Source organism: Anomaloglossus baeobatrachus, chromosome 4 (genome assembly GCF_048569485.1).
Source record: "Anomaloglossus baeobatrachus isolate aAnoBae1 chromosome 4, aAnoBae1.hap1, whole genome shotgun sequence".
Classification (NCBI taxonomy): domain Eukaryota; kingdom Metazoa; phylum Chordata; class Amphibia; order Anura; family Aromobatidae; genus Anomaloglossus; species Anomaloglossus baeobatrachus.
Genome location: NC_134356.1, coordinates 362,524,166 through 362,596,254, shown reverse-complemented (window position 1 = coordinate 362,596,254; position 72,089 = coordinate 362,524,166). Strand labels below are relative to the sequence as shown.

Genomic DNA, 72,089 nt, shown 5'->3' with positions numbered 1-72,089 from the left:
CGCACCCTCACCCCCACACCTCCCGATCCGCCGCTGCCCTCCGCGATCTGCCACCCGATCTGCCACCCGCACCCCCACCCCTCGTATCTGCTGCCCGCACCCTCACCCCCCACACCTCCCGATCCGCCGCTGCCCTCCGCGATCTGCCACCCGATCTGCTGCCCGCACCCCCACACCTCCCGATCCGCCACTGCCCTCTGCGATCTGCCACCCGATCTGCTGCCCGCACCCCCACCCCCACACCTCCCGATCCGCCACTGCCCTCTGCGATCTGCCACCCGATCTGCTGCCTGCACCCTCACCCCCACACCTCCCGATCCGCCACTGCCCTCTGCGATCTGCCACCCGATCTGCTGCCTGCACCCCCACCCCCACACCTCCCGATCCGCCGCTGCCCTCTGCGATCTGCCACCCGATCTGCTGCCCGCACCCTCACCCCCACACCTCCCGATCCGCCGCCGCCACCCTCCATCTGCCACAGTGCCACCGGTCCCCCCCGATCTGCTGCCTGGCCCCTTTCCCTCGTGATCGGCTGCTCGTCCCCTCACCTCCGTGATGTGCTGCCAGCCCCCTCCACTCGAGATCGGCTGCCCGCTTCCTCCTCCGTTATGTGCTGCCCGGCCCCGCCCCCTCTCCATTATGTGCTGCCCGGCCCCGCCCCCTCTCCTCCGTTATGTGCTGCCCGCTCCCCCCCACCTCTCACCCCCATGATCGGCTACTTGACCCCTCCCCTGTCACCCCCGTGATGTGCGCTCCCTCCCCTGTCACCCCTGTGATGTGCGCTCCCTCACCTGTCACCGCCGTGATGTGCGCTCCCTCCCCTGTCACCCCCGTGATGTGCGCTCCCTCCCCTGTCACCGCCGTGATGTGCGCTCCCTCCCCTGTCACCGCCGTGATGTGATGTGCGCTCCCTCCCCTGTCACCCCCGTGATGTGCGCTCCCTCCCCTGTCACCCCCGTGATGTGCGCTCCCTCCCCTGTCACCGCCGTGATGTGCGCTCCCTCCCCTGTCACCCCCGCGATGTGCGCTCCCTCCCCTGTCACCCCCGTGATTTGCGCTCCCTCCCCTGTCACCCCCGTGATCTGTGCTCCCTCACCTGTCACCCCCGTGATCTGCTGTCCGCTCTCCCTCACCTCTCACCCCCGTGATCTGTGCTCTGCTCACCTGTCTCCTCCGTGATCTGTGCTGCGCTCCCTCCCCGATCTGCTGCCTCCTTCATCTCCTGTGATCCAGCTGCCTAGATCCATCCTGTAGGGTAACTATCCCCAATCTCACCTCCCACTCCCCTTCCCACCCATCCCCCCATCCCCCCTCCCCCCATCCTCTGCCGCTCCTGCATCCACTGCGCCCTCTCCCATCCGCCCCCACCCTATCCCAGCCGCCGTCTCACAATCACAGATGCTCCCTTTATATGCCGCTGCCGCCCCATCTGCCCCCCCATCTGCCGCTGGTTTTTTTTTCTATGCCATGGGGGTCTAGTTTCCAAAATGGGGTCACATGTGGGGGAGCTCCACTGTTTCGGCACCTCAGGGGGTCTCCAAACACAGCATGGAATACGCTAATTATCCCAGACAATTTTGCGTTTGAAACGTCAAATGACGCTCCTTGCCTTCCGAGCCCTGCTGTGCGCCCAAACATTTTATTTCCACCACATATGAGGTGTCTGTGTACTCAGGAGAAATTGCACAATACATTTTATGGTGCAATTTTTCCTGATACCCTTGTGAAAAAAAAAGCTACCTGGTTGAAGTAACAATTTTGTGGTAAAAAAAATTTTTTTTATTTTCACGGCTCAACTCTATTAACTTTTGTGAAACCCCCAGAGGCTCAAAGTGCTCAATAAACATCTAGATAAATTCCATGAGGGGTCTAGTTTCCAAAATGGGGTCACATGTGGGGGAGCTCCACTGTTTCGGCACCTCAGCGGCTCTCCAAACGCAACATGGTGCGGCTAACGATTCCAGCTAATTTTCTGTTCAAAAAAGTCAAATGGCGCTCCTTCCCTTCCGAGTCCTGCCGTGCGCCCAAACAGTGGTTTTTCGCCACATATGAGGTATCTGCGTGCTCAGTATAAATTGCCCAACAAATTTTGGGGGTTCATTTAATTCTGCTACCCTTGTGAATATGCAATATTTGAGGCTAAATTAACATTTTTGTTGCAAAAAGTAAAATGTTCATTTTTTGCTTCCACATTGCTTTAGTTACTGTGAAGCACCTGAAGGGTTAATAACCTTCATGAATGTGGTTTTGAGTAGCCTGAGGGGTGCCGTTTTTGGAATGGTGTCACTTTTGGGTGTTCTGTGTCATGTAGACCTTTCAAAATCGCTTCAAATGTGATGTGGTCCCTAAAAAAAGTGGCTTTGTAAATTTTGTTGTAAAAATGAGAAATTGCTCATAAACTTTGAACCCCTATAACTTCCTTAAATTTTTTTTTTTTTCCCAAAATTGTTCTGATGTAAAGTAGACATGTGGGAAATGTTATTTATTAATTATTTTGTGTCATATGTCTCGTTGGTTTTAGAGCATAAAAATTCAAAGTTTGAAAATTACAAAATTTTCAAAATTTTCGCGAAATTTCCATTTTTTTTTTCACAAAGAAACGCAAAAAATATCGGCCTAAATTTACCACTAACATGAAGCCCAATATGTCACGAAAAAAACAATCTCAGAATCACTGGGATCCGCTGAAGCGTTCCAGAGTTATAACCTCATAAAGTGACACTGGTCAGAATTGCAAAAAATGGCCTGGTCTTTAGGGTCAAAATAGACTTGGGGCTGAAGGGGTTAATATAAGCCCGTATATGCCAATATAGGGTATGAGTGACATACCACTCCAACATCAGTAGTTTTTCCTGGCTGTGATATTGTAGGAGGGGGCAAATAGCATCCACTCCTATGAAGGTAGTGCTAATATATTGTAAGACCAATGTATATAAACGTATACTGTGTATATAAATGTAAATGCAGGATGTAGCAGAGCTGAACAGGCGCGGCGTTTGGCTCCATCTGGCGGCTGCAGGCAGTATATGTTTTATAGTAAGAAAGGATGCGGTGTTAATGTATGTTGTAAAGAAACTGTAAATAATGTGTAATGTAGAGTACTGGCCCCTCGAGCTGTGTCAGGCAGGATATGTAGTGTGAGATGTCAGGAGCACTGTAGGTAAATGGTGAAGGATAGATATAGTTAAGTACTTTAGATAGGATGTTTAGTTGTAACTAGGGACCAAGTGTAACGCCTGCCTGGATCAACAGACTCAGGTGGGATGTAATGGACAGACTAGAGGGAAGCCACTCACCAAGCAGGACCCCCAGAACCCTGAAACCCTTTAACCCCTATACAGTGATTTGGAATTACACAGGGCCCTGGAGCTCACTACCTGTGGAAGGCTGCAGTCCGATGAGAGTAGTCGTCAGGCAGGGTCAAACCAGGAATAGCAGAACAGGGACAGAATCGGCAGACAAAGACGTAATCAGAAAATATACCAGAGGTCAAATCCGGATCGGGCAGCGAGGTACAAAAGCAGCAGGCAAGAAGGGTAGTCAGAAAACACGCAGAAGTCAGCACACAGGAATCACAAAACAGAATAGGGCAGGCCAGGAGCCAGGAAATCAGAACTATCTCTGGCAGAGGTGAGCAGACAGGAGGGGAACTAAGAAGGGTGTGGTGTCTTCCCATTGGCTGTAGCTGAACGCTGGTAACTTCAGCTGGAAGACACACGCCACCCACAGTCAGCCAGTGGTACTGCAGATCCCAAGATAACCCAGCCCAGTGGATGATCGGAGCCTGCGCCCACCGGTGCCGCTGGCATCGACTCCTCTCCCATCATCAGCACCATCCACGGCAGGAACACAGCGTCGCCTGGCGATTGGAGCAGAAGTCGCTGGAGTGGACTCCGGTGGTGACGTAAAACCAAGCTGCCGGAGTGGGATGATAGGAGTAGTTAGCTAGTTAATATGATAGAATAGGGATACAGGAAGAGCAGCGAGATGGTTACGAGGGAAACGGAGACAGGAGGGAGGAGTGAGTAGAAGGTTTAGAAACATAGAGGTATTTTTAATTAGTTTAGTGGCAGGAGCTGAATTATATGGACTGAGGCTCTGAGTTTGGGTAGGTCCAGGAAAGGAGGAATCCTCCCGTATGTCAAGACCTCACCCTGCGGCTGAGCTGTGGAGTGCCTAAGATCGGTGGGACGTCGGGGTACAGCCAAACCGCCGGCCGTGTCCATGAACGGATCAGGAGCTGCCACGCATCCAATGGCCTGAATGAGACATGGCAGCCGCATGGAAAGGATACAGGGAGAGAAAGCTTACATAGGACTCAGCTGCTGGAGGATAGTGCACAGGGTGAGTGCCAGGAAAAGAGAAGTTTCCCCCCTCGAAGAGCAGACATAGCACGAGCGATCCTAAGGGCCTGAAGTACAGAAGAGTGATCTGCAATAAAAAGGTTCCTGTTTGTTTACCAGAGACTGGTGGTTTGTATTGCCCTCCCCTTCTATGACGAGTACCCCGCAAGTAAAGATGAAGGTAACCCCAAACGTAATGACTAATGCATCATGCCCCATGTGCATCACACACATTCACATTTCATGAAGCAAGGGGAAGCACTGCTGGCCATCACCTGGCTACCCTCTTCAAGTGACGCTGTGAGCAGGGTGAGCCTGCGTGTTCTGGCACTATGGGCTTAAAAAAGATAAAATGGGAAGCTGCGGCTCAAGTGTGTCTGAAACTAGACAAAATAGCTGCTGCCGCATGGAGAAGAAGACCAGCTCATCGTGGCTGTATCTGCCGCAAAAAGGCGTGAAACTGTGACCGGCCTAAGGGAGGGCCAAAGGCTGAAGATCTTCCCTGGAAGGTGCGGTCGGGACTGTGGCTATGCCCGAAGTTGAGCAAAAGACTGCAATGGGTGGAGGCAGTGAGAAAATGGGTGGAGTGGCCGGAAGAGGCCCCACACTACAAGGCGGTGCCTGGGAGAGAGAGATACCTGCAGGAGAGAATGCCACGGCCATATTGGAAGTGTCCTCAGAACACTATGGACTTCTGCCCCATCTATACAAAAATGAGAGCGGCACACTGGTTCTGCGTGCGTGCCCATGCACGAGGACGACGAGCGTGTGGAGAACAGTTGCGAGAGTTTGAGACGCTGCCCCGCCAACCAGGAGGACTACAACTGTGGCCACTCGGTCCTGCCTTATGTGAAGGGGCTGAGGAAGTGGACTATCGACTTTTGCGTAGACTGAGGAGCCAGGGCCAAAACCCGTCACTCAGGTGACACCATGCAGGTGGGGTGAGATACTGTACCAGAGATTGGCCGACTACGAGGCGAAAGCCCGGGCCGCTTCAGCTGCACCCGCCTTTTTACCTATAGAAAAGGAGTCGGTAACCATCCTTAAGCCACCCCTCGAGACCCCGGCAGGAGGGTTGGCCGCGTCTGAGTCCGCAGGAAACATCCACGGCGAAGGAGGTAAAGAGCGACACTTTGGCGAAAAGGCCTTCACCTCCGGCGCAGGTACAGGACGACACTCTTGAGCAAAGGCCTTCCCCTTTCGCTCGCCAGTCCCAAGGGATGGACTCCCCCTGGAAGGAGACTGACTCAGACCCCACGTGGATTGTCGAGGTCATTAGAGAGAAGTGGTCCGGGCCCAGTTCGCTCTTCCTGGGGGGGGGGTTGCAGCGGGCCGCTTTACTTTTGGGTGAGTTCTCTATCTGGATCATGATCGTTGATACGGGTTCCTCATGGAAGAAGGGACCCGCTTGAATGTTTACCTCAATGGTCAGTGAGTGAAGGGCAGCGGCTGCGCCTGGGGGACCTGGTGCGCTTCATAAAAGAAGGTGGCCCAAGGAGCTCGTTTGCGGTAGCGGCCAGCTTTGCTTCTCCCGCTGGCACCGCAGGCCCAGATGTTGTTCAGGCCCCACAGCCTCCTGGGTCCCTGCAGGTCCTGCAAGGTTTGCATGCGGGGTCTCGAGCTGGGACCCCCAGTAGCGATTCGGAAAGCAGCTACTCAGGTAGCACCGTGCAGCTGCGCCCCAGGCCTGGCTCAGTTGGCCCCCGCTCTTCGCGTGGCCCAAGGGCGCACTCCGCAATCTACTGAGTGTTAATGGGTTGCCATGGCCCACATCGCTGCCATCTTTGTGCTCCCATGAAGCCCAGCCTATGGATGGGCTTCTTAGGAAATTGTTAATCTGATAGCAGATTCAAGTCCTTAAAGAGGTTGTCCACTACTGTCTTTCCTTAGTATAGGTCATCAATGTCTGATCTGACTGGCTCTAACTCCCAGCATCCCTACTGATCAGCTGTTCTCGGTGCCGGAAATGTTCACTTCCACAGCTGCACCATGATAGTGGCCACTGTCGGGTACTGAATATCTGCACCTACTGATTTGAATAAGAGGCGGATGTGCAGTACCCGGCAGCTATCAGAAGACGGAGCAGCTCCGGAACTGAGCATTTCTGGCCGCCTACTGCTGACCCCGACCAATCAGACATTGATGACCTATCCTAAGGATAGGCCATCAATGTTAAAGTAGTGGCCACTCTCTTTAAGGAAAACAGTAAATAAAATGTTTTAAAAAATATTAAAGCTTTTTTTAAATAAAAACAAAAAAACACAAATTAAAATCCTCACATCCTTTTGCCATCCAAAAATAAAAAAATTGAATAAATAAGCTCACTGTATTTGGTTTTTGCCACATTTGTAAAAGTCTGATCACTCAAATTATAACTGTATTTTAAAATAAACACTGAGAAAAGAAAATTAATCACACTGAACACCATAAAAACAAAATTAAGCATACAATGTTTTTCTCTCCCTATTTTTCAGTACATTGTATTCTAAGGCAAATATAATCATTGAAAAATACAATGCATCTGTGCCACGGCCCTGCAGCAGTCGAACTGCTCGGATCCGGGGGTTGCTGTGGCTCGAGGATCTCCGGACCCGGGGGCTCACGGCCACTTCAATTGTAAAGGGGGTATTTACAGGGGATACGAGTTTGTGACACCACCCGTGGTTCGCGGTAAGGGGAGTACCGCCGCTGCCGATGGGAGTAGCCAGGGAAGATGGAGTGGGGCAGCCAGATGATGTTCCCTCCACGGGTAGGGGAGGCCCCGGGACTCTGGATGATGGAGGTGTAGGGGAGCGTGGTGCAGATTGGAAGCAGGGGATGACAGCGTACTCACCCAGGCAGTGTTGATAGTGATGCGACCACAAAGCAGACTCCGACACAGAAGTAAACCAAGTCTCTGGGTGCCGCTGCCACTTCAGGGGAGCTCGTCTGGGAGTCCGCTCCCGTTGGTATTGCTAGTGGTCTGTACTTTGCCTCCATGCACTAGTATTTAGATGTTCTGAGTGACCCCTCTGCTTGAAGCTGTCGGGGTCCCGCTCCCCACTGTGAAGTAGTGAAGCTGTGCTCTCGATGGCTGACAATTGGGATTTCAGTGGGCCGCATAAGCTGGAAAGCCCTATCCCCCTCTTTGTGTTGATGCCTTCGATCTCTGAGCTCTTGGGGAAAGCAGTACCATGGAGGCTGAATGGAGCAATGCCTCTAGTGATGAGCGAGCACTACCATGTCAGTAATGCTGAGGTGCTTGGTACTCATAACAGTTAGTTATGAGCGAGCTCTACCATGCTCGGGTGCTCAGTAGTTATAACGGTTAGTGATGAGCGACCACCACAATGCTCGGTTGCTCGGTACTCGTAACGGTTAGTGATGAGCGAGCACCACCATGCTCGGTTGCTTGTTACTTATAATTGTTAGTGATGAGCAAGCACTACTGTAATGCTGTATCCCTGCACTTTTTGCTGTCCTGCAGGGACACGCTCTGGACTCACCGCTGTCGCCGGGTCCTTCCACACTGCCCGGCATCCCTGCCTCTCCTCCATGTGGGATTCTCCTCCTCCTGCCTCCCAGAGTCTTTCTGCATGTGACTGTATCTCTGGTAGCGCTCCTAAGGAGTGCAAGTGTGACGCCCTGGACTAGCCAGGTAGTCACAGGTAGACCCCCGCACTACACCTGTCCCCCAATAAGGTGTCATCAGCCAACCATTAAAACCTAGTCACCTCCCTCAGTGCTTGATGGACACACCAGAGGGCGGAGCCAGGAGGTTGGCCATGCCCACCGAGGAGTCCAGAGGGCCTGAGGCAGGAAAACGGTAGGGAGAGTGAGTGAGTGGAGTGAAGGAGAGTGGAAGCAGGCCTGTGTAGCAGGTCTGCAGCAGTCTGACAGGTGCCAGGGTCGGAGCCCTGGTACCTTGGCTAGGAGGCAAACGGTGGCCTTAGCGTGCAGGAGCTGGGAAGACGGCTCGGTGGAACCATGGTGGACCGGGACAGGGTAGTGGCCTGCTGGTACCGATCCGGGGAACCGACTTGGAAACCGGAGCACACAAAGGGGGTACTCAGACCCTGAAACGAGGTCCAGAATCCACTGGACTGAGTTAATTAACTGATTGCGGTCTGGACTATAGGTCCTTTCCCACCCAAATCCTGACTGAAGACAACAGCCCACCGAGGGGGATAGAAAGCCACCGCACAGGTAGAGAGATCCCATGGGCCAGTGTCTGCGGGCAAAAGGGCTCTCCCGACATTCACAAAGCTGGGGAGTGGACTCCCGTCGCTGAAGCGCAGGCAGTCTACAGATACACAACACGGTGCAGGAGAAAGGCCAGGACCACCGAACCGGGTGGGGGACCAGACGCAGCCGGCTGCAGGCACCGACCACCATCAACTTGGTTTACCAAAGACTTGTGTGTGTCAATAACTGTGAGTACAACAGTGCCATCTGGCCGCGCACCGCCCAGCTACTCCCCAACGGGTCCCGGGGGCCATCATCCCTACCTATGGAGGGGTTAACATCTTGCTGCACTACCATCTCCCCCGGGTGCCCAATAATCGCAGCGGTGGTGCCCAACTTCACCACGACCCGTGGGTGGCGTCACGAACTCAAGCGCGGCTCCGGCCATTCACCTATATAACCCCCACCAAAAGCGCCAGCACCCCCTTTCAGAGCGAAGTGATCCCAGGTCCGGAGGCGCTCGAGCCACCCACCAGCGAGCCCGGAACCGAGCGGCTCGGCTGCAGCCGAGCGTGGGGCGGTACACATGTGCTGCTGCTCCTCTCTTAAAGGGCCAGCGCGCCGCTCCTAGGAGAGGCACTGGGTACTTCAGGCAAGCACCCACTAGGGGAGTTGCCTGTCAAACATCATCAATTTAGTCAGTTGAGTTCTGTCTAGTTAGTTGTCAGGTCACCGTCTGTCCTGTCCCACTTGTCCTGTCCTGCCCATATCTGGCTACCAGCCCTTCCTGCCTGTTGGCACCTGGTTCCAGTCCTGTCCCACCCATACCTGCTGTTTGTCTTTCCTGCCTTGTTGGTACTAGTGACTTTGCCTATACGTCCTGGCCGGCCATCTGCCTTGGTAGTGACTCTGCCTGTCCATACTGGCCCTGCCATCTGTCTTGCTAGTGACTCTGCCTATCCGTCCTGCTCTGTTGGTGCTAGAGACTCTGCCTGTCAATCCTGCCTGTGCTACCTGCCTTGAGCCACCCTGGTGGTCCCTGTATGCACTTAAGACTCTGTCCTGTCTGCTCCTGTGTCCACCCTGTCGTAAGGGTAAGCCCGGAGTCTCCCTGTTGACCAGTGGGTCCACTTCAGCTCACAGCTTCGCCATCCCTGGCGGCGATCGTTACAATTACCATGCTTGGTACTCATAATGGTTAGTGATTAGCGAGCACTACCATACTCAGGTGCTCGTAACAGTTAGTGCTGAGCAAGCGCTAGCATCCTCAATACTCATAATGGTTAGTGATGAGCGAGCACTACCATAGTCGGTACTCCTAACGGTTAGTGATGAGCAAGCACTACCATGATCGGGTGCTCGTAACGGTTAGTGATGAGTGAGTGACTCACCCCAGAGCTAATGGGTACTCCGTCCCGGGCCGTATATGTACGGGGATGCTGTGTAACGGGTGTGCAATGGCTGTTGCCCAGTTCCGTATCCCTGGGGATCACTTTAAAAGGGGTTATATACAGGGGAGATGAGTTTATGTCGTGACGCCACTTGCGGGTTGCAACTAGGTAGTTGGAGCTGCACAGGCTATGGCCACTGGGGCTGGTGGTGATGGCAGCTTGGATGTTGGGCCCTCCGCAAGTAGGACTGAGCCTCAGGAGGGAAGATGATGGAGTGCGGCGTGGAAAGAACGGAGACCACACGATGGGAATGCAGTGCAACTGTTGTTTACTCACAGCGATGGCAATGCTGGTAATGCTGGTTCAGACCACTGGTCCCTGTAGTCCCAGTGCCGGTGTGGTAACCTGGTGGCTTCTTTCCCCTGCACCTCTCAGTAGTTTTGTGGAATCCCGTGGCTTGGAGCGTCTGGGGGGTCCCCTCCTGTTTGTCATCAGGCTCTGGTCCGTACGGCGGGAATTGTGAACCCTGTAGGGTTGGTGTTCTGTTCCGGTCCCTGGCTCTCTCGTTACTGCTGGTGCCCCCGGATTCTTGGGTCAGTGAGGTCCAGGATGGTCCTTTCACTGTGCAGGTATTTGTCAAGCAGCTTGAAGCGTTCACCTAACCTAGGGCCATGTGCCCCGTCGGTGCTTTGGATCCAGGGGTACCTCGTCGTACCCTCCCTGGCAACCACTCTGCTGTATCAGTCAGGTCACTGCTACACGACCCCGTCTAAAGACACATTTGACTCCTACTGTCAGTACTAAATACATGTGTGGTCAATATAAAGGACTGGCACATGACTTATTTCTTCCAAACACAATACTAAGGACCAGGGGGCACTCACTGCGAGTGGAAGAAAAGTGATTCTGGCAGCTAAATAGGAAAGGGTTCTTTACAGTTAGAGCAGTCAGACTGTGGAATACACTACCACAAGAGGTAGTAATGGCAGATACTATAACAGCTTTTAAAAAATGGCTGGATGATTTCCTCAGTACATACAACATTGTTGGTTATAAATGACTTAGTGACCAAATGTAGAACTGGTGGAGGAAGGTTGATCTAGATGGACCTAGGTCTTTTTTCAACTTAAGTAACTATGTAACTACTGACTGAGCCACTATCTCACTTCTCCCCCCGGGTTATTGGCTAGTAGACTGGATCGGCTCCACCCCTGGGTGGCCATCCATTGCCCCCAACTAGTCAGTCAACAATGATTGGGAGAGGGAAACTGGGGATGTTATGAGTTTTGGTGGTATCGGCACTGGTGTTCCAGGTCCCTGGGGGTAGGCCCTGCAACTTTGACAGGATGCAGTACCTTATAGTGCCCTGAAGGGTTCAGGGTATCTACATGAGCACTTCCATGCTCGGGCCCTCGTAACGAGCAGGCAGACCCTTGGAAGGGCTCAAGTCATGTAACGAGTATAATGAAAATCAATGGGAATATCGTCTAGAAAAGTGCTTGAGTGCCTCATTGGCTGCCATTACACTCGGGTACTCAAGTCAAGCCCATCCGAGCGTCTGACTGCTTGTTAGGCCTAAGCCACACGGCGAGAAAATCGGTGCGAGTGGAGTGCGATAAAACATCGCATTCCCCTCGGACCAATTCTAGCCTGTGTGACAGCACACATGAGCGATTATTTTCTCAGCCCTAATCGGACCGAGAAAACAATCGCAGCATGCTGCGATTGTAATCCGAGACTCTTTCTCTCGCACCCATTCAAGTGAATGGGGCGAGAGAAAAATCGCACTGCACTCGCGGTACACCGGTGTACCGTGCGTGCAGAGCGAGAATGTCTATAGCCGGCTACACAGGCGAGAGGGAGAGAAATCCCTCCCTCCCCTCCTGAGTGCCGGCCCGCCCCCTGCAGCTGAGGTCTGCTCGCACGAACGGACCTCAGTTGCAAGGACACAAGCATGAGAGACTCGGCTCTGCTGTACTGCCAGCACGAGCCGAGTCTCATGCAAGGGGATCGCAGTAGTCCCCGTGTGGCCCCGGCCTTACGGGCACCCGAGCATGGTAGGGCTCGCTCATCACTAATTGCTTCCATTCTAATAGGGATCAAAGCTCCCTGTTCTGCTGGTCAGACCCCAACCATCAATAATAGAGAACCTGAGCCCTGTAGGTGATTACTTGCTGTCCACGGACAACCAAAATCCCCGATGTGACCATGGCTCGGGCATACGGCAGGTAATGGAGCACGAATTGTGCCCGCTTCCATGGCACTGACCGAGGCTGTGGTCGCCGTCCCTATGAATGCTGTAAGGCTGGTTTCACACTACGTCTTTTTAACATCCGTTGAAAACGTTTTTTTAGCGGAAGTACGGATCCAGTGCAAATGCGTTTTCATTTCAATGCATTTGCAATGGACTCGCGTCCACCTGCGTTCACCTGCGTTTGCGTGCGTTATAGTGCGGATCCGGTGACTTGCAGTTTTTTAACATGTTTCAAAAACGCTACTTTTGTAGCGTTTTTGAGCTGCGTCAAAATACTGCAAGTCACCGGATCCGCACGCACGCGAACGCAGGTGAACGCTGGCGTGCTGATAGACAGGATCCTGCTTTTGTACTGAGCATGCCCAGAAAGTACTGAGCATGCCCAGAACCAGTCTCGCGTGATCTGTCTCTCTCTCCTCCTCCCTCACCCTCTCTATCTCTGTCTTTCCCCCTTCCTCCCCTTCCTCTCTCTCCCACCTGAGAGCTGCGGACACTCGTAACCAAGGTAAATATCGCGTAACCACTTCTCTTAGTTACCCGATGTTTACGTTGGTTATGCGTGCAGGCAGCCCTGCTCCTAGCAGCTGCAGACACTCGTAACCAAGATAAATATCGGGTATCCAAGGCCGATGTTTACCTTGGTTACCAGCGTCTGCAGCTGTCAGAAGCCTCCTCCCAGTCTAGTTCCCCTCACTCCCGATCACATGACTCCAATGCCCGCCCCTAAACATCCAGTGCAGGATCCTGCAAAATAACATATGCGTTTGCATACGTTATTTGCTGTAAAAGCAGGATCCGTACTTCCGCTAAAAAAACGTTTTCAGCGGATGTTAAAAAGACGTAGTGTGAAACCAGCCTAAGGCCCCCTTCACACGTCCGTGAAAAACACGCACGTGTGTTACGGGCCGTTTTTCGGGTCCGTGTCCCGTTTTTGTGTCCGTTTTTATGGTCCGTGTGGCACCTGTGTGAATTGCGTATGCTAGCCGTGTTTGTGTTGAGAACGTCCGTGTGTGCGTGTGGAATTAACGTGTATGTGTACGTGTAATGTCCGTGTGTAATGTCCGTGTGTGTGATGCACAATGTCGTTTATAAATGTCGGCTGACAGCAGACAGAGTTGCGCGATGAGAATGAACTCGGGTGAACTTCACCCGACTTCATCCTCATACCGCGGCTCTGTCTGTGTCGAGTACTGATTAGCGGTCACCTGTGAAGGATTCACCGGTGACCGCTAATCCCCCGATTGACTGAAGTGTCCCCCCCTCTCTCATACTCACCGATCCCCGATCACCGGCGCTGCACGGCATTCACACGGCTGCGGCGGCTTTTACTATTTTGAAAAAGCCGGCCGCTCATTAAACAATCTCGTATTCCCTGCTTTCCCCGCCCACCGGCGCCTATGATTGGTTACAGTGAGACACGCCCCCACGCTGAGTGACAGGTGTCACACTGCACCCAATCACAGCAGCCGGTGGGCGTGTCTATACTGTGCAGTAAAATAAATAAATAAATAATTAAAAAAAAACGGCGTGCGGTTCCCCCCAACTTAAAAGTCAGCCAGATAAAGCCATACGGCTGAAGGCTGGTATTCTCAGGATGGGGAGCTCCACGTTATGGGGAGCCCCCCACCCTAACAATATCAGTCAGCAGCCGCCCAGAATTGCCGCATACATTATATGCGACAGTTCTGGGGCTGTACCCGGCTCTTCCCGATTTGCCCTGGTGCCGTTGGCAAATCGGGGTAATAAGGAGTTATTGGCAGCCCATAGCTGCCAATAAGTCCTAGATTAATCATGTCAGGCGTCTATGAGACATCCTCCATGATTAATCTGTAAGTTACAGTAAAAAAACACACACACCCGAAAAAATCCTTTATTTGAAATAAAAAACACACACAAATTCCCTCATTACCAATTTATTAACCCCGACAAACCCTCCATGTCCGGCGTACTCCACGGACCTCCAGCGTCGCATCCAGCTCTGCTGCATGGAGGTGACAGGAGCAGCAGAAGACACAGCCGCTCCGGTCACCTCCACACAGCAAATGAGGTGAGTAGCGCGATCAGCTGCTGTCAGTCAGGTAACTCGCGGCCACCGCTGGATCCAGAGGTGGCCGCGGGTAACCTCAGTGACAGCAGCTGATCGCGCTACTCACCTCATTTGCTGTGTGGAGGTGACCGGAGCGGCTGTGTCTTCTGCTGCTCCTGTCACCTCCATGCAGCAGAGCTGGATGCGACGCTGGAGGTCCGTGGAGTACGCCGGACATGGAGGGTTTGTCGGAGTTAATAAATTGGTAATGAGGGAATTTGTGTGTGTTTTTTATTTCTAATAAAGGATTTTTTCGGGTGTGTGTGTTTTTTTACTGTAACTTACAGATTAATCATGGAGGGTGTCTCATAGATGCCTGACATGATTAATCTAGGACTTATTGGCAGCTATGGGCTGCCAATAACTCCTTATTACCCCGATTTGCCAACGGCACCAGGGTAAATCGGGAAGAGCCGGGTACAGCCCCAGAACTGTCGCATATAATGTATGCGGCAATTCTGGGCGGCTGCTGACTGATATTGTTAGGCTGGGGGGCTCCCCATAACGTGGAGCTCCCCATCCTGAGAATACCAGCCTTCAGCCGTATGGCTTTATCTGGCTGGCTTTTAAATTGGGGGGAACCGCACGCCGTTTTTTTTTAATTATTTATTTATTTATTTTACTGCACAGTATAGACACGCCCACCGGCTGCTGTGATTGGGTGCAGTGTGACACCTGTCACTCAGCGTGGGGGCGTGTCTCACTGTAACCAATCATAGGCGCCGGTGGGCGGGGAAAGCAGGGAATACGAGATTGTTTAATGGGCGGCCGGCTTTTTCAAAATAGTAAAAGCCGCCGCAGCAGTGTGAATGCCGTGCAGCGCTGCGCCGGAGATCGGGGAACGGTAAGTATGAGAGAGGGGGGGAAACTGACCGACAGACTGTGAGAGAGGGACAGACAGACAGAGAGACCGACAGAGAGACTGAGAGACCGACCGACGGACTCAGGGAGATTGACCGACATACACAGAAATAGAAAGAATAGCCGACATCACTAGAAATAAAAACACCAAACGGACACGGACTATAGGTATATGCATACGTGTTTACTAACGTGTGTGCACATACCCATAGACTTTCATTGTGTCCACGTGTGCGTGCTCCGTGCAGATAACGGACATGCATCCGTGCCAAACGCAAACACATACGGATCACGGACACGCACACACGGACATAATGAAATAACGGACGTGTGACCACAATCATAGATTAACATTGGTGCACGTTTGGCCGTGTCTCCGGTATATACGGAAACGGACCAAACACGCACGTGTATCACGGACGTGTGAAGGGGGCCTAAAGTGTAGTACCCTCAATGTACTCTCACACATGCACAGCCCGGAGCTGGTATAGGAACGCACACTAGATGGCGCCAGCGGTCATGACTGTTGTTACTAAAACTACACTTCCCATCAGGCATTGCAGGACTTGTACCTCGTGATCACGCGTGAGTCTTTAAACCAACCAATGACAGGTGGCTATTATTCGTCACGTGGGTTCTTCCAAGGCCAGAGGGAAGTTTGAATAGTGCAGCCGTTTGTGTTGTCCGGGGCTCATCCTCTCGCTGTCTGTCTGGCCGGCCCTCCATGCTGCGGGTGAGCGCTCCGGTTATCAGGTGCGGTGTTCTATAGTGCCGGTCCCCTCCATGCCGTGTCTCCGCCCTGTACGCCGGGGCTGTATGTGTACCGGTGTAGGGTGCCTGACATGGCTGCCTGATGTATCCGAGTGTCATTACCCAGCCGCTGGCATTCTTGTCTTGTGTCTGCACCTAGCAGCCTCCATAGACGGCCATACAGACTGCCGCAGCGTCCTGCACCCATGTGCCAGCATAACCCAAGGCCTGTACACATGGATCCCATTACAGTTCCTCTATATGCCTGTGCAGCGCAAGGTGTGCTGGTGCCAGCAGTGACTACAGATCCCGACGACTCCTCACATTTGTCTAGTTTTGACTTGTGGATTACAGCACCACTCCGGTGTCCCCCCCCCCCGAACTGGTGCTTTAAATACAAGTCCCCTGCGCCCTGCCTTTACTCACCTGCTACCGTCTTCATCTACTTTTTTTTTTTTTTCTTCAGTGTTTCTCTGGCCGATCTCCTGTGACTTGCTGGCAGCTCCAGTGTTTCATGGAGTGTGCTGGAGGGGATAACTCAATGTAAGTCTATGGGAGCCTTGTTCTGGCTCTCATAGTTACATTGGGAGCTTATGTTGTAACTTCTGGAGTGGTCTAATGTATGCACAATATGCACTAGGTCAGTGTTGTGTGTGAGCCTTTACCCATGAGCCTTATATTCAAGGATGTGACATTAGTAGGGCAACATGAGCATTAGGCTAAGTTCACATTTCCGCTAAAATGTATCAGTCACAATCCGCTGCTCTTGTAAACAACGGAATCCGTTTAGCGGATTCCGTTGCTCCCATAGACTTCTATGAGCAGCGGATTGTGACTGATGATGCTGCGTTGTACCCTCCGCCCGACTGATCAGTCATGGAACGACTGACCGCCGGGTGGGAGGAACGCAGCATGTAACGTTTTTTGAGCAGTGAGATCCGGCGGATTTCGCTGCGCATGCTCTCTGGCTCCCTGCACACGTCACCAGCTTTGGTTGGTTACCCGATATTTACCCTGGTTACGGTGCAAGGAGCCAGCGCTAAGCGTGTAGGCCCGTAACCAAGGTAAATATCAGGTAACCAAGGTAAATATCGGGTGCTTTGCTACCCGATATTTAGTCTGGTTACGTGTGCAGGGAGGCCGACACTTCCCAGCTCAGCCCCGCACTCCGCACATGTATGTACACACACACACACCTGTCCCCAGCCATGCAGACCGCAGCACTGCCACTGACATCCTCAGCGCCTGGCCCCGCCCCCCCGCTCTCTCCCACATTCAGCATGTGTACACACACACACACACACACACACACACACACACACACACACACACACACACACACACACACACACACACACACACACACACCTACCTGTCCTGCAGTCCCTGCGGCACTGACGTCCTCAGTGCCACGGCCCCGCTCGGCTCCCAACCCCCCGCCTCCCCCGCACACAACAGAATTCTGTTCTTTGCCATCCGTTGAACAGCGCATCAGTCACATGCGTCAAGCGACGCACGTGACTGATACAAAACAACAGAAATGTAAACTTAGCCTTACATAGGAAGTTGCTGGCGGTAGGCAGGCTCTCGCCCCAGCGAGGTATGTGACAGTGTGCCTGCACCATAGTGGTGTGGACACTCGTGGACTCGCCATGACCTGTGCATTTGGCTTTTGCAGATGAGTAGGCGGTTTACTTTCTAAACAATGGATCTGAGCATTCCTCTAAACTGCGTTTCGGGGGGCTTCCCAGCACTATGCACACTATACACCAGCCCATTATGGTGGGTGTGCAGGAAGACCCTGTGCTGAATGCCCCAGCGTGTGGTGATGCTTAACACCTCCTTGATCACCTGATGGGCGGCTGTCTTCCTCTTCTTGGTTTGCACTGCCCCATACAGCATAGCTGATGGTATTTGCCACAGTGGATTTTGCTTTGGCATTTCCAATGCCTGAGATCCCCTAGTGGAAATGTCCCATTGGATGGTATCCTTAGTTGGTGCTGTGGTGGCATAAGTGGTAATACCACGCACAGGTGCCACTAAAAGTACAGAGAGGTCTGGTAAACAGTATATTCCACTGCCCCTCCAAATAGCTCATTATGGGGGAGCCAATTCCCCCCTCCCCAATAATCTATTAGTAGCTTATCCTAGGTCTTAGCTGTCAGTTCTATAAGTCCCTGTAGGCATTGCTGGCACATTACACTGCTAGATTACACCTTCTCTGTGAGGTTCTTGTCCAGTTCACAAGGTCCACACAACTAGTGGCCTGGAGAACCTGACAAAGCATGGTGGATGTCATCGCCCTACATTCCCCGAGGCGTCTGCCAGTTCTCATCTACCCGCCGACACCAGGAGAAATGGCCGTCTGGCAATGACTGCTTTTTCCTGCTGGGGCAGCTGGCTCGGCCCATTATACCATAACGTATTACTTTCTGGGGAGAATGTGCCTTCTATATCTAAGCTGAAGATGACCAAGGTGATTTGGGGACTGCCATTTCTCAGATGACTGTTAGTAGCACTGCCGGTACTTGGGTGAATCCGCCCTGCTGACGTGTATTACTTCCATGCTAATGATATGCTATTTCTATAGGTGGTATAAATCAAGACGTTTTCCATAATGGCTGCAACAGGAGGTAAGAAAACCCATCTAATTTTTATATTGTGTAATATTGCTAAATAATTTAATGTTTTCCATCAGGGCATGGGCCAGGTAAGCTCTTGAGACATCTCTTCAGAGCCTACGTCCACTTCAGGACCACCTCTGCTATTTCACTTCGCAGCCCCACTTGCAACAAACAGTGGACATTGTCCTCCTGCAGCAGGATTCCGGCATTGTCCGATACTCATGATGGGTCATTGTTGTGTCATGGGTTTGCTGCAGCCAATCAGCATTTCATCACAGCGGGTATCTGCCCTGATGAGATGGTAAAGGATACAGCCACAAAAAACGTCGTGTTACCCACGGGAATATCAGACCTTGTTGGAACAGTGCCGCTGTGAAGATTCTCAGACACCTGCTGCGAGACCGGGCGGTCATGTGACTAAGTATGTGATTTGCATATTTCGACTACATTCCGACAAGACGTGCACCTCACTGATTTCACTTAAATTAAGCAAGGATGTGGACATCTAGTTGGAATGTGGTTGAGAGTAGGCATATCGCATACCTGAAGTCGCATGACCCCCCCCCCCCCCCTTGTCTCGCAGTCGTCACTGGAGAATCCAGATAGCGCCACAGTAAAGATTGCCTGCAGCCATAGGGACTATGGACTTTCATTCCAATTCTGGGCAAACTATAAGCTGGCCCCCGGGCATGAGATTGCTGCTGGCTAAATGTCCATCTGACACTCTCTCTCCTGATTTACATACAAAATCTCACATTAAGTGAGTATGTGCCGCCCCCGTGCTAGAAGCTGGCGCTGCTCTGATCCGGACCCGCTCGAGGGCTCCTCTGGACCCGGGGGTCACGCGGACATACTGAATGAAAAGGGGGGGACGTACTTGTACGGCCTTGACCGTATTGGTTTGTGACGCCACCCACGGTGTGTGGTGAAGTGGGATACCCGGGGGAGATGTAATGGCAGCCGGATGTTAATCCCTCCGTGGGTAGGGATGGTTGTCCCGGGGTCCAGTGTCTCTGTGTAGGGTATGGCGATGGCAGGGGCCTGCGCACCCGGACGTACCAGGGGATGTTTGGTTACTCACAAGTAAATGAATCACACGAGTCTCTTGGTAAACCAAGGTGCTGGTGGCCGGCCGCCGCGGCCGGTTGTACTCTGGTCCCCCACCTGGGCTTATGGTCGCCGTCTCTTCCTCTGCACTGGTTGTAGTTGTGTGTTTGCACTTCCTGGTGTGGAACACGGGAGTCCGCTCCCGGCCTGCTTTGTGCCTGAGGAGCCGTGCCCACTGACGCTGACCCGTGGGATCTATGCGCCCTGGCGGTTACCCTATCCCTATCTGTGGGTGGTTGTCTGCTTTTGGGACTTTGGTTGGGACAGGACCTGTAATCCTGCCCTCAATCGGTTGATTAGCTAGGCCGTTGATTCCGGTCCTGGCTTCAGGGTCCGAGTATCCCCTCTGTGCATGGTTTCCGGTCGGGTCTCCAGTGTTGGTACCGGCGGGCTCCAACCCTTCTCCGGTCCTCCTCCGGATCTGCCGAGCGTCTACCTGTCTCCTGCTGACGGAGACCACCGTCTGCCACCTAGCCAAGGTACCAGGGCTCCTACCCTGGCACCGTTCAACTTGAACTTCTCCTCTGCTGGAGCTACACCTAGCTTCAGCCCACACTCCTCTCAACTTGAACTACTGTTTACTGCTGGTTTTCCCGCCCAGGGCTGTCTAGACCCCTAGGTGGGTGTTCCCTAACCGCCTGGACCCACCCACTGGTGTGCCTGTCTTGCCCTGAGGGGAGGGTGACTAGGGTTTCAAGTCGGCTGTATGTGACCTTGGTGAGGGAAGGTGTTATGCGGGGGCCTATTGTGTGACTACCTGGTTTTGCCAGGGCGTCACAAGTACACCCCTTATATTTTGTAAATATTTTATCTTTTTATGGGACACTTTGATACAATATAAAGTAGTCAGTGTTCAGCTTGTATAAGGGCGCTTTTCCATCTGCGACTTCCTGGTGTGAGTGCGATCTGATAAAAAATCGGATTGCACTTGCGCCAGTGTTAATCAATGAGACGGTTTTGCACAGAGTCTCGGCTCACGTGTGTGGAAAATCGCACTGCACTCGCATGTTATGTGACTAAAGTGCGGAGCACACAGAGACAGACAGCGGAGGAGATGGGAGAAAGTGTTCCCTCCACCTTCTCCGTTCCTGTGATAAGATCGCTCACTGTTGCATGACTCTCGGCTGACACCACAGCATCGGAAGCAGTACGCAAGTTGAAATGAGCTCTAACAGTGTAAATTCGGTGTGCCCTAAATAACTCCACACAGTGATTATTATCTAAACCTCTAGCAAGATAAGTGAGTACACTCCTAAGTGAAAATGGCCAAAATGTCTCCCCAATTCTACATTTTGTTTTCATTCAGTATAGAAAACGGGTTTTTTTTTTTTTTTGTTTGTTTTGTTTTTTTTAATGCTTTCTGATCTTTTTGGTTTTTTAGATTTTACCTTTTTGGCTGATGAAAAGTTTGATTTTGATATATCACTGTCTCCTACAAGGTAATGTCACCTTCATTGATTTTATTCTAAGATTCTGGTTATGTACTACATTTTTAACTGTATGTTTTTGTTTGTTATAATAGCTCTAAAGAAGACGATGATGAAGTGTTTGTTGGGCCAATCGGGCATAAAGAGAAATGTGTTAGTGCTGTATTACAGGGTCACTCGTCCGAGGAGAGCGTCTTGCCTCTGAACACTGAGTCGGTGGTATGGAGTCCCCTAAGTGGCGATAAGTTTGTTGAGATTTTTAAAGAAGCCCACTTACTAGCCCTGCAGCTGGAATCTTTTGTTAGCGATGACCAAAAGAGAGAGGACACTCCACAGACCTTGCCAAACCCAACCATAGAGAAATTTGTTCAGGAGTCTAAGTCAAAGCTGAAGCTTTTTGATGACTTTAATGAGGTCCCGAAAACTCCAGTGGACATTAAAAGAGAGACTTATTGTATAGATGAAACTCCATTCCACCAGCTTCCTCCCGCAGTTCAGCAAAGACTTACAGGATCTAACAAAAAGGCTGAAACCTCATGTAGTGCAGAGTCTCAGAATCTCAGTAGTCCCCTGAAGGTGCCAAAACTGGTGAAGACTCACTCATCATCCCCACTTCCACTGAAAACTAATGCTTCTCAAATAAAAAGTGGTGGTCCATCAGCAAATGGTAAAACTGTCAGCAAACCTCAACCGATGAAGGCACCTGCTGTACACATGAAAAACAACCGCCTAGCTGTTGAGAAGGTAATTCCGCCAATAACTGTTCTCTGCAGGTGTCAGGTGTATGTGGGTCATAGCTCTGCTTTATCATAAGAAACGTAGAAGTTCCCACAAGTCCACCTCAGATCTTCATAAACCTGTAGAAGCCTACATAAGACTGATGCTGTTGGGAATCTGAAGAATGTCTGTGGTTTGTCTCCCAAGTTTTTGCTGCTCCATTACAGTTCCCCTGCAAGGCCTTGTTGGCACAGAATAGGGCTGTGTGGCTTTTATTTTATTCTTTAACCCCTTCAGCCCCGGGGCACTTTCAGTTTTTGTTTTTTGCTCCCCCTTCTTCCAAGAGCCGTAACATATATATTTTTTTATTTTTTTTTTTATTTTTGTCAATCTTGCCATATGAGGGCTTGTTTTTTGCGGGACAAGTTGTACTTTTAAATGAAACCATAAGTTTACCATATGGTGTACTGGAAAACAGCAAAAAAATTCCAAGTGTGGAAAAACTGCAAAAAAAGTGTGATGGCACAATAGTTTTTGGGATGTTTTATTCACGGTGTTCACTATATGGTAAAACTGATGTGTGGGTGTGATGCCTGAGGTCGGTGCGAGTTTGTAGACACCAAACATGTATAGGTTTACTTGTATCTAAGGGGTTAAAAAAATTCACAAGCTTGTCCAATAAAAGTGGCGCACGTTTTGCGCCATTTTCCGAAAACTGTAGAGTTCTCATTTTTTGGGATCTATGGCTCAGTGACGGCTTATTTTTTGCGGCTCGAGCTGACGTTTCTAATGGTACCATTTTTGCGCAGATGCTACGTTGTGATCGCCTGTTATTGCATTTTGCATAAAACTTGTGGCGACCAGAAAACGTAATTTTGGCGTTTGGAATTTTTTTTGCCACTACACCGTTTACCAATCAGATTAACTGATTTTATATCTTGATCGGGCATTTCTGAACGCAGTGATACCAAATGTGTATATTTATTTTTTAACCCTTTAATTTCTTTGTCGCTCCATTGGGAGACCCAGACAATTGGGTGTATAGGCTATGCCTCCGGAGGCCGCACAAAGTATTACACTAAAAGTGTAAAGCCCCTCCCCTTCTGCCTATACACCCCCCGTGCTCCCACGGGCTCCTCAGTTTTTTGCTTTGTGCGAAGGAGGCAGACATGCACGCACAGCTCCACAGTTTGGTCAGCAGCAGCTGCTGACTATATCGGATGGAAGAAAAGTGGGCCCATATAGGGCCCCCAGCATGCTCCCTTCTCACCCCACTCTTGTCGGCGGTGTGGTTAAGGTTGAGGTATCCATTGCGGGTACGGAGGCTGGAGCCCACATGCTGTTTTCCTTCCCCATCCCCCTTAGGGCTCTGGGTGAAGTGGGATCCTATCGGTCTCCAGGCACTGAGACCGTGCTTCATCCACAACTCCTGTGGAGCCTGCTGGATAGGAGCCGGGTATCGTTCAGGGACATGGCCCTGCTACTTGGAGGTACTCTGTATCCCTGTGGGGACAGCGCACAGCAACACTCCAGCTTTGCTGGGTGTGCTAGTGCACCGGGGACCGCGGCGCTGACCGGGTTAATATGTGCCATTACACACTCAGCGTTGCTGAGTGTGTTTATGTATAGGGACTGCCGCACTGACCGCCGCTGCCATGGAAACACCGCGGCGCGACTGGGACTTGTAGTGCGCCGGGGACTTCCACGCCGGCCGCGCTTTTACGGCGGCCGCGTTTATTACTAGAGTCCCCGGCTTTTTGCGGCCTAGTTTCTTTTCTTCCCACCCCCAGCCCTGACAGGCAGGGGAAGGGCGGTACGCTGCACAGAACGAGCAGCACTGAGGGCTGGAGCATGCTTTGCATACTCCACCCCCCTCACTGTGCACAGTGCGGGCACCAGTTCCCGCACTTTCTGGGTCACGCCCACGGCTCCCTCCTCTCCTCAGGACGCCGGCAGCCATTCCTGTCAGCTCCTCGGACGCTGCAGAGGGGGACAAAGTCTGGGAGACCCAGGCAGGGACTCTGGTGGCCTCACAACCGCTTTAAGCGGGTGGTAAGCAGCACCTGTGGTGCTAGCCCCATTGTGCAGTAGTGTAACATTATATGTTTATGGTATATATATTTTACACTGTATGGTGCACAGTTGATTTCTGGCTATATACCCTATTGTGTTGCTCAGGGAAGATAATAGCATGGCGCCCACGAAAGGCAGGGGTGCCAAAACACAGGCTTTTTATGCTGCCTGCGCCGCATATACGACCCCGCTACCGGCAGGTTCCACTGACCCTCATTGTGTGCACTGTTCGGCCCCTGTGGCACTTACTCAGCCAGAGCCTCTGCTAAGAGAGGCCCAGGGGGAGCCACCTGCTGACACTGTCCAGGGGACGGAGTTTGCAAAACTCTCTGAGACTATGGCTAAGATACTAGAAGCCTTGCAGTCCAGGCCGGTATCTCAGCACAGGGACTCTGTTGAATCTTTGTTCCCTGGCCCACCTCAGTTGGACCAACAATGTCCTCCCGGGGTATCTCATGGGTCCCAGGCTGAGGGTTCTGACACAGACCCCAGCCCCAGACCGACTAAGCGAGCTCGCTTAGAATTTCCCTCGACATCATCATATTGTGCAGGGTCTCAGAGGGGGGAATCTCTGGTTGATGAAGCGGAGACAGTTGATCAGGATTCCGATCCTGAGGCCGCTCTCAATCTTGATACTCCTGACGGGGACGCCATAGTGAACGATCTTATTGCGTCCATCAATCTAATGCTGGATATTTCTCCCTCAGCTCCTCCGGCGGAGGAGTCGGCTTCTCAGCAGGAGAAATTCCGTTTCAGGTTTCCCAAGCGTACACAGAGTATGTTTCTGGACCACTCTGATTTCAGAGAGGCAGTCCAGAATCACCATGCTTGTCCAGATAAGCGTTTTTCTAAGCGCCTTAAGGATACACGTTATCCCTTTCCCCCTGACGTGGTCAAAAGTTGGGCTCAGTGTCCCAAAGTGGATCCTCCAATCTCCAGACTGGCAGCTAGATCCATACTTGCAGTGGAAGATGGGGCTTCACTCAAAGATGCCACTGACAGGCAGATGGAGCTCTGGTTGAAATCCATCTATGAAGCTATCGGCGCTTCTTTTGCCCCAGCATTCGCAGCCGTATGGGCGCTACAAGCTATCTCAGCAGGTCAAGCGCAAATTGACGCAGCCACACGCACGTCCGCGCCACAGGTGGCGGCCATAACCACTCAGACGTCGGCATTTGCGTCTTACGCTATTAATGCTGTCCTGGACTCTGCGAGCCGTACGGCGGTTGCAGCCGCCAATTCGGTGGTACTACGCAGGGCCTTGTGGCTACGGGAATGGAAGGCAGATTCTGCTTCCAAAAAGCGCTTAACCAGTTTGCCAATTTCTGGCGACCGATTGTTTGGCGAGCGTTTGGATGAAATCATCAAACAATCCAAGGGAAAGGATACATCCTTACCCCAGCCCAAACCGAACATACCCCAACAGAGGAGGGGGCAGTCGAGGTTTCGGTCCTTTCGGGGCGCGGGCAGGTCCCAATTCTCCTCGTCCAAAAGGCCTCAGAAAGATCAAAGGAACTGTGATGCATGGCGGTCTAAGTCACGTCCTAAAAAGACCACCGGAGGTGCCGCTACCAAAGCGGCTTCCTCATGACTTTCGGCCTCCTCACTCCGCATGCTCGGTCGGTGGCAGGCTCTCCCGCTTTTGCGACACCTGGCTGCCACGGGTAAAAGACCGTTGGGTGAGAGACATTCGGTCTCACGGTTACAAGATAGAGTTCACCTCTCGTCCCCCGACTCGATTCTTCAGGTCATCCCTGCCTCCCGAGCGAGCCGAGGCTCTTCTGCAGGCGCTGGGCACTCTGAAGGCGGAAGGAGTGGTGGTCCCTGTTCCTCTTCAGCAACAGGGCCACGGTTTTTACTCCAACTTGTTTGTGGTCCCAAAGAAGGACGGGTCTTTCCGTCCTGTCCTGGACCTGAAACTTCTCAACAAACACGTAAAGACCAGGCGGTTCCGGATGGAATCCCTCCGCTCCGTCATCGCCTCAATGTCCCAAGGAGATTTCCTTGCATCGATCGATATCAAAGATGCTTTTCTTCAGCGCTCTATTGGGAGACCCAGACGATTGGGGTATAGCTACTGCCCTCTGGAGGCCACACAAAGCACTACATTAAAAGTGCAAGGCCCCTCCCCCTCTGGCTATACCCCCCCCGTGGTATCACGGGTTCTCCAGTTTTAGCTTTGTGTGCGAAGGAGGTCAGACATTCCATGCATAGCTCCACAGATTTTAGTCAGCAGTAGCTGCTGACTATTTCGGATGGAAGAAAAGAGGACACATATAGTGTCCCCAGCATGCTCCCTTCTCACCCCTGGATGGTGTTGTAAGGTTGAGGTACCTATTGCTGGTACAGGGCTGGAGCCTGACATGCTGTTTTCCTTCCACATCCCCTGGTAGGGCTCTGTGGAAGTGGGATCCTGCCGGCCTCTCAGCTCTGACGCCGGGCTCCATCCACAGACCCATTAGAACCTGATGGATTCGGAGCAGGAGTACGATCAGGGACAGGCCCTGCATCATACAGGTACTCTGTGTCCCCGGCAGGCACAGACACACTCCGGGCTGGCTGGGTGTTGTAGTGCGCCGGGGACCGCAACGTTGGAGTTAGTGTCCCTACAGATTACTGGGGGATTTTTTGTGTATGGGAACGCAGCGCCGACCCCCTCTGGACCGGGCGGCGCTGCTGTGACTTGTGGTGCGCCGGGGATCCGCCGTCCGCGCTTTTACGGCGGCGGCGGTTATAAATTGAGTCCCCGGCTTTTTGGGCCTAGGACGCCGGCAGCTCCGATTCGTTCCCGCCCCCACCCTGTCATTCAGGGTAGGGGAGAGACGCTGTTCGCTAGCAGCGACGAGGGCTGGAGCCTGATTTACATGCTCCAGCCCTCACACTAGGCACAGAGGGAAGCAGGCTTCCCGCTCTTAGCCAGGAACGCCCAGGGCCCGCCCCCCTTCTCTCTCAGGACGCCGGCAGCCATTACATGCAGTCTGGCTGGAGGAAGGACGCAAGGCTCTGGGAGACCTGGACTAGGGGCTATCTGGCGACCACACACCCGCTTTTTAAGCGGGCGGTAAGCGATTTTTCTGTGCTGGTCCCTCTAGTACCTCACGGTGTATCGGTGTACTGTGTAGGATATAGAGATATTGTATTTCTTGCACTGTGAGGTCGTTTCTGGCTGCATCTCCCAGATCCCTCTGTGGAAGCAACAACATGCCATCCTCAAAACGCAAGGCTGCCAAGGCTAGGGCTGTGTATACTGCGTGTGCTGCATGTCGGGCTAATCTACCAGCAGGCTCCGATGACCCCCATTGTGTGCAATGCTCCGACCCGGTGCTGCTTCGCCAGCCGGAGTCAGGAGGGAGAGTGACCCAGGCTGAGACGCCTGTAAGTCCTGCCCCGGTGACAGGGACAGACTTTGCAGTTTTTGCTGATAATATGTCTGTCTCTATGGCAAAAATCCTTGAAACCTTGCAATCTATGCATGGGGCTCAGTCTTTGGGCACGGCGAGGCCTCTGTCCTCAGGTCCCCCTCACTTGGAATTAATCCAGCCCACAGGGGGGTCCCCGGCTTCACAGGCCGAGGATTATGACTCAGATGATAGCCCCAGCCACCCTAAGCGAGCTCGCTGGGAAAGACCCTCGACGTCATCACACTGCTCAGGGTCTCAGCGCAATCAGTCTCCCTGTGATGTGTCTGATGAGAGTGATCAGGAATCCATTCCTGGAACCCCTCTCAACCTGGATACCCCTGATGGGGATGCCATGGTAAACGACCTTATCTCAGCCATCAATAGGCTGTTGGATATTTCTCCCCCAGCCCCTTCAGCAGAAGAGGCGGCTGCGGAGCAGGAGAAGTTTCGTTTCCTTTTATCCCAAGCGTAAATTGAGTGCTTTGTTGGATCACGCTGACTTCAGAGAATCAATCCAGAAGCACGACGCTCACCCAGAAAGGCGTTTCTCTAAACGATCTAAAGATACGCGTTTCCCTTTCCCCCCTGAGGTGGTCAAGCGCTGGACACAGTGTCCAAAGGTAGACCCCCCGATTTCCAAACTCGCAGCTAGGTCCATAGTTGCAGTGGAGGATGGCGCTTCACTTAAAGATGCCAATGACAGACAGATGGACCTTTGGTTAAAATCTGTCTATGAAGCTATCGGCGCGTCGTTTGCTCCGGCATTCGCAGCCGTATGGGCACTCCAGGCTATTTCAGCTGGCTTAGCAAAAGTGGATGCTATCATACATCCAGCAGTGCCGCAAGTGGCGCACCTTACCACGCAGATGTCGGCGTTTGCGTCTTACGCTATCAATGCGGTCCTAGAATCTACCAGTCGCACCTCAATGGCGTCCGCCAATTCGGTAGTTTTGCGCAGAGCCTTGTGGTTAAAGGACTGGAAAGCAGATGCTGGTTCCAAAAAATGTTTAACCAGTTTGCCTTTATCTAGAGAGAGACTGTTTGGCGAGCCATTGGCTGATATCATTAAGCAGTCTAAGGGTAAAGACTCCTCTTTACCACAACCCAGAACAACCAAACCTCAGCAGAAAAAGTGGCAGCAGAGGTTTCAGTCCTTTCGAGGTTCGGGCAAGACACCATTTACCTCGTCCAAAGGGACTCAGAGGACGCAAAGAAACTCAGATTCGTGGCGGGCTCACACGCGCCCCAAGCAAGCAAATGGAGGTACCGCTTCCAAAGCGGCTACCTCATGACTTCCAGCCCCCTCCCTCCGCATCGCCGGTCGGGGGCAGGCTCTCCCGCTTTTCCGGCATTTGGATGTCACAGGTCAAAGACCGGTGGGTGACGGACATTTTGTCTCGCGGGTACAGAATCGAGTTCAATTCTCGTCCTCCAGCTCGGTTCTTCAGAACCTCCCCACATCCAGACCGAGCAGATGCTCTGCTGCAGGCGGTGGGCTCCCTAAGAGCGGAAGGAGTGGTGATCCCAGTCCCTCCTCAGGAACAAGGGCAAGGGTTTTACTCCAATCTCTTTGTGGTTCCAAAAATGGACGGCTCGTTCCGTCCTGTTCTGGACCTAAAACGGCTCAACAAACATGTGCACGCCAGGAAGTTCCGGATGGAAACCCTGTGTTCTGTCATTGCCTCAATGTCCAGAGGAGACTTCCTTGCCTCAATAGACATCAAAGATGCTTATCTCCACGTGCCAATTGCTACAGAACATCAACGTTTTCTACGTTTTGTGATAGGAGACGACCTTTTTCAGTTCGTAGCTCTGCCATTTGGTCTGGCAACAGCCCCACGGGTCTTCACCAAGGTCATGGCGGCGGTGGTAGCAGTCTTGCACTCTCAGGGACACTCGGTGATCCCTTACCTAGACGATTTATTGGTCAAAGCTCCCTCTCAAGAGGCATGTCAGCACAGCCTGAATGCTACGCTGGAGACCCTACAGTCTTTCGGATGGATCATCAACTTTCCAAAGTCGATCCTATCACCGACTCAATCACTAACGTATCTTGGCATGGAGTTTCATACTCTAGCAGCGATAGTGAAGCTTCCGCTGAACAAGCAGCGGTCACTACAGACAGGGGTGCAATCTCTTCTGCAGGGCCAGTGGCACCCCTTGCGGCGCCTCATGCATTTCCTAGGGAAGATGGTGGCAGCCATGGAAGCAGTTCCCTTTGCGCAGTTTCATCTGCGCCCACTTCAATGGGACATTCTCCGCCAATGGTACGGGAAGTCAACGTCCCTGGACAGGAAAGTCTCGCTTTCCCAGACGGCCAAGGACTCCCTACAATGGTGGCTCCTTCCCACCTCATTGTCTCAGGGAAGATCCTTCCTGCCCCCATCCTGGGCAGTAGTCACGACAGATGCGAGTCTGTCAGGGTGGGGAGCAGTATTTCTCCACCACAGGGCTCAGGGGACGTGGACTCCGCAGGAGTCCACCCTTCAGATCAATGTTCTGGAGATCAGAGCAGTGTATCTTGCTCTACTGGCCTTCCAACAGTGGCTGGAAGGAAAGCAGATCCGAATCCAATCGGACAACTCCACAGCGGTGGCATACATCAACCACCAAGGAGGGACGCGCAGTCGGCAAGCCTTCCAAGAAGTCCGGCGCATTCTAATGTGGGTGGAGGACAGAGCATCCACCATATCCGCGGTTCACATCCCAGGCGTAGAAAACTGGGAAGCAGACTTCCTCAGTCGCCAGGGCATGGACGCAGGGGAATGGTCCCTTCACCCGGACGTGTTTCAGGAAATCTGTCGCCGCTGGGGAGTGCCGGACGTCGACCTAATGGCATCCCGGCACAACAACAAGGTCCCGGCATTCATGGCGAGGTCGCGCGATCAAAGAGCTCTGGCGGCAGACGCCTTGGTTCAAGATTGGTCGCAGTTTCAGCTCCCTTACGTGTTTCCGCCTCTGGCGCTCTTGCCCAGAGTGCTACGCAAGATCAGATCCGAGTGCAGCCGCATCATACTCGTCGCTCCAGACTGGCCGAGGAGGTCGTGGTATCCGGATCTGTGGCATCTCACGATCGGTCGACCGTGGTCACTGCCAGACCGACCAGACTTACTGTCCCAAGGGCCGTTTTTCCATCAGAATTCTGCGGCCCTGAACCTGACTGTGTGGCCATTGAGTCCTGGATCCTAGCATCTGCAGGATTATCTCAGGGAGTCGTTGCCACAATGAGACAAGCTAGAAAGTCGAATTCGGCTAAGATCTACCACAGAACGTGGAAGATTTTCTTATCCTGGTGCTCTGCTCAGGGAGTGTCTCCCTGGCCATTTGCATTGCCCAAGTTTCTTTCCTTCCTGCAATCGGGGTTAGAAAAGGGCTTGTCGCTCAGCTCCCTTAAAGGGCAAGTTTCGGCACTATCCGTGTTTTTTCAGAAGCGTCTAGCACGTCTTTCTAAGGTGCGCACGTTCCTGCAGGGGGTCTGTCATATTGTGCCCCCGTACAAGCGGCCGTTAGATCCATGGGATCTGAACAGGGTACTAGTTGCTCTCCAGAAGCCGCCCTTCGAGCCTCTGAAGGAAGTTTCCTTTTCTCGGCTGTCACAGAAAGTGGCGTTTCTTGTTGCGATCACATCGCTTCGGCGAGTGTCTGAGCTGGCAGTTCTGTCATCCAAGGCTCCCTTCCTGGTGTTCCACCAGGACAAGGTAGTGCTGCGCCCTATTCCGGAGTTTCTCCCTAAGGTCGTATCCTCTTTTCATCTTAATCAGGATATATCCTTGTCTTCTTTTTGTCCTCATCCGGTTCACCGGTATGAAAAGGACTTACGTTTGCTAGATCTGGTGAGAGCACTCAGAATCTACATTTCCCGCACGGCGCCCATGCGCCGTGCCGATGCACTTTTTGTCCTTGTCGCTGGTCCGCGCAAGGGGTTGCAGGCTTCTAAAGCCACCCTGGCTCGATGGATCAAAGAACCAATTCTAGAGGCCTACCGTTCTGCGGGGCTTCCGGTTCCTTCAGGGCTAAAAGCCCACTCAACCAGAGCCGTGGGTGCGTCCTGGGCATTACGTCACCAGGCTTCGGCTCAACAGGTGTGCCAGGCAGCTACCTGGTCCAGTCTGCACACTTTCACCAAGCATTATCAGGTGCATACCTATGCTTCGGCGGATGCCAGCTTAGGTAGAAGAGTCCTGCAGGCGGCAGTGACACCCCCGTAGGGGAGGGCTGTTTTGCAGCTCTAACATGAGGTATTTCTTTACCCACCCAGGGACAGCTTTTGGACGTCCCAATCGTCTGGGTCTCCCAATAGAGCGCTGAAGAAGAAGGGAATTTTGTTACTTACCGTAAATTCCTTTTCTTCTAGCTCTTATTGGGAGACCCAGCACCCGCCCTGTTGTCCTTCGGGATGTTTTTGTTGTTTGCGGGTACACATGTTGTTCATGTTGAACGGTTTTTCAGTTCTCCGATGTTATTCGGAGTTAATTTGTTTAAACCAGTTATTGGCTTCCTCCTTCTTGCTTTGGCACTAAAACTGGAGAACCCGTGATACCACGGGGGGGGTATAGCCAGAGGGGGAGGGGCCTTGCACTTTTAATGTAGTGCTTTGTGTGGCCTCCAGAGGGCAGTAGCTATACCCCAATCGTCTGGGTCTCCCAATAAGAGCTAGAAGAAAAGGAATTTACGGTAAGTAACAAAATTCCCTTCATCTCCACGTACCGATTGCTCCAGAGCACCAGCGCTTCCTGCGCTTCGCCATAGAAAACGAACACCTGCAGTTCGTGGCACTGCCGTTCGGCCTGGCAACAGCCCCACGGGTTTTCACCAAGGTTATGGCTACTGTAGTAGCGGTCCTCCACTCTCAGGGTCACTCGGTGATCCCGTACTTGGACGATCTGTTGATCAAGGCACCCTCTCAAGAGGCATGCCAACACAGCCTCGACGCTACCCTGGAGACTCTCCAGAGTTTCGGGTGGATCATAAATTTTCCAAAGTCAAATCTGACACCGGCCCAATCGCTGACATACCTTGGCATGGAGTTTCATACCCTCTCAGCGATAGTGAAGCTTCCGCTGATCAAGCAGCGGTCACTACAGAAAGGGGTACAATCTCTCCTTCAAGGCCAGTCACACCCCTTGAGGCGCCTCATGCACTTCCTGGGGAAGATGGTGGCAGCAATGGAGGCAGTCCCTTTCGCGCAGTTTCACCTGCGTCCTCTTCAATGGGACATCCTACGCAAATGGGACAGGAAGCCGACGTCCCTCGACAGGAACGTCTCCCTCTCTCAGGCGACCAAAGCTTCCCTTCGGTGGTGGCTTCTTCCCACTTCATTATCGAAGGGGAAATCCTTCCTACCCCCATCCTGGGAGGTGGTCACGACGGACGCGAGTCTGTCAGGGTGGGGAGCGGTTTTTCTCCACCACAGGGCTCAGGGTACGTGGACCCAGCAAGAGTCCTCGCTTCAGATCAATGTTCTGGAAATACGGGCAGTGTATCTTGCCCTGAAAGCGTTCCAGCAGTGGCTGGAAGGCAAGCAGATCCGAATTCAGTCGGACAATTCCACAGCGGTGGCATACATCAACCACCAAGGCGGCACACACAGTCGGCAAGCCTTCCAGGAAGTCCGGCGGATTTTGATGTGGGTGGAAGCCACGGCCTCCACCATCTCTGCAGTTCACATCCCAGGCGTGGAAAACTGGGAAGCAGATTATCTCAGTCGCCAGGGCATGGACGCAGGGGAATGGTCCCTTCACCCGGACGTGTTTCAGGAGATCTGTTGCCGCTGGGGGGTGCCGGACGTCGACCTCATGGCGTCCCGGCACAACAACAAGGTACCGACGTTCATGGCACGGTCTCAAGATCCCAGAGCTCTGGCGGCAGACGCCTTAGTTCAGGATTGGTCGCAGTTTCAGCTCCCTTATGTGTTTCCTCCGTTGGCACTGTTGCCCAGAGTGTTACGCAAGATCAGGGCCGACTGCCGCCGCGTCATCCTCGTCGCTCCAGACTGGCCGAGGCGGTCGTGGTACCCGGATCTGTGGCATCTCACGGTCGGCCAACCGTGGGCACTACCAGACCGACCAGACTTGCTATCTCAAGGGCCGTTTTTCCATCTGAATTCTGCGGCCCTCAACCTGACTGTGTGGCCATTGAGTCCTGGATCCTAGCGTCTTCAGGGTTATCTCAAGACGTCATTGCCACTATGAGACAGGCTAGGAAACCAACGTCCGCCAAGATCTACCACAGGACGTGGAAAATTTTCCTGTCGTGGTGCTCTGCTCAGGGTTTTTCTCCCTGGCCTTTTGCATTACCTACTTTTCTGTCCTTCCTTCAATCTGGACTGGAAAAGGGTTTGTCGCTCGGCTCCCTTAAGGGACAAGTCTCAGCGCTCTGTGTTTTTCCAGAAGCGCCTAGCCAGACTTCCACAGGTACGCACGTTCCTGCAGGGGGTTTGTCACATCGTTCCTCCTTACAAGCGGCCGTTAGAACCCTGGGATCTGAACAGGGTGCTGATGGTTCTTCAGAAACCACCATTCGAGCCAATGAGAGATATTTCTCTCTCACGCCTTTCGCAGAAAGTGGTCTTTCTAGTAGCAGTCACTTCACTTCGGAGAGTGTCTGAGCTAGCAGCGCTGTCATGCAAAGCCCCTTTCCTGGTGTTTCACCAGGACAAGGTGGTTCTGCGTCCGGTTCCGGAATTTCTCCCTAAAGTGGTATCCCCCTTTCATCTCAATCAGGATATCTCCTTACCTTCTTTTTGTCCTCATCCGGTTCACCAATGTGAAAAGGATTTGCACTTGTTAGATCTGGTGAGAGCACTCAGGCTCTACATTTCTCGGACGGCGCCCCTGCGCCGCTCGGATGCACTCTTTGTCCTTGTCGCTGGCCAGCGTAAAGGGTCACAGGCTTCCACCTGTAGGAAGGGGCCGTTTTACGGCTCTATCACGAGGTATTATTTTACCCACCCATGGACTGCTTTTGGACGTCCCAATTGTCTGGGTCTCCCAATGGAGCGACAAAGAAGAAGGGAATTTTGTTTACTTACCGTAAATTCCTTTTCTTCTAGCTCCAATTGGGAGACCCAGCACCCGCCCCTGTTTTTTTGTGTGTACACATGTTGTTCATGTTGAATGGTTTCAGTTCTCCGATATTCCTTTGGATTGAATTTACTTTAAACCAGTTTATAATTCTTTTCCTCCTTCTTGCTTTTGCACCAAAACTGAGGAGCCCGTGGGAGCACGGGGGGTGTATAGGCAGAAGGGGAGGGGCTTTACACTTTTAGTGTAATACTTTGTGCGGCCTCCGGAGGCATAGCCTATACACCCAATTGTCTGGGTCTCCCAATTGGAGCTAGAAGAAAAGGAATTTACGGTAAGTAAACAAAATTCCCTTCTTTCAATGGGGGGAAAGGGGTGTGACTTGAACTTTTAGGTGTTTTTTTTTTTTTTTTTTTTTTTTTAATTTTATTTTACTAGTCCCCCTAGTGGGCTATGGCGATCTGCAATCCGATCGCTCTTATCTATCTGCTGATCACAGCTATACAGCTGTAAACAGCAGATTCAGTCACTTCCTGTTTCTCTCTGCTTCCGGCCGAGGGAAAACAAAAGTGAAACGTCATAGCTGCAGGCGTCATCACATGACCCTATGCTACGATGGCAACCACCGAAACTCACGTGATCACGCACGTGACTTCCGGTGGGGGCGGCGGTAAGTAAAAATCATGGCTGCGCACATATAGATCTCGCTGCCAGACTTTGGCAGTGAGATTTAAGGGGTTAAATGTTGCGAGTGGAAGAGAGTCCACTCGCAACATGCAGGCACACATGTCAGCTGTTGAAAACAGCTGATATGTGTGCCGACCGCCGCCTGCCCGCGGCAGGGGGCGGGGCTTAACTGGACACGCTCCATGACGGCTATATCCATCCATGGTCGTGAAGGGGTTAAAATGCAAACACAAAGCTCAGTTCTGGCTTCTTTTAAACTCTGTATGATGGCCAGCCTGCTAGGAATGATGCTATAGTATTTTTCACAATGAAGTCCATTTTGTCCTTATGTAATATTTGTTCCCCGTTTTTGTTTTTGTCTTTTACAGCCAAAAGATATTAAGAAAACGAGCCCATCTAGAAGGAAAAATCTGGGCAGTCTTGGTTCTACTGAGGACTTGCTTTCTGATGTCAGTGATTCTTCCTTCAATACCAGCATTGTAGGCCCAAGCAAAAGGACCTTACTTGTACCAAACAAGGTAACCGCCTGGGCATGGACGGGAGGTGGTGTACATTTAGACTACAGTCACTCACCATGAACCGCTATGATAAATGTAGTACTTTAAATTCCCAGCATAATGATCAGGTACACTGTAGAGGAGTGGGCCGGTTACCTGTACTAGTCCTGCCTATGTTTGACATACGACTTATTTTTCCGTTTTCCCATCTGCATGATCCTTTAGCACCACTCCTTGCAGCTCAAGTGCTGTGCTAGCTTAGCTGTCTAGCATGATCTCCAATGCATGGCTGGAAATTTGCACTGCTGGTCTTGATATATGGGGTAAGCTAGCTGCCAATTACAGAGAAGGTCCTGCAGCTCTTGACTATCTGCAGAGCACATGCTTGTTAATTACACGCCACCACCCCGTACTGCATCTCTAATTACAGGCAGATCCGGCTTAACAGGCAGCAGGTTGTAAGAAAGAGCTACCTGGTAGCCATAAAATTAGAGCAATATCTCACTGAAGAAACAGAATATTAGTTACAGAAAGTATATTGCACTGGTCATAGTGTCTACATTGACAACCTACTAAACCTGTCTCTTGAAACATCCAAAAACCATTTAAAAGGAATGGTTTTCTTTCAATTAAAATTTTCCCCTGGAAATCTTTGGCTGCAGATTGCTATTAAAGGGAATCTGTCACCAGGTTTTTGCTCCTCCCCCTCCCCCAACTGACAGCAGCAGAAGACCATGATTCCAGTGATGTCACTTACTGAGCTGTTTGCTGTCATTTTGATAAAAAAAGCTTTCTCTGCTGCAGATCTAGCAGTTATATAGAGCTCATGAATATGCTGGACTACCTGGCAGCATATCAAGTAGTCCTCTAATGCTAATCTACTGCTGATTATACAGTGATATCAAAACTACACAAAGCATCCAAATAGGTGACACATCGCTGGAATCTGGGTCTCTGCTCCTATGTTGTGTAGCTCTCAGATTTGGTGTCAAAAACCTAGTGACATTCCCTTTTTAAGGAGGGGGGGAGCACTGTACTTTTTATTTCTTAGGTCAATCAGTGACTCTTGCCACTGCACCCGGTGTCTGGCTTTGGCACTGACATGTCAACATATTGCAAACAATTGGTGGGTTCAGCAGCTGTGAACATAGCATTTAATCTACACAGGGAACACCCCGCCGGAGCCATTCAGCTCACTGATTTGGCATGATGCAGTCAATACCAGACACTGGCCGCAAAGGACACTTGCTGGAGCCAGGGGAGATTTAACTGCAATAGAACAACCCTTTTAAAGACTGTTTAAAAGTTACTCTTCTGTGGCTCCAAATGGTGTGATGGCACCATGTCCCCTTGTAGGATAGTGACCTGTGCACTTTGATTACCATGACTTGGCTCTTTCTATAGATTCTGTATGATCGTTTTTTTGGGGTTTTTTTTTTTTTTCTCCCTTCAGGTTGGGTTAAACAAGGTACAATTCAAGACCCCCTCAGCTACAGCAGGTTCTAGAAGGAATACGTCCTCGTCGTCCTCCTCCCATTCCAGCATTAACGTGAGTCTGAACTCCAGTCTGTCCTTCTCTCCACCTGCAGGTAATGGTAAGCAGCCTTCACTTGATCATATTGGATGTCCTAGTCATTTGTTGCACTATATTTGGGTTCGCTGCTAATGTTCATATGACTATATGCTTTTCAGCCAAACTAAGTGCCTCGCTGAACTCTCTGAACTCCCTGAACACTTCGCTCACCAGTTCAAGGCTAAAGCCAAACACAAGCCGACTTGCACTTGTTCGCCCTCATAGTGGTGTAGGGCCTTCTATAAAAACACCTGACTTATCTAATGGTCACCTGAAGCCAGCAACTGAATCAAAGCCAGCTGGTAACAAACCTGCTTCAGTCAAAGCTTCCCACCCTCAAACTCCATCTGGCAAGATGCAGAGGCAAACATCCGCACCCAACTTACAAAGATTGCCTATTAAAACAGACAGTGCTGTCAAAGGAACCAGTGCCAAGCCCCAGGCACGGGTAATGCCTACTCCTACAAATCGGCTAAAGCTCGCACAAAAGCAGGATGGTAAGAGCTCATCTACTACATTTCATCTTTATGATTTATTATTATTTATTATTATATATTCCATTCAGTAATGCTTGGTCAATAATGTGCTGCTTTGCATATATATTTTCATGCAGTACTGTCACCTGATCATGCCGTGGGAAAGTCCATTAAGCCAACCCGGTTACTATCTTGTGGTGAAATTGGAAGGTAATAAATAAGAGCCGTTTTGACACTGAGATGATTGTTCTTTATTAGGTTACCACATCCATGGTAGTCTATCCATCCAGTTAAAAAAAAAAAACAAAACCCAAAAGAGAGCATCATAATGTATAGACAGATACCGTGCCATGCCTGTATGATTGACTGAAAGCCAGCGGCTCCTGGAAGAGATATAGTTAATGTTCTGCAGCCTGGGCACCTTCATTACACTGTCACCAAGACTTGACTTGTTCCCTTTAAACTCCTTTTAATGGAGCTGTGGATAAAAGCTTTAAGAAACATGTTCACCGTAGATGGTGTTTCCTAATACAGAAGGGGTAAAGCAATGTGTTCCCTTCGTTGTGTACACTCCATATTCCGCATGCTGTATGTTTAGTATTGGCTTTGCTTGTCCCTTTATAGTATTGCAATAAAAATACAAAAGAAGTTGTTGTTTTTTTTTTTGTTTGTTTTTTTTTCTTTAGTGGGATTGCTCAAAGTACACCATTGGGAACCACAAAAGGCATGGCAACCAATTCAGCCTTAAGGAGTGTATCTGCTACTCCCAACTCCAAGCCTGTGTCTGCCTTACCAACACCCATCAGTCGCCGAACATCTGGACTTGTGACACCAAGGACTATCCCAAGACCCATTTCTACTCTGCGACCTACAATAGCTGTCTATGCATCCACGAAGTCTGTCAAAAAGTCGCCTTCTGGGTAAATGGATAGGAAACAAAAGTATTCCTTTATTTGTAATGGGCTTGATGAGTAGAACTAGGCATCAGACCTGCATATGACCAGTAGTCAAAGCATTACCGCAACCCCCAATGCCTGATTTAACTGAATGCACCACGTCGTAGTGGCTGCAGAACGGATTAAGCGGCCTTTTTAATTTTGCTTGTCTTGATTAGATATTAGCAATTGAATATTTGGCACCTAATGAGTTAAATGGTGTATCCTGGACTTTAACCCCCCCACCCCCTCCGGTGCACCGCTGTTTTCCAGTGCAGAGTTGTCACAGGCTGCTCCTGCTGGCGATGGTGGCTTAATCAACAGAGTGAAGGCTTCTTTTCAGTTATGCTCTGTAGACTGGGTGGGGCTGTCATTGTGACTGACAGCCGGTTCATAGCTACCTAATTGGGGAAGTAGATTGTCAATTGGCATTACGTCGACTGTCCTGTCTACAGAGTGGATAAGAACCTGCCACTCTCATGACGTCAACAAATGCATTATTGTAGTGTGCATGTGTGGGACCTCAATGCCGGCTAGTATGGATGACGTAGGACGCGTCATGCACCCAAGCTTCAGAAGGACAAAGATGCCCGAAAGAGGAAGCGCCAGTTCCAGAGAACGGAGACACTCATCCGCCCAGTCTACACCGCACCGCCTATTACAGTATAATAAAGTGATTATTTTTTTTTTTTATTTTTTTTTTTAATTTACGTTCTACAGAGCGGACTGGGCTCTATATAGTATTCTAGAATACTGTATTTAAAAGCCCACTGGTGGTGGCCGCAGCTTAGTTGCCAAATCTGGTGACAGGTTCCCTTCAAAGCACCTGATCGTAGCTGCTGGTTTCTAGAAGGAAAAAGATTTCCCTGCCTATTTAAAAACTTGATTTACTTTCCAGAAAGAATCAGCTCTGATCCCATGCTGTAAGGTCTGTGTATTTTTTTTTTTTTTTTTTTAAATATATACATCCTCCCCTTCCCCGGAGCTGTGGTGTTGAGTAAAAAGCTGTGGAGAAGAAGCGCAATAGGGTTTTACCCCAATAACACACGGGGTAGAGACAGGGAGCAGTAATACTCACCAAGTGAAGTTGTGAAAGTCACAACTACTATGCAGGCATGGAAAGTTTTGATCAAGGCAGCAACAACCCAGACGGCAGATAACAGAGAACAATAGAGGAAAATAGGGTTTATTTGAGCCGCGCCAATGATCACTTCTCAGGTATTCAGATTAATGGATCTTTATTTTGCACAGGTCTACGCGTTTCTGGAGTCTCAGCTCCCTTCCTCAGGACCATCAGGCATAAGAACACATCAAATCTCTGTGAAGTGATCATTGGCGCGGCTCAAATAAACCCTATTTTCCTCTATTGTTCTCCGGAGCTGTGGTGTATCTGACCATGTTCCTTCATGGTCGGACACATCCATTATACAGGGGCTCATTTATAGGATGAGAACAGTATATTGATTTTTACACATCCAATTGTGGAACTTTTTATTGTAAGATCTTTTTTAATTTTGTTCATGAGACAACTCCTTTAACTCCAGTTAATATTGCCACCCTTTTCCTCTGTAATATGATTTAGTCTGCGCACTGTGGCTGGCTGGATTTGTGGCCTCAGATCATGTGATCCTGATGCCATAATCACAAGTCTTTCTGTACTTTTGTTGCTGCTTTCTTATGATTGGTTGTCCTCATACAGGAGGCAGAAGTACACGCCCCCAGTGAAAACTATCCAACACTTAAGCTTAACTTTAACTAATTAGGTGCCAAATGTTTAATTGGTAATATCTCTGACCGGAGAGGTAATAAAAAAGCAAAAAAAAAAAAAACCTTTAGTGAAGGCATGACGCTCATATGTATGTAGATTTTTCTGCAGATTTTGTGGTTTTCGTTGCTGATTTTAGATACAGATTTTACACAAGTAATCTACAACTTTCCATATGTGTATAGGGGAATCTGTTACCAACGTTTGATTCGATAAGACAGGCTTCATTTATTCCCATATGAATTTGTTTATAAATCTGCTTCTAGGTCTGCAGAATGTGAACAGATTCCGAGCAAAGTTACCAAGAGTCCATGCTCACCAACTGGAGTAGATCATGCAAATACTACAATATGCTGCTCCTTGAACTTTTCTCCAGAAGGAAAACCTGACCTTGTAGTACAAAGTAAGCAAACAGAGTCAGTGGCTGAGAAACCAGCAGAGGTAAGATGGATTGATTTTAATATATAATATTTTTGTTCATGAAGAGATTAACATTCATATCAAAAATATATATAATATAATATTTTTGTCTCCTAGGTTTTATTACTTGACATTGCGGTGGATAAAGCTGATATTAAATTAAGAATGACTTCCTCTATGGACACTGAATGTCAACCTCTTATTGACCTGTCAAATACTCCTGAATGTAACAAAAGGCTTGTCCCACTTAAGACAGCTAATATTGGGCAGGTAAGTTACACTGGCGCTAGATTATTGTATACTTTTTGTTCATATGCTTCCAGAGGGGAGAAAATATACCTAAAAATGTGTCTGCCGTTTTTTGTCTACTTCCATTGGCTAATCAATATTGTGCTAGCAGCAAACTGGCATCTAGTTACTTCATTAACTATGATCCAATAGCCAAAATTTACTCATGAGTTCTCAATGTTAGTACAGCGTCAGTGTTAACCCCTTCACTCCTGAGCCTGTTTTCATCCTCCCTGACCAGACCAATATTTTGCAATTTTGACCATTGTCACTTTGTGGAAATAACTCCTGAATGCTTCAATATATTCCAGCGATTCTGAGAATGTGTGCTTTGTCTTTTTAATTTTGTGACACATTGTACTACATGTTGGTAATTAAAGCTTGACTTCGGTCTCTATATCATCCACACAGTGCCCGCAGTCTCGCGCCTGTACATTGAAATCAATGGCTGATCAATAGGGCACAGTGAGACGCACCTGCGCTGGTGACTCTTCTACTTCAGTATAGGGAAACTTCCAGTAAAGGCATTGTCTGAATCGCATATTTCAGAGATTTACAGGATAAATGTGAGCCATCTTTGAAAGGAATAATTAATAAATCAACAGCAGGGAAAGAATTGATTTTTTATTTTTTTTTTTTTTTTTACACAGTTCACGATGTGGTAAGTGATTTAAATGACATTATTCTTCAGGTCAGAGCGATTTACAATACAAAATGTAGTTTTTTGTTTTATTTTAGTTTTGTTTAGGTGTGTGTGTGTGTATTTTTGCAGGACCGCTTATCCCCATGAAGTAACACTAACCCCCCCCCCATCCTTTCGCTCTGTGATCTCTGAAATCCAGTGGTGTCACGACGTCCACTTCGACCTGACATCGAGCCTGACCCCAGTCTTCCTGAGTGACTGAGCAGAGTTTCACCTTGCAGCACAGCCCAACATGTTGTGCGCTTTTTCACTGCAGAGCGCTGCAAGCAGGAGCAATGTTGGTCTGTGTCAAGTGGTAAAACTCCGTCCACAGCTCAGTCACTCACGGAGACTAGGGCCCCCCTCGGTGATGTCAGGTCAACTGGAAGTTACATCACCGGATATCGGAGGTCATGGAGTCTGGAGTGGGTCACTCTCTGGGGAAGAGCAGACCGCAATAGCGCTGCTCCGAGGCAGAATTGGCTGAACAAGGTATTTAGAAAAAACCTTTCCTAACAGTTTTACAGAGATGTGGTCACAACTGCAGAGTAGTGAATCACCTCATTAAGCATGTAGGTGAGCCCAGGGAGATTCTACTGCCCACACCAGGCTCTCATAAGGGAATGTACATGGACTGTGAGGTGTCAATCGCAGCAGGGGGCGTGTTGGACTGCTCTGCACTTGAGTTTCTAGTCCTGCAATGTTAATCGGTGTAAGGCCGGAGTTCCACTTGCGTATGACTCATGCGAGTCTCGCCTCGGTATCACTCAGCACGGCCTGGCGGTCTCCGGCCACAAGCGCCTCAGCTGAAAGGAAATACATACAGCCAAACAGCTCCTGTCAGTGTGTGGCCGTGCCAGGTGATAATAATGTGAGACTCTTAAGAGTTATACACAAGTGGAACTGTACCCTTATAAAGCAATTAGTTTTAAAGCTGGAATCACCCATGTGTGTGATTTCACAAGAGTATCGGATCTCACTGCCCACATATTTCTATGCAGCTGAGCCACTCCTGTCGGGAGAGAAGCCGATCTGTCCGGGCAGTGTGATCCGGTACTCGCATAAATCACATGAAAGTGTGACTCCAGCCTAAACAATTGCACACACTAAGTACAGTTGCTTTTTGGTGGTTGTGGTGGGTTTTTTGTTTTCTTTACTTTCTAACTTATAGCATGCTGCCCTCAGTTTACATAGCAAAACCCTCCTGACAGATTCCCTTTTTAAGGGTATATGTTCACATGTTGTGGTTTTTCCTTCACCAAAAACCAGAGTAATGACAGAATGTTTTGCTGCGTTTTTCACTCATTCACTTTAATTTGGGTGAAAAGGCTAAAAGAATTGGCATACTACAGTAGTCATGGCCAAACGTTTTGAGAATGCTACAAATATTAATTTTTACAAAGTCTACTGCTTAAGTTTTCTTCAGCGCTCTATTGGGAGACCCAGACGATTGGGGTATAGCTACTGCCTCCGGAGGCCACACAAAGCACTACACTAAAAAGTGCAAGGCCCCTCCCCTTCTGGCTATACCCCCCCGTGGTATCACGGGTTCTCCAGTTTTCAAGCTTTGTGCGAAGGAGGTCCGACATCCATGCATAGCTCCACAGATTTTAGTCAGCAGTAGCTGCTGACTATTTCGGATGGAAGAAAAGAGGGCCCATATAGGGCCCCCAGCATGCTCCCTTCTCACCCGTTGATGGTGTTGTAAGGTTGAGGTACCTATTGCTGGTACGGAGGCTGGAGCCCACATGCTGCTTTCCTTCCACATCCCCCTGGGGGGCTCTGAGGAAGTGGGATCCTGCCGGCCTCAAAGCTCTGACGCCGGGCTCCATCCACAGACCCATTTGAACCTGCTGGATACGGAGCTGGAGTACCGTTCAGGGACATGGCCCTGCACCATTACAGGTACTCTGTGTCCCCGTACACACAGGCACAGCACACTCCAGACTTGCTGGGTGTGCTAGTGCGCCGGGGACAGTAAAGGGTTACAGTCACTGCAGCTTTGCTGAGTGACTTTGTGTATTGGGAACTACCGCGCCGGACGCTCCGGGAGCGGCGGCGCGGCTGGGACTTGTAGTTCGCCGGGGACTGGGCGCCGACCGCGCTTTTACGGCGGCGCTTATAAATCCAGTCCCCGGCTTCTGCGGCCTAGTGCCGCTTCGTTCCCGCCCCCTCCCTGTCACTCAGGGAAGGGGACAGACGCTGAGCAATCAGCAGCGCCGAGGGCTGGAGCCTTATTTACATGCTCCAGCCCTCTCACTGCACACTGTCGGACGCCGGATTCCCGCTCTGACTTGGGGCACGCCCACGGCCCGCCCCTCCTCACACGAGCTGGGGAAGACGCCGGCAGCCATTACTGCAGTCCGAGCTCGGACTTTCGGCAACCAGGCAGGACGGTGGCGACCATACACCCGCTTATAGGCGGGCGGTAAGCGGCACACATAGTGCTGACCCCAATATATACTGCAGTGTGTACATGTGTATTTTAACTGCATAGGTCGCTATATGCCCGCTTGGAGAGCGACACATCAGCAGCAGGAAAGCAGGTGTGCTAAGGCACAGGCTTTCTAGGCTGCTTGTATTGCACGTACTGAAGTGTTCATTTGTGTTTATGCTTGTATGCTATACACTGCACTGTACAGTCGCTAGTCTTAGCTATATTCTCCTGGAATGGCTAGACTACAGCAGCAGAAAACCAAGGGTGCTGGGGCACAGGTTTTTTTCTATGCTGCTTGTATTGCATGGGCTGCAGTGTGCATTTGTACTTGTGCTTGTATGCTATACATTGCACTGTATGGTCACTCTTCTGGGCTATATTCCCCTAGATGACTAGTCTACAGCAGCAGAAGAGCAGAGGTGCCAGGGCACAGGCTTCTATGCTGCTTGTATTGCTTGTGCTGCAGTGTTCATTTGTACTTTATGCTTGTATGCTATACATTGCACTGTACGGTCACCAATCTTGGCTATATACTTCTAGATGGCTAGTCGGCAGCGGCAAAAAAGCAACACAGATTTTCAGTGCTGTTTTTACTACATGGGATGCTGTTCATGACACCGTCCCATTGTGTGCATGCTCCCCTGTAGCACTTCGTCTGCCGGGGTCTCTAGCACTTCGTCTGCCGGGGTCTCTACTAGTCGTGGCCAAAGAAACCACCTGTCATCCCTGTCCAAGGACAGGGACGGAGTTGCAGTTTCGACAGATATATTGTCATAAGATAGAGACTTGCAGTCCAGACAGGCCATGGGCAATCTTCCTGACCAACCTCATTTGGAACGGGGGGGTCCCAGGAGGACTCTCTGTATGATAAGGCAGCTCTCCAGGACTTTGATCCTGACATCGCTATCAATCCGGATACACCGGATGGTAACGCCATACGGAATGATCCTATAGCGTCCATCAATGGAAGGTTGGATCTTTCTCCCTCAGCTCCCCCAGTGGAGGAGTCAGCTTCACAGCAGGAGAAGTCCCTTTTCAGTATCTCAAACGGATATTGAGTATTTTTCTGGCCACGCTGACTTCAGAGAAGCAGTCCAGAAACACCACGCTTACCAGATAAGCGTCTTCTCCAAACGTTTTTAAGATACACGTTATCCCTTTTCCCCTGACGTGGTCAAGCGCTGGACCCAGGGTCCAAAGGTGGATTCTCCAATCTCCAGGCTTGCGTCTAGAGCCATAGTTGCACTGGAGATGGGGCTTCACTTAAAGATGCCATTCACAGACAGATGGACTCTGGTTGAAATCTGTCTAGGAGGCTATCGGCGTGTCGGTTGCTCCGGCATTCACAGCCGTATAGGCAACCTAACCTTTTCAGCTGTTCTTGCGCAGCTGGCCTTGAGCACATGTACATCTGTACCGCAGAGGCGTCCGTAACTCCGCAATGTCTGCACTGCGACTTACCCTATTAATGCTGTCCTAAAAGTACAGTCGAGGTTTCGGTCCTTCCCAAGCTCGGGCAGGTCCCAATTGTCCTCGTGCAAAAGGGCTACAAAACCTCAGACGGGCTCAGATTCCGGCCGGGCTCAATCACGCCCAAGGAAGGCAGCCGGAGGAACCGCTACCAAGGCGGTCTCCTCATGACTCTCAGCTCTCTCTCTCTCTCCGCATCCGCGGTTGATGGCAGACTCCCCCGCCTTTGGCGACATTTAGCTGCCACAGGTCACAGACCGGTGGGTGACGGACATTGTGCTCACGTGCACAGGACAGTGTTCTGTTCTCGTCCTCCGACTCCATTCTTCAGAACGGCCCCACCTCCCCACCGAGCAGATGCCCTGCTGCAGGCGGTGGACGCTCTAAGAGCAGAAGGAGTGGTGATCCCTGTCCCCCCTCAGGAACGAGGGCGAGGGTTTGTACTCCAATCTCTTTGTGGCTCCAAAAAAGGACGGCTCCTTCCGTCCTGTTCTGGACCTAAAACTGCTCAATAAGCATGCGAACGCCAGGCGGTTCCGGATGGAATCCCTCCGATCCGTCATTACTTCAATGTCTCGAGGAGACTTCCTTGCCTCAACAGACATCAAAGATGCCTATCTCCACGTGCCAATTGCTACGGAGCACCAACGTTTTCTACGTTTTGTGATAGGAGACGACCATCTTCAGTTCGTAGCTCTGCCATTCGGTCTGGCGACAGCCCCACGGGTGTTCACCAAGGTCATGGCAGCAGTGGTAGCAGTCTTGCACTCTCAGGGACACCCGGTGATCCCTTACTTGGACGATCTACTCGTCAAAGCACCCTCCCTCGAGGCATGACAACGCAGCCTGAATGTTGCGTTGGAGACTCTCCAGACTTTCGGGTGGATCATCAATTTGGCAAGGTCAAATCGGTCACCGACTCAATCACTAACGTATCTCGGCATGGAGTTCACACTCTATCAGCGATAGTGAAGCTTCCGCTGAACAAGCAGCGTTCACTGCAAACAGAGGTGCAGTCTCTCCTTCAAGGCCAGTCGCACCCCTTAAGGCGCCTCATGCACTTCCTAGGGAAGATGGTGGCAGCCATGGAGGCAGTTCCCTTTGCGCAGTTTCATCTGCGCCAACTGCAAGGGGACATTCTCCGCCAATGGGACGGGCAGTCAACCTCCCTGGACAGGAAAGTCTCCCTTTCCCAGACGGCCAAGGACTCTCTGCAATGGTGGCTTATTCCCACCTCATTGTCACAGTGGAGATCCTTCCTACCCCCATCCTGGGCAGTGGTCACGACAGATACGAGTCTGTCAGGGTGGGGAGCAGTTTGTCTCCGCCACAGGGCTCAGGGGACGTGGACTCAGCAGGAGTCCACCCTTCAGATCAATGTTCTGGAAATCGGGGCAGGGTATCTTACCCTACTAGCTTTCCAGCAGTGGCTAGAAAGAGAGCAGATCCGAATTCAGTCGGACAACTCCACAGCGGTGGCATACATCAACCACCAAGGAGGGACGCGCAGTCGGCAAGCCTTCCAGGAAGTCCGGCGAATCCTCATGTGGGTGGAGGACACAGCATCCACCATATCCGCAGTTCACATCCCGGGCGTAGAAAACTGGGAAGCAGACTTCCTCAGTCGCCAGGGTATGGACGCAGGGGAATGGTCCCTTCACCCGGACGTGTTTCAGGAAATCTGTCGCCGCTGGGGGGTGCCGGACGTCGACCTAATGGCGTCTCGGCACAACAACAAGGTCCCGGCATTTATGGCACGATCGCGCGATCACAGAGCTCTGGCGGCAGACGCCTTAGTGCAAGATTGGTCGCAGTTCCGGCTCACATATGTGTTTCCACCTCTGGCATTCTTGCCCAGAGTACTGCGCAAAAAATCAGATCCGATTGCAGCCGCGTCATACTCGTCGCCCCAGACTGGCCGAGGAGATCGTGGTACCCGGATCTGTGGCATCTCACGGTCGGCCGACCGTGGTCACTACCAGGCTGGCCAGACTTACTGTCCCAAGGGCCGTTTTTTCCATCGGAATTCTGCGGCCCTGAACCTGACTGTGTGGCCATTGAGTCCTGGATCCTAGCGTCTTCAGGATTATCCCAAGGGGTCGTTGCCACCATGAAACAGGCTAGGAAGTCCACCTCTGCTAAGATCTACCACAGAACGTGGAAGATTTTCTTAACCTGGTGCTCGGCTCAGGGAGTGTCTCCCTGGCCATTTGCATTGCCTACTTTTCTTTCCTTCCTGCAATCGGGGTTAGAAAAGGGCTTGTCGCTCGGCTTCCTTAAGGGGGAAGTCTCGGCACTATCCGTGTTTTTTTTTCAGAAGCGTCTAGCACGTCTTTCTAAGGTGCGCACGTTCCTACAGGGGGTCTGTCATATCGTACCCCCGTACAAGCGGCCGTTAGATCCATGGGATCTCAACAGGGTATTAGTTGCTCTCCAGAAGCCGCCTTTCGAGCCTCTGAAGGAAGTTTCCTTTCTCGCCTGTCACAGAAGGTGGCGTTTCTCGTTGCGATCACATCGCTTCGGCGAGTGTCTGAGCTGGCAGCTCTGTCATCCAAGGCTCCCTTCCTGGTGTTCCACCAGGACAAGGTAGTGCTGCGCCCCATTCCGGAGTTTCTCCCTAAGGTCGTATCCTCATTTCATCTTAATCAGGATATATCCTTGCCTTCCTTTTGTCCTCATCCGGTTCACCGGTATGAAAAGGACTTACGTTTGTTAGATCTGGTGAGAGCACTCAGACTCTACATTTCCCGCACGGCGCCCATGCGCCGTGCCGATGCACTTTTTGTCCTTGTCGCTGGTCCGCGCAAGGGGTTGCAGGCTTCTAAAGCCACCCTGGCTCGATGGATCAAAGAACCAATTCTAGAGGCCTACCGTTCTGCGGGGCTTCCGGTTCCTTCAGGGCTAAAAGCCCACTCAACCAGAGCCGTGGGTGCGTCCTGGGCATTACGACACCAGGCTTCGGCTCAACAAGTGTACCAGGCAGCTACCTGGTCCAGTCTGCACACTTTCACCAAGCATTATCAGGTGCATACCTATGCTTCGGCGGATGCCAGCTTAGGTAGAAGAGTCCTGCAGGCGGCAGTGACACCCCCGTAGGGGAGGGCTGTTTTGCAGCCCTAACATGAGGTATTTCTTTACCCACCCAGGGACAGCTTTTGGACGTCCCAATCGTCTGGGTCTCCCAATAGAGCGCTGAAGAAGAAGGGAATTTTGTTACTTACCGTAAATTCCTTTTCTTCTAGCTCTTATTGGGAGACCCAGCACCCGCCCTGTTGTCCTTCGGGATGTTTTTGTTGTTTGCGGGTACACATGTTGTTCATGTTGAACGGTTTTTCAGTTCTCCGATGTTACTCGGAGTTAATTTGTTTAAACCAGTTATTGGCTTTCCTCCTTCTTGCTTTGGCACTAAAACTGGAGAACCCGTGATACCACGGGGGGGTATAGCCAGAAGGGGAGGGGCCTTGCACTTTTTAGTGTAGTGCTTTGTGTGGCCTCCGGAGGCAGTAGCTATACCCCAATCGTCTGGGTCTCCCAATAAGAGCTAGAAGAAAAGGAATTTACGGTAAGTAACAAAATTCCCTTCTTTCTAATGGCAATTTGCATATACTCCAGAATGTCATAAAGAGTGATCAGCTTAACAGCAATTACTTGCAAAGTCAATATTGGCTAAGAAAATGAACTTCAACCCCCAAAACACATTTCAACATCATTGCATTCCTGCCTTAAAAGAAGCAACTAACATTGTTTTAGTGATTTTGTTCCATTAACACAGGTGTGGGTGTGGATGAGGACAGGGCTGGTGATCAATCAGTCATGATTAAGTAAGAATGACACCACTGGACACTTTAAAAGGAGGCTGGTGCTTGGTATCATTGTTTCTCTTCAGTTAACCATGGTTATCTCTAAAGAAACACGTGCAGCCATCATTGCTCTGCACAAAAATGGCCTAACAGGGAAGAGTATCGCAGCTACAAAGATTGCACCTCAGTCAACAATCTATCGCATCATCAAGAACTTCAAGGAGAGAGCTTCCATTGTTGCCAAAAAGGCTCCAGGGTGCCCAAGAAGGACCAGCAAACGCCAGGACCGTATCTTAAAACTGTTTCGGCTGCGGGATCGGACTACCAGCAGTGCCGAGCTAGCTCGGCAATGGCAGCAGGCTGGTGTGAGTGCTTCTGCACGCACTGTGAGGCGGATACTGCTTGAGCATGGCCTGGTTTCAAGGAGGGCAGCAAAGAAGCCACGTCTCTCCAGAAAAAACATCAGGGACCGACTGATATTCTGCAAAAGGTACAGGGAGTGGACTGCTGAGGACTGGGGTAAAGTCATTTTCTCAGATGAATCCCCTTTTCGATTGTTTGGGACATCTGGAAAACAGCTTATTGGGAGAAGAAGAGGTGAGCGCTACCACCAGTCTTGTCTCATGCCAGCTGTTAAGCATCCTGAAACGATTAATGTGTGGGGTTGCTTCTCAGCCAAGGGAATCTGCTCACTTAGTCTTGCCTAAAAACACAGCCATGAATAAAGAATGGTACCAGAATGTCCTCCAAGAGCAACTTCTCCCAACTGTCCAAGAGCAGTTTGGCGCCCAACAATGCCTTTTCCAGCAGGATGGAGTACCTTGCCATAAAGCAAAGGTGATCACTAAATGGCTCATGGAACAAAACAGATTTTGGGTCCATGGCCTGGAAACTCCCCAGATCTTAAACCCATTGAGAACTTGTGGGCAATCATCAAGAGACGGGTGGACAAACAAAAACCAACAAATTCTGGCAAAATGCAAGCATTGCTTATGCAAGAATGGACAGCTATCAGTCAGGATTTGATTCAGAAGTTGATTGAGAGCATGTCAGGGAGAATTGCAGAGGTCATGAAGAAGGGTCAACACTGCAAATATTGACTTGCTGCATTACCTCATTCTAACTGTCAATATAACCTTTTGGTACTCGTAATATGATTGCAATTATATTTCTGTATCTGATGTAAACATCAGACAAACACAATTAAAAACCAGAGGGCAACAGATCATGTGAAAATATAATTTTGGTGTCATTCTCAAAACTTTTAGCCATGACTGTATGTCTTGACACAAATGTATTTGTGGCTCAAAATGCACTGGAAACACATCCCATGGTGTGAATGGGAGTTCAGAAGTCTCATGAGTTATGCAGTATTTTACAGTCCAGCATATTTTACACAACAAGCTGCATTTAAAAAAAAAAAAAAAATTAAGCGCCAAGTCTGAATATTACCTAATAGGCTGATACATCAGGTTCTAATTAGAATCTGGTTTTGATGGGTAATGTGATGGAATTCTCTAGTTGCAGAAGGGCCATTTGTGTGTTTTATTATCTGTGCTTCATATCACTATACTCTGCGTGATTGTGTGAGATGTCTTTTTTGTTTTGCTTTTTTGCTGTAATTATTTTACTTATTTATTTTTTTTTTTTTACAGTTGATTGATCTGAGTTCACCCCTTATTACACTGAGTCCAGAAGGGAACAAAGAAAACTTGGAGTATGATTCTCCGCTCCTGAAGTTCTAACATTCGGGTCCTTTAGTAGAATGCTTGGCTGGTGAATAATAAAACCAGGCTGAACATTGCCCTGAAGGCTATGCTTATTGTATGGCATTGTTAAATGCCCCTTAATTGATGCAGTGCTGACTTATTAACTGCAGCCATCTAGTTCTATGCTGAATATATGAACTCTTACTATACAAAACAGTTTCTTTTAAGGTTGTTAAAAAATCCTCCCGTTTTGAAACTCTGTGCCATCCAGCTGGTGACTGCCTTCTTATATGGCCTCCGCACATGGCCTCATCTACAGCCTGTAGAGTATATAAGCATTATGAGATGATGATGATGATGATGGCACATTATTCTTACAGTGCCATCCTGGCTAGTGGATGTAATCGCCCAACCACTAAACAGATAGGCACTTACTGGCTGAGCCACAACTTGAGCGGGCAAAAGTAAATACACCTGAAATGTATAGTGTATTTCTTTATCTTCTATGAGTTTAATTAAAAGAAAAAATTCCCCCAACCCAGGACAACTGCTTTAGTAAATGGCACTGGGTTTAGTTTTTATGAAATACAAATTTTTCATAAGTATGCCTTTTTAGATGCACTGAACCCTTACTGATAAAACAGACTAAGGGACCAGTCATCTCTCCTGTTGCGTCTATTTTGTTCCTCCTGATATAACCATGCTAGATTTTCTTCCATCAAGCTTTGAATCATGCCATCCCTCCAAAACTGCTCCCGAGTATGGGGTTAGTGCCATAGTCTGTCTCACTGATGGCACAGTGTGCGGCCACATCCAATCCATGCCCAGGTGCCTGTTCACTCATTCATTTACAGGAAGATTTTTCATAGGAATGGCACACCAGAGGCGGAAGAAAAGAATAGTCATGTCAAAAAGAAAATACACGAATTTTAATAAATTGCACATGTCTGGAAATCTTCCGGGTCCTCTTTGTGGATGTGCCATTTATCTACTAGTCCATGTGGACTGATTTCTATAGAGCACAGGGAAAAGAACTGTTAGTGTTCACAACGTATTACTGTCTGCACAGAAGGTACCGTATAAAATGTCTGGGGAGTAAATGTAAAAAGAATGTAATGTACAGACACAGTCGTGAAGATCTGTGTTTTTCATTTAATTGTAATTCTGTGTAATTTAAATTAAAGATTTAATACATCCTTGTATTGTGGCTGTAATCTGTTTAGCATGTATGTGCAATATATACAGTATATATTTACTACATATCCTTAGGATAGATCTTTACTGTATAATCAGTGGAGGTCTTTACCTGGGTGCTTACCTCCCACCAATCCACTATACATGTCAAGACTGGGTGTATGGAGTTGGCTTAGAGGCTGATCCCACTTCCATCCATACTCCTCAGGATCTGCCGCTAACAACCGTGGATGTAGCGGAGCTCTGCCCACGACTGTTTGACGGTCGATGAAAATATTGAGTTTACTGATTGGACTAGTTTCATAAAGGGATTCAAACCCCAAAAACTGAACTTTTTTGATCACCACAATGCTGCTTAAAAATGCAGTAAGAGGCTATTAAAAATGTGATCGATCAAAACCTTTTGTATCAATATAAAAACAATGGCTCGACCCACAAAAAATAAGCACTTGATCGATGTGGACGAAAAAATAAGTTGTGGCTCTTGAAAAGAGGAGGAAGGGGAGGGGTAGACAAAGGGAAACTGGCCAGGTTGGTAAGGGATTAATACACAACCCACGGAATTACCTTGAACCCAACAGGCCACTGACGTCATATTGCCCAAAATGTTTAGCGATGTAGGGAAATGTCTGTTTTCTATGCTGTGTATCTTTTATGTTTATGGTTTTGGGGGAGGTAGGATAAACACAACCTGCAATATATGTACATTTTGTTATCCATTCTCCATTCTTCAGTAGGGTGAAATGTGACCTTTTACGTAAAAGGTATCGTATTTACCTCTGTTGCTTTTGAGAAATGAGCAGGGCAGATGAGTTCACATCTATTAGTGGTATTTGTTGGGCAGCATTTGGGATGGACACATATACCATACACCTAGCCTAATGATTGGGACTGGTGCCCAATGCCTGACGTGAGGGTCTAGTGAGCAGGGTGTCCACAAGGCTGGGCAGAAGATTACTGAAGCAGCTAAATGATGCCAGTGTCCAACTGCCACGAGACAAAACGAACCCAGGTCAGGGTACTTTCTCTTAGCTCAGCTCTACAATGTGTTGTTGCAAATGCACCAATTCCAATGACTACAAATATTTTAATACTGATGTATATAATTTATTAGTGAAAAACTTGTACATGTGATTCACATAGTAAAGTCCAGAAATATTTTGACAGTGATACAAGTTTTGGCTTTTCAGCTGTTTTACCAAAAATAAAGATACATTTATACAGTGTGTCCACCCATATCCTGTCCACCGCCATTAACTTGAGAACGGCGGCAGCTATAGGCATAGAAGTGGTGTCTAGGTATAGTAAAGTAGCCATGCACTATGCAATGAAACCACCTATAGCTCCACCTGGTGGAAAACAACGGAGTTAGCATTTTTATTTCGAAACTGAACGAGATAGAGAAAATTGAATTAGAAAGTTGTAGGGCGTCATCAATTCAATACGAATCGACACCTTGCATACAGGAATGATATGATTAGAACATGTAAAACTCACAAGGCTGCGAACATGAAGAGATATCTTGGAGACCTTTCTACAAGTCATTGGGTGTGGTGGCTGTGTAGAGTGACCTGCATGCTCACCTGACCCCACCCCATTGGACTTCTTTCTGTGAGGTCACATCAAACAGCAAGTGTATGCGACCCCTCCAGCAACATTGCAGGACCTACGACGACGTATCACAGATGCTTGTGCAAACGTGTCACCTACTATATTGCACAATGTGCAGCAAGATACAGTATGCTGTCCAGATGTGCTTTTGTAGCTGACGCTGGCCACTTTGAGCATCAAAGTTAAATGAGCGCCATATGCGTGACCAGCATTCAATCTTTAGGGGGTCCTGGGTCTCATATCATAGCATTTCTGTATGCAAGGTGTTGGTTTCGTATTGAATTGATGATACCCTGCAACTTTGTAATTCACTTTTTTTCTTCCTCTATCTTGTTCCGTTCTTGAGATAAAAATTCTAACTCTGTTGTTTTCCACCAGGTGGCACTATAGGTGGTTTCGTTGCGTAGCGCATGGCTACTTTTCTATACCTAGACACCACTTCTATGCCTATAGCTTCCGCCGTTTTCAAGTTGACGGTGGACATACTGTATAATAAACGTGAGCTTATAGTGCAGACTCTCAGCTTTAATTTGAGGGTATTCACATCCTAATTGGAGTAAGGCTCTGTGCCCACTGGAGAAAATATCTGCGGATTTTGCTGTGACAACCTGCGGATTTTCCAGATAAAGCTGCAGGTTTGCGCAAGTACAGACACACTTCATGTTATCAAATGTCATTTGGGGTGTGTTGTTTCTATGCTGTGGATTTTCCGCTGCTGCAAAGAACTGCATGTCAATTATTCCTGCAGATTTCCTGCCTTTCAACTGTGGAGATACTGGGGGGAAAATTTGCACATTTTCGGTAGGTTTTCTGCAGCAATTCCGCATGAAATCCGCAATAATGGATAGCTGTGGATTCCGGAGAGCTGCTGCATACCCTTGCAGAAATACCTGCAGAAAATTCCGCAGATACACTTCCTCGGCACAGGGCCTAAGGAATTACAGCTCTTTAATAGTTCCCCCCCCCCCCCCCCCCCAAGACTAAAAGTAATTGGACAATTATCTCAAAAGCTTAATGGGCTATTCCCTCATTCATACATAATAAATTAAGCAGGTAAAAGGTCTGGAGCTGATTTCCAGATGTGGCATTTGGAAGATGTTGTTTTGGCCACATGTTGTGGGTTCAAGGAATTATCAATGCAAGAGAAACAGTCAATCATTGTGCTGAAAAAAAAAAGTCAGCAGAAATATCAATGTAAAGAGTGACCAAATCAATAGTTTGATGCATTATGCAAAAATAGAGTATACAGGTGAGCTTGGGAACACAAAAAAAAGCCTAATGACCACAGAAGACAACAGTGACTGATAATCTCAAAATTCTTTACATGGTGAAAAAAAACTCTCCAACTTCTCAAATGAAGAAAACTCTCCAGGAATTAGGTGTTTCAGTATCTAAGTCTACAATAAAAAGAAGACTTCCTGAGAGCAAATACAAAGGGTTCACTACAAGGTGCAAACCATTAATCAGCCTTAAGGGTATGTGCGCATGTTGCTTTTTACCTGCTTTTTCTTCTGCGCTGTTTAATGCCAAAATGGATGTGTTCTTCTATTCAAGCAAAGTCTATGGGAATTTGGGTTTCTTGTTCACACTATGTTGTTCAAAATGCTGCCTTTTTGAGGCACAACTTTGGTGAAAAACTCAGCTTTTCAAAGAAGCAACATGTCAATTGTTTTTGCCATTTGGGTTTTGCACTGCAAAGCTGAGTTTTTGACCAAAGTTCTGCCACAAAAAGGCAGCATTTTGAACAACATAGTGTGAACAAGAAACCCTAATTCCCATAGACTTTGCTTGAATAGAAGAACACATCCATTTTGGCATTAAACAGCGCAGAAGAAAAAGCAGCAAAAAAGCAGTTAAAAAGCAGGTAAAAAGCAACGTGCGCACATACCCTTAAAACAGCAAGACCAGATTAGACTCTGCCAAAAAAACAAAGAAGCTGCCCAGTTCTGGAAAAGCACTTTTTGGTGAAACCAAGATACCTGAATACCAAAATACCTGAATACCAGATACCTGATACCAAGAAACCTGTACCCGAACGATGGGAAGAAAGTATAGGAAAGGCTTGGAACATCTCATGATCGAAAGCACATCACATCCTCTGTAACATACAGTGAAGGCAGTGTGATGGCATGGGCATGCATGGCTTCCAATGGCACTGAGTCACCAATGTTTATTGATGATGTGACTGAAGACAGAAGCAGCCAGATGAATTCTAAAGTGTACAGAGCTATATTTTCTGCTCATATTCAACCAAATGCAGAAAGGTAGATTGCACAGCGCTTCACCGTACAGATGGACAATGACCCAAACATACCGTGAATGCAATCCAGGAGTTTGTTGTTTTTTTTAAGGCATATAAGAAGTGGAATATTCTGCAATGGCTGAGTCAATCATCAGATATCAACTCCATCGAACATGAATTTCACATGCTTAAGACAAAACAATAGACAAGACCCTCAAACTACAGTAAAGGCCTGGAAAAGCATCACAAGACTTCAGGTGGTCATTGCCTGCAAAGGATTCTGTACGAAGTATTAAACATTAACTTTTTTATGGTAAAGTAAATTTGTCCAATTACTTTTGAGCCCCTGAAATTAGGAGGATTTGTAGAAAAATATGGTTGCAATTCCTAAACATTTCACAAGATATTTTTGTTCAACCTCTTTAATTAAACTTGAGTCTCCACTTCAATTGCATCTCAGTTGTTTAATTTTAAATAAAAAAAAAATAGTGGACTGCAGTGGCCAAATCAGGAAGATTCAGCCACAGTCCAAATATTTCTGGACGTAACTGTAATAGGTGTACTTTCTCTGCAACAATATCTAGGTGTAACTGTTCACGTTACGGTAATACATTGCTCTATGCTGTGCACTACGTTGGGGTTTTCCAATAGAAACCCTGATGAAGCCATTCGCTTGAATGAAGCTGACTGACATTCTCTGGCCTCCTGTCCTTGCAGTATTCACCTTTTTAAGAGGCACAAAATGTGGCAAAAATCAATACTGCCATGAAGGAAGCCAAACCATGTCCATAATGACTATTGGCTTCAGTCAAATGAATACATCCATCAGGGTTCTTGTTGGAAAATTGGTTTGTGTGGATTCCGCCAAAAACCCCAGTGTAGTGCTTAGCGGAGAGCAATGCAGTAATGTGAACCTAGCCTTAGTGGTATCTGTAATTACATTGAATTAGTGATGAGTCAGCATACTGTGCTTGGTACTCGTAATGAGCAATTTGATGCTCAGACAGGCTTGACTTGTGTACAGAATATAATGGCAGTCTATAGAGAGCTTGAGCATTTTTTTGGAAATGCTTGAGTTCTCTATTTACTTCCATTATACTCGGTACACATGTTGAGCCTGTCTGAGCATCCAGCTGCTGGTTCCGACTACCGAGCATGGTAGTGCTCGCTCACCACTACATAAAACTCACAGTATCCCGCTGCCTTAGCTCTTTCCCAGGTATACAACACATGACTGTCCACTGGATTGAACAAGTGTTTCTTGGTCTATTTCTGATGCTCAGCTGCCCATTGTAAACACATTTGTGCTGGACAGGACTCCAAATGTATATGCTGACTGGCCTGCAGCTATACAACCCCACAAACCGTAAGCTGCAAGGCACATTATTTATATAGCGCTATCATGTTCCACAGCATTTTACAGACCACATCATCACTATCCCCATTGGGGCTCACAATCCAAATTCCCTATACGTATGTTTTTGAAGTGTGAGAGGAATCTCGATCTCTCAAAGAACCCCCACGCAAACATGGGGAGAACATAAAAAATGTCTCACAGATGTTGTCCTTTGTGGGATTTGCTCTCTGGAACTGAGCACTGCAAAGTGGTAACAAATGAGCCACCGTGCTGCCTATTTTCTTTTATTGTCTGTGCAATTGGTTTCAGCAGTTTGTTACAATGGTTCCTTCATAGAACTGGAACAGATAGTCTCAGAATTTGTATATCAATGTGCCCTTGATTGTTGTCAGAAGACTACTGCACACTGAGATCGCTCCCACAAGACCTGCTTTTAGGAGATGTGGCCCTTATCAAATTTGCTGATTCTTTCACTTGCCCATGTCTCTTGCTCATCCCACCAACTTAAAATATGTAGCTCAGCTGATAAGAAAAATCTGCCCACTGCCATGGTCAATTGCTATAAGATTCTGTTTCAGCGTTTTGGACAAACGTGATTCTCCCTAAGGCCATGTTCACTATGTTTCTAAAGTGTGTCTGAGGCTTTCATCTGAATCCATAAACAGGACTTAGGCAATCAGGAGACAGGGCCATAGACTGCAATGACTTCAACTCTTGTGAGTCAGGAGGGCCTGATGCCTGGTATCATACTTTCAACTTGAAAACAATAATGGAACAGGAAGCCATCAGCTCCCTCCTCCTTCATTTATCCTGTGTCTTAGCTCTAACGTCTCAGAGCAGTGGGTGGTATGACATTGCATACTCGCCTGCAAGATAGCACGGTCGAGCATAGCTTTTTCGGCGCATGTGCAAGATGAATCTCATCTACTTTCGGATTTAACAATTAGCGAGCGAGTGGCGTGGTGGATTAACCACACAGGGTTTTCACACCTGGTAAGCCTTACTAGAATGATTTTATTGCTATATAAATCTTAAGTGTTTTTGAGCCTCACTCTTTATTCCTTGCCCTTGAGAAAGCCACGAATTAGGGGCGATACGTGTGTGTGTTAGCCCTTTTGGCTTTTAAGTGTTTTTAACATTGTTGGCTCAATTTGCTGAAGTATATTTTCTAATAAAGGATATATTTTTCTGTATGATCCCTTTGTTTGGCACATTCTTTCTTCTCTTTATTCCTGGTATGACATCAATACATTGTGCCCGTTTTGAAAAGCTTCAGAACACACACTACTGAGACCGGAGTAGCGGGAGAACAAGGAGAGGTATTTTCTTATTGTTGTAATCAATAAGTACATTGTGGGGCCCATTATACTGTTTGGAGTGCTATATCAGGATTATTATACTTTTTGGAGAGCTATGTAAGGGTCATAATACTGTTTGGAGGGCTATGTGGGTGCAGTTACACTGACGAGCAAAAGCATGACAATGTTTTGAACTTTTGACTCCATATCTCACCATCCACTACAGCTTTAAGCATACCTTCATTTTATAGACAATCATCTCGGCTATCCCATACATAGATTTGACTTGCAAATATTTAGTGTATGTATGTATATACAGTGCCTACAAGTAGTATTCAACCCCCTGCAGATTTAGCAGGTTTGATAAGATGCAAATAAGTTAGAGCCTGCAAATTTCAAACAAGAGCAGGATTTATTAACAGATGCATACATCTTACAAACCAACAAGTTATGTTGCTCAGTTAAATTTTAATAAATTTTCAACATAAAAGTGTGGGTCAGTTATTATTCAACCCCTAGGTTTAATATTTTGTGGAATAACCCTTGTTTGCAATTACAGCTAATAATCGTCTTTTATAAGACCTGATCAGGCCGGCACAGGTCTCTGGAGTTATCTTGGCCCACTCCTCCATGCAGATCTTCTCCAAGTTATCTAGGTTCTTTGGGTGTCTCATGTGGACTTTAATCTTGAGCTCCTTCCACAAGTTTTCAATTGGGTTAAGGTCAGGAGACTGACTAGGCCACTGCAACACCTTGATTTTTTTCCCTCTTGAACCAGGCCTTGGTTTTCTTAGCTGTGTGCTTTGGGTCGTTGTCTTGTTGGAAGATGAAATGACGACCCATCTTAAGATCCTTGATGGAGGAGCGGAGGTTCTTGGCCAAAATCTCCAGGTAGGCTGTGCTATCCATCTTCCCATGGATGCGGACCAGATGGCCAGGCCCCTTGGCTGAGAAACAGCTCCACAGCATGATGCTGCCACCACCATGCTTGACTGTAGGGATGGTATTCTTGGGGTCATATGCAGTGCCATCCAGTCTCCAAACGTCACGTGTGTGGTTGGCACCAAAGATCTCGATCTTGGTCTCATCAGACCAGAGAACCTTGAACCAGTCTGTCTCAGAGTCCTCCAAGTGTTCATGAGCAAACTGTAGACGAGCCTTGACATGACGCTTTGAAAGTAAAGGTACCTTACGGGCTCGTCTGGAACGGAGGCCATTGCGGTGGAGTACGTTACTTATGGTATTGACTGAAACCAATGTCCCCACTGCCATGAGATCTTCCCGGAGCTCCTTCCTTGTTGTCCTTGGGTTAGCCTTGACTCTTTGGACAAGCCTGGCCTCGGTAAGGGTGGAAACTTTCAAAGGCTGTACAGGCCGTGGAAGGCTAACAATAGTTCCATAAGCCTTCCACTTCTGGATGATACTCCCAACAGTGGAGACAGGTAGGCCCAACTCCTTGGAAAGGGTTTTGTACCCCTTGCCAGCCTTATGACCCTCCACGATCTTGTCTCTGATGGCCTTGGAATGCTCCTTTTGTCATTCCCATGTTGACCAAGTATGAGTGCTGTTCACAAGTTTGGGGAGGGTCTTAATTAGTCAGAAAAGGCTGGAAAAAGAGATAATTAATCCAAACATGTGAAGCTCATTGTTCTTTGTGCCTGAAATACTTCTTAATACTTTAGGGGAACCAAACAGAATTCTGGTGGTTTGAGGGGTTGAATAATAAATGACCCTCTGAATAAACTTTTCACAATTTAAAAAAAAAAAAAAAAAATAACATTCTTTTTTGCTGCAGTGCATTTCACACTTCCAGGCTGATCTACAGTCCAAATGTCACAATGCCAAGTTAATTCCGAATGTGTAAACCTGCTAAATCTGCAGGGGGTTGAATACTACTTGTAGGCACTGTGTATGTATGTATGTATGTATGTGTATATATATATATATATATATATATATATATATATATATATATATATATATATATATTCTCAAAAATATTTCCCGGATCCGTACATTCCTTTTCTAAGAAGCTGCAAAAACCCTAGTGCATGCCCTTATTATCTCCCGCCTGGATTATTGCAACCTCCTTCTCTGTGGCCTCCCTTCTAACAGTCTCGCACCCCTACAATCTATTCTAAACTATGCTGCCCGACTAATCCACCTGTCCCCCTGCTACTCCCCGACCTCTTCTCTCTGTCACCCCTTAACTGGCTTCCCATTGCCCAACAACTCCAGTTCAAAATCCTAACCATGACCTACAAAGCCATTCACAACCTTTCTCCTCTCTACATCTGTGACCTAGTCTCCCGGTACTTACCTTCACTTAACCTTCGATCCTCACAAGATCTCCTTCTCTACTAACCTCTCATCTCCTCTTCCCACGATCGCATCCAAGATTTCTCGCGCGACTCCCCCATACTCTGGAACGCCCTGCCACAACATATCAGACTCTTGCCTACCTTGACAAGCTTCAAAAGGAACCTGAAGACCTACCTCTTCCAACAAGCCTACAACCTGCCGTAACCATCTGTCTGATACAGCGCCACATGACCAGCCCCACCCTCACCTACTATATCCTCACCTATCCCTTGTAGACTGTGAGCCCTCGCGGGCAGGGACCTCTATCCTCCTGTACCAGTCTGTGCCTTGTATTGTTTATGATTATTGTACTTGTCTCTATTACGAATACCCCTCTCACATGTAAAGCACCATGGAATAAATGGCGCTATAATTTTAAAAATAATAATATACAGGGTGTGCCATTTATATGGATACATCTAAAGAAAATGGGAATGGTTGGTGATATCATCTTCCTGTTTGTAGTTCATTAGTATATGGGAGGGGGGAAACTTTTCAAGATGGGTGGGGACGATGGCAGCCATTTTGAAGTTAGCCATTTTGGATTCAACTTTATTTTTTCCAATGGGAAGAGGGTCATGTAACACATCACACTTATTGAGAATTTTACAAGAAAAACAATGGTGTTCTTGGTTTTAACGTAACTTTATTCGTTCATTAGTTGTTTACAATTTTATGACCACTTATAAAATGTGTTCAAAGTGCTGCCCATTGTGTTGGATTGTCAATGCAACCCTCTTCTCCCACTCTTGACACACTGATAGCAACACCACAGAAGAAATGCTAGCACAGGCTTCCAGTATCCGTTATTTCAGATGCTACACATCTTGTATCTTCACAGCATAGACTTCAGATGACCCCAAACATAAAAGTCTAAGGGGGGCAGATCGGGAGATCTTGGTGGCCATTCAACTGACCCACGATGACCAATCCACTTTCCAGGACACTGTTCATGTAGGAATACTCGGAACTGACACCCATAATGTGATGGTGCACTGTTTGAATACCTATGTGACGGTCAAATATACTGTTTGGAGGGCTATGTTGGGGTCATAATACAGTTTGCAGGGCTATGTGGGGACCAATTATACTGTTTAGAGCAGTGTTCCCCAACTCTAGTCCTCAAGGCCCATCAACAGTGCATGTTTTCAGGATTTCCTTAGTAATGCACAGGTGTTGGAATCATCACCTGTGCAGGTGAATAAATTATCACTTATGCAATACTTAAGAAAGCCTGAAAACGTGCACTGTTGGTGTGCCTTAAGGACTGGAGTTGAGGAATACTGGTTTAGAGGGCTATGTAGGGGTCATTATACTAATTTGGGGGCAATATAGGTGTTACGGTTGCTACGAGCACTGGAGACTATGTCCAGATTTCTTGCTACTGCACATGTGCGAGCGCTGGAGACTAAGTCCAGATTTCTTGCTACTGCACATGTGCGAGCGCTGGAGACTAAGTCCAGATTTCTTGCTACTGCACATGTGCGAGCGCCGGAGACTAAGTCCAATCTTGGAGCCATTGCACATGTGCGGGTGACATCATCGCTGACACGAGGTCACATGTCTCTGACACCTTCTATGCCGATTGGTCGCTGGTCATGTGCTTGTGACGTCTTGCTCGGTGATAGGCCAGCATGACGTCACTCCTGTCGTTCTGGCAGCGGATTGGCTCTGGTGTCCTCCATCTTGGATGAGGCACAGAGTCTATATAAGACCCTGACACACGCCGCATGGTGCTCAGTCCTCTTGGTTCATGCATATGAGTAGACGCTCTGTGCGCGTTCCTCTAGGCATTCCTCTGTCTATGCTAGGTGAGCGCTACCGGGAGGGTAGCGTTCTTATACCTTACAGCTTCGGCTGCTGTCCGTATCCTTACCTCTTAGGGGAGCGGACATAGGCAGGTGCCTGAGGCACATGGTCTGGCTGGGCCTTGTGATTCTACTCGTAGGTGGACGTTGCCACTAGGGTAACGTTCCTTATACTGCTTCTGGCAGTTGTTCGTATCCTCGCACACTAGGGGAGCGAACAGAGGTAGGAGCTTTGTGCGGCTTACGCTACTGTTCGTCTCTTTTGCACCACTAGAAGAGCGGACCTAGGCAGGTGCCATATCTAGTGGTTCGTGTCCTCGCACACTAGTGGAGCGAACGCAGGTAGGAGCTTTGTGCGGCTTACGCTGCTGTTCGTCTCTTTTGCACCACTAGAAGAGCGGACCTAGGTAGGTGCCATTTCGCACACATTGCCTTTGTCTCTGTGATTATTAACAGAGATCATTCCACACACCCTCCAAGTAAGGGAGGAATTGCTTTACTTACTTATTATATCCTTCTGTGAGTTAACAGAGGTATTGCACTCTGCCATAGTCTGCAGCAAAGTCTTTGCACGGTGGACCCTGACTGTCTGATACTCCTTTCGGTTATTATCAGACAGCCCCCCGTAACATTAGGACTGAGCAAAGGGTCTGGCAGTTATGGCAGAATATCAGCAGTTACACCGTTACATACAAGTACTTGAGTCACGGCTCAAGAGTATAGAGGATAAACCTCAGACCATGGTGACATCTGCACATGATCCTCGACTTGCTCTGCCAAACAGATATTCTGGCGATGCCAGATCATGTCGTGGTTTCATTAGTCAGTGTCAGATACACCTAGAGGTCAACTCTTCTCGCTTTTCTACGGAGAGGTCCAGAGTAGGCTTTATCATCTCCTTACTTCAGGACAAAGCCTTAGAATGGGCGACTCCCCTATGGGAGCGCTCTGATGTGGTTACTCTGAGACATCAAGACTTTCTTGATGCTCTTAAGGCGGTATTCATGGGTCCGCAGGTTACCCATGATGCGGCCCTGAGACTGTTAGATCTATCTCAGGGTTCGTTATCCACTAGTTCTTATGCCATTGCTTTTAGAACTCTGGTGGCAGAACTAGATTGGCCAGAGAAGGTGTTGATTCCTATCTTCTGGAGAGGGTTGGCAGGCTATGTCAAGGATGCCCTTGCTACTCGTGAGGTCCCTGCTTCTCTGGAGGACTTGATCACAGTAGCAACGAGGATCGATGTACGCCATGAGGAACGTAGACTCGAGGTCTCTTCCTCACGCCCTAAGCATCGGGCTATTCCAGTTGTTGAGGGTCCACTACCATCTTCCTCAGCATCTGAAACATCTCCCACTCCTATGGAGTTAGGTCATACGTTCTCCAGACTACGCAAGTCTGGTCCTCCTATATGTTACGTATGTCGTCAGGCTGGGCACTATGCCAACAAGTGTCCTAGTCGTCAGGGAAACTCCCTGGCCTAGTAACCATTAGAGGGGGGTTACTAGAGACGTCTTCTGCACCCTCTAAGTGTTGTATCCCAGGTCAGCTCTCGTTATCTGAGAATACATGGCCTATTATGGCTTTTGTGGATTCCGGAGCTGACGGGATTTTTGTGTCCTCAGGATTTGTAAAGGGACACAATATTCCCTCTATCATGTTAGAGGCGCCTATTCCTGTCCGTGTTGTTAATGGAACTATGTTGTCTGACTCCATTACATTGAGGACAGTTCCCTTGCGCCTTTCCCTGTCTCAGGGTCACATAGAGGAGATTTCTTTTCTTGTTTTGCCTGAGGGTATAGACGACGTCCTTCTGGGTCTTCCATGGCTTCGGACTCATGCTCCTCACATTGACTGGGAGTCTGACAGCATTATTAGTTGGGGTTCGAAATGTCAGTCCCGATGTCTTCCCTTACCACCTAAGGTCGTTGCGGTTGCATCAACTGATCTCTCTCCCATACCTACACCCTATTTGGATTTCGCTGACGTGTTCTCCAAACAGGGTGCTGAGGTTCTTCCACCCCATAGGCCGTATGACTGTGCCATAGACCTTATCCCAGGTTCGGTTCCACCTAAAGGCAGGGTTTACCCCCTGTCGATACCTGAGTCGGAGGCCATGTCGACCTATATAAGAGAGAGTTTAGAGAAGGGGTTCATTCGTAAGTCTGTCTCTCCTGCGGGAGCTGGGTTTTTCTTTGTTCGGAAGAAAGAGGGTGATTTGCGTCCCTGCATAGATTACAGGGGTCTCAACGCAATCACAATAAAGAACAAATACCCATTACCTTTAATTTCGGAGCTCTTTGACAGACTGAGAGGAGCTCAAGTTTTTACGAAGTTGGATCTGCGGGGTGCGTATAACTTGGTACGAATTCGAAAGGGTGACGAATGGAAGACCGCTTTTAACACCCGAGACGGTCACTATGAATACCTCGTCATGCCTTTTGGGTTATGTAATGCACCCGCAGTATTTCAGGACTTCGTAAACGATGTGTTCAGGGATTTACTGTTATCCTCAGTAGTGGTGTATCTGGACGACATCCTGATTTTTTCTCCTGATCTGGAGACTCACCGTCAGGATGTCGTTCGTGTCCTTTCCCGTTTAAGGGAGCACTCATTGTTTGCTAAACTCGAGAAATGTGTATTCGAGCAGTCCTCATTGCCTTTTTTGGGTTACATTATCTCACAAGAGGGTCTGGCTATGGATCCTGCAAAGCTCTCTGCTGTCCTGCAATGGTTCGAACCTCATTCCTTGAAGGCGGTGCAACGCTTCTTAGGATTCATAAATTATTACAGGCAGTTCATACCCCATTTTTCTACTTTGGTGGCCCCTTTGGTGGCCTTGACTAAGAAAGGTGCTAATCCCAAAGCCTGGTCTACTGAGACATCTCAGGCTTTTGAGGCAGTAAAAAGACACTTTTCAACTGCTCCCGTTCTTCAAAGACCCGATGAGAATAAGCCCTTCCTCTTAGAGGTTGATGCCTCTTCAGTGGGTGCTGGTGCGGTCTTGTATCAAAAGAACGGTGCAGGTAGAAAAAGGCCGTGTTTCTTCTTTGCTAAAACCTTTTCACCGGCAGAGAGAAACTATACCATTGGGGATAGGGAACTGCTCGCCTTGAGATTAGCCTTGGAGGAGTGGCGTCACTTGCTGGAAGGAGCGAAACATCCTTTCCAGGTCTATACAGACCATAAGAATCTGACGTACTTACAAACCGCTCAGCGTCTGAATCCTCGCCAAGCCCGCTGGTCCTTGTTTTTCTCCCGCTTTCACTTCTCCATCAACTATCTGTCTGGGAGTAAGAATAACAAGGCAGACGCCCTGTCTCGCTCTATGCTTTCTACCCAGGAAGAGATTGACGAACCTCGTCTTATCCTTCCCTCCAGGGTTTTTCATACGCTCTCCCCTGTGACGTTAGACCAAATCCCACCGGGCAAGACCTTTGTTCCGCCTGATCGACAGAATGATATACTGTCATGGGCCCACACCTCAAAGGTGGGTGGGCATTTTGGTATTAGGCGGACACGAGAGTTACTGGAGAGGTGGTATTGGTGGCCACACTTAGCCAGCCACGTCAAGAGATATGTCGGTTCCTGCTACTCGTGTGCTCGCAACCGTCCATTACGGCAGAGACCGGCTGGGCTCTTGCATCCTTTACCAGTGCCAGATAGACCATGGGAGGTGGTAGGCATGGACTTTGTGGGTGATCTTCCATGTTCACAGGGACATAGATTTGTGTGGGTCATTACGGACCATTTCTCCCGGATGGTTCATCTCGTACCGTTATCGAGAATCCCATCTTCCAGGGTACTAGCCAAACTATTCCTCAAGCATGTCTTTAGGCTTCACGGGATGCCAGATCGTATCATTTGTGATAGAGGCCCGCAATTTACTTCCCGTTTCTGGCGAGATCTTTGTAGCCTTCTGCAAATTGAGTTGAATCTCTCTTCGGCATACCATCCGGAGACTAATGGTTTGGTTGAACGTACCAATCAATCTATGATTATATACCTTCGACACTTTGTTGCTGAGAACCACGATAACTGGTCCTCCCTCCTACCCTGGGCAGAATTTGCCCTTAACAATTCGCTGGCTGAGGCCACTGGGCAGACACCGTTCGTACTCAATAATGGCCAACACCCTAGGGTACCGGTACCGTTTCCCGCTGCTGCACCTCCTCCTCTTGTGGCCGACTGGGCAACTAATGCCAGAGAGGTTTGGGATCGGACTCAAGAGTCGATCCAAGCAGCTAAGGACCGTATGAAGACGGTGTCCGATCGGTTTCGTCGCCCGGCTCCTGTCTTTTCTCCAGGGGACTTTGTGTGGCTCTCTGCAAAACACGTGAGACTTAGAGTGAGCTCTGTCAAATTTGCTCCTCGCTTCCTGGGTCCTTATGAGGTTCTTCGACAGGTAAATCCTGTAGTCTATCAATTGAAGTTACCTGTCCATCTTAGGATTCATGACAAATTCCATGTCTCACTGCTAAAGCCAGCTATTTTACCTCACACTCGTGAAGTGCACTCTCCTGCCTCTGATTCCTCTCGCTCTAGCTATGAGGTACGAGCCATAGTTGGTTCTAAGATGGTTAGAGGGCGCAGGTTCTTCTTGATAGATTGGGAGGGCTATGGCCCGGAACATCGCTCTTGGGAGCCTGAGGAGGCTGTCCATGCTCCCGACTTAGTTGCCGATTACCTGCGTCGCCGGGAGGGGGGCCCTTGAGGGGGAGGTACTGTTACGGTTGCTACGAGCACTGGAGACTATGTCCAGATTTCTTGCTACTGCACATGTGCGAGCGCTGGAGACTAAGTCCAGATTTCTTGCTACTGCACATGTGCGAGCGCTGGAGACTAAGTCCAGATTTCTTGCTACTGCACATGTGCGAGCGCTGGAGACTAAGTCCAGATTTCTTGCTACTGCACATGTGCGAGCGCTGGAGACTAAGTCCAGATTTCTTGCTACTGCACATGTGCGAGCGCCGGAGACTAAGTCCAATCTTGGAGCCATTGCACATGTGCGGGTGACATCATCGCTGACACGAGGTCACATGTCTCTGACACCTTCTATGCCGATTGGTCGCTGGTCATGTGCTTGTGACGTCTTGCTCGGTGATAGGCCAGCATGACGTCACTCCTGTCGTTCTGGCAGCGGATTGGCTCTGGTGTCCTCCATCTTGGATGAGGCACAGAGTCTATATAAGACCCTGACACACGCCGCATGGTGCTCAGTCCTCTTGGTTCATGCATATGAGTAGACGCTCTGTGCGCGTTCCTCTAGGCATTCCTCTGTCTATGCTAGGTGAGCGCTACCGGGAGGGTAGCGTTCTTATACCTTACAGCTTCGGCTGCTGTCCGTATCCTTACCTCTTAGGGGAGCGGACATAGGCAGGTGCCTGAGGCACATGGTCTGGCTGGGCCTTGTGATTCTACTCGTAGGTGGACGTTGCCACTAGGGTAACGTTCCTTATACTGCTTCTGGCAGTTGTTCGTATCCTCGCACACTAGGGGAGCGAACAGAGGTAGGAGCTTTGTGCGGCTTACGCTACTGTTCGTCTCTTTTGCACCACTAGAAGAGCGGACCTAGGCAGGTGCCATATCTAGTGGTTCGTGTCCTCGCACACTAGTGGAGCGAACGCAGGTAGGAGCTTTGTGCGGCTTACGCTGCTGTTCGTCTCTTTTGCACCACTAGAAGAGCGGACCTAGGTAGGTGCCATTTCGCACACATTGCCTTTGTCTCTGTGATTATTAACAGAGATCATTCCACACACCCTCCAAGTAAGGGAGGAATTGCTTTACTTACTTATTATATCCTTCTGTGAGTTAACAGAGGTATTGCACTCTGCCATAGTCTGCAGCAAAGTCTTTGCACGGTGGACCCTGACTGTCTGATACTCCTTTCGGTTATTATCAGACAGCCCCCCGTAACAATAGGGGCCATTACACTGCTTGGAGGGCTATGTGAGGGACCCTCATACTGTTTGCAGGTCTATGTGGGGGGCTATTTTTACTGTTTGCATGGTTATGTGAGGGCCATTATACTGTTTGCAAGCAGTTATACAGTGTGGAGGATTGTGTGGGGTCCATCACACTGTGAGGAGGGTTGTATTGGCACCATCACATTGTGCAGAGGGATTTGAGGATCATTATACTGTATGGAGGGCTGCATGGGGGCCAATGTATTGTGTGGAGGGTTTAGTTGGTGTCACCATACTTTGAGGCTGAGGAGGGGTACTGTAGGGTCATCATACTGTGCATGTAAAGGGTACTGTAAATGAATTCACTGTGGGAGTATCATACTGTGTTTAGCGAATGCTTTTGTTGGCATCATGCTTTATCATGGGGTCATGAAAGGGGTATCTTAATGCATGGATACGCTAAGGGGCTTCAATAGAAAGAACATTACTTTGTAAGGGCTGCAAAGTTGTGGGGTATGTTCTTCTGTGACCCTAACAAATATAGTTAGGACTTCTGCTATGGGGCCCTCATGATTTCTATGTATGCATTGTATGGATCCACAGGACGCAGTTCAGAAACTCAGTGTGAACAGTACCTAAGAACTTCTTTGTGTGTGTCAGTATTCCTGAGCCAAAACCTGGAGCATTCGTGTTCACACGTACTGGAGACATGTTAACATGCATACTCATTAAATTCTATGTTGATCTTCACACATCTGTTTTTTCACAAAGACTGTGTGTCCGTTTTTTCCTTGCAGAGCAGATCACATGGACCTTCCCAGCTTGATAATATCAGCTCACAGCTGTCTGCTTTACCTTGGCTGGATATCAAAAATAAGGAGGAGCCCATGTAATTTTTTTTATTTATTTATTCTCTGTCCACATTTATTTGCACGGCAATTGTCCTGTTCTTACCCCAATTTTTTCCTTTTGCAAACCCCTAGCCCTTGCTTCGACCATTTCACAGCACCAAACTTTGGGTCCCCATTGACTTATATAGGGTTCAGGGTCAAGTTTGGGTCCCAAACTGAACTTTTAACCCTTTCATTACCTTGGACGTATGTATACATCCTAGGTCGTGTCCCCCGGCGGTGAGACCGTGGTAATCCCCGCACATGTCTGCTGATCCAATCAACAGGCATGTTCGGCTAACAGGCGCGGGTAGATTAGAGAACTACCTGCACCTGCTAACTACTTAGATCGTGCAGTCTATACTGACAATATACTGACAATATACTGACAATACTGACAGCACAATTTAAATGGCAGCAACGGTGATCACGCCATTCCTTGCCGCCATTGATCACGGGGCACTAATAGGTTGCCATGGTAGCACGGGATCTGCTGATGACCCCTGATGCTATCATGACGTATTACCTGTGAGAGCCGACAGAGCGCCGGCTCTCACAGGAACACTGCATTTCTGCTGATCAGAGCGATACAGCTCTGATCAGCAGAAATGAACAGGCATGTGTAGTGATAAAGTAAAATAAATAAAAAATGTAAGAAAAAGTTTTAAAAAATATGAAAAAAACCACAAAGTTCAAATCACCCCACCTTTTGCCCTATTGAAAATAAACCAATAAAAGAAATAAAAAAATATACACTTTTGGAAACGCCTCATTAAGAAATGCTTGTTCTATCAAAATATAAAATCAATTAATCTGATTGGTATATGGCGTGGCGAGAAAAAAATTACAAACTCCAAAATTATGTTGTTTTTTGGTCACTGCAAAATTTTTTTTAAATGCAATAACAGGTGATCAAAATGTAGCATCTGCACAAAAATGGTATAATTAAAAACGTCAGCTTGACACACAAAAAATAAGCCGCCACTGAGCCATAGATCCAGAAAAATGAGAACGCTACAGGTCTCGGAATAAGTTGACAAAAGCGCTATTTTTTTTTGGACAAACTTCTAAAACATTTTTATCCCCCTAGATAAAAGTAAAAGTATACATGTTTGGTATCTACAAACTCCTACCGACCTGAGGCATCACACTGACACATCAGTTTTACCATATAGGGAACAGGGTGAATAAAATATCCCAAAAACTATCACCGCACTTTGATTTTTTTTCCCCATTTTCCAGTACACTATATGGTAAGGCTAGGGCCCCACTTTGCGTTCTCCTACTTGCAGTTCTAAACGCACATTTTTGGCTTAATTGATTTGACCAAAGTTGCCTTTTTCAGAAATTTAGCGCTGAAAACGCATGCGTATTTACCGCGTTTTAGATGCGTTTTCAGCGCTTTTTACATGCTTTTCCACCTGCGTTTTGATAGATGCGTTTTGAACATCATGACACTGCTTAATAAAGTTTAAATAGTCAAACTCAATGAAAAAATTGGAAAAAAAGAAATCTATATTTTTGTGAAAAATAATGAAAATAGATTAATTTAATGAAATTATAGCGGTAATATGATATTTAATGGAAAAATAGCAATAATTTATTAAAATTCTTATTTTTAATTGTCGGACTATGTGTGTGTGTAAAGGGACATATGAAATCATTATTTTGATGTCCAAAAAGCATGCGTTTTTGAAGTCCAAAACGCATGTTTTCTGCACTGGAAAAGCAGGTAAAACGCAGGAATTTGCTGGAATCTTGGTTTTTGCCATTTCTCATTGACTTCAATGTTAGCAAAACGCACCCAAAATGGCAAAAACAACTGACATGCTGCTTCTTTGAACGCATGGTTTTTGCCACAAAATATGCAAATTAAACGCAGCGTTTTAAAACGCAAAGTGGGGTCATAAATTTCACTATTTCCATAGGATAACATGGAAAAACAAAACGCAAGCCATTTGGCCATAAAACGCTGCAGCTCAAAATGCTGCAGAAATGCAGGTTAAAAACGCAAAGTGGGGCCCTAGCCTAAAACTAATGGTTTTATTTAGAACAACTAATCCTGCAAAAAACAAGCCATCATATGGCAAGATTGCTGGAAACAAAAACATTATGGCTCTTGGAAGAAGGGGAGGAAAACACGAAAATGAAAAACAGAAAATCGCCAGGGGGTGAAGGGGTTAACTAAAGTCCGGGCGACCCCGATCTTCCACGGAACACCCATCCCTATCTATCACATCTATTACTGCTCTATCCATATCTAGCTTTGCACATCTGTAACACATAAAAACCATTAGTCCGGGGCCACACGGGGATTACTGCAATCCCCTCGCATGACACTCGGCTCGCGCTGGCAGCACAGCAGGAGTCGAGTGTCATGCTAGTGTCACTGCGACTGAGGTCCGACTGTGCGAGCGGACCTCATCTGCGGGGGGTGGGCCGGTACTGCGGAGGGGAGGGATT

At 48.7% G+C, this 72,089-nt stretch overlaps 1 protein-coding gene across 2 annotated transcripts; it reads left to right on the top strand.

Moving 5' to 3' along the window:
• The first annotated feature begins 15,748 nt into the window (after positions 1-15,748).
• On the top strand, positions 15,749-52,123 carry GTSE1 (G2 and S-phase expressed 1). 2 transcript variants are annotated; one of them, XM_075342557.1, is made up of 12 exons: positions 15,749-15,832; positions 18,440-18,482; positions 20,962-21,019; positions 21,103-21,751; positions 35,276-35,425; positions 36,858-36,999; positions 37,097-37,474; positions 37,591-37,663; positions 38,140-38,373; positions 40,420-40,594; positions 40,691-40,843; positions 50,906-52,123. In XM_075342557.1, the coding sequence occupies exons 2-12, from the start codon at positions 18,467-18,469 to the stop codon at positions 50,993-50,995; spliced, it is 2,118 nt and encodes a 705-aa protein (XP_075198672.1). In that variant the 5' UTR covers positions 15,749-15,832; positions 18,440-18,466; the 3' UTR covers positions 50,996-52,123. The 2 variants fall into 2 exon arrangements, with proteins under 2 accessions (XP_075198672.1, XP_075198671.1); XM_075342556.1 differs by having other exon boundaries at positions 15,750-15,852.
• The last annotated feature ends 19,966 nt before the right edge of the window (positions 52,124-72,089 follow it).

Excerpts from the sequence above, each read along its gene's own strand:
- GTSE1 (XM_075342557.1), top strand. Across the intron at positions 37,475-37,590 it reads GCTCGCACAAAAGCAGGATG|TACTGTCACCTGATCATGCC; the intron begins GTAAGAGCTCAT and ends ATTTTCATGCAG. Across the intron at positions 40,844-50,905 it reads AGACAGCTAATATTGGGCAG|TTGATTGATCTGAGTTCACC; the intron begins GTAAGTTACACT and ends TTTTTTTTACAG.